Consider the following 72,089-nt stretch of genomic DNA (forward strand, 5'->3'; position numbering starts at 1 on the left):
GTACACATTACTTGTGTTAATGATATGAAAAAAACACAAGATTTTATAAATCGACACAAGTTTGTGTTAATGCAATGCAAAACAACACCTAACTTGTGTAGATTAGTTTTAACACAAGTACTTATATGATTTATTGTAATTAAAATATCAATGGGTGGTTAATAGTGTCTAATTAAAAATTATAAATCTTTGTAGAAATAATTGTATTCATTTGTTTGAGGCGGCATACGGTTACACATATCTCCCAGATAGCACAATGAGCTCTAAAATCAATTGCGTCAGAATGTCGATCTTTGACCTCCCAGGTTATGGACACTTTTTCAACTGAAAAATGATATATATGCAACATAGATAATTAATATCTACATTCAAGTTAAGCCAACTGTATATATTTATTTGTAAGTCACACGTCTAGCAGAATAAACTATATGATTTATTGTAATTAAAATATCAATGGGTGGTTAATAGTGTCTAATTAAAAATTATAAATCTTTGTAGAAATAATTGTATTCATTTGTTTGAGGCGGCATACGGTTACACATATCTCCCAGATAGCACAATGAGCTCTAAAATCAATTGCGTCAGAATGTCGATCTTTGACCTCCCAAGTTATGGAGATTCAAAGACGCAATATAAACTAAGATATCATTATATGCGATAATAACAATAACAATGACACTCTACACTACAAACAAGTCCTATTGCCAACATTCCGTTGTTTTACACCCTGTAGTTTATCTTGTATAGGACGACTACTCTGTTAAAATGTTTAACCTTTTTTAACTGGCAGAAATATTGCCATCTTTTTAGTTGTATTTTATCATTCTTTAACTGGCATTAGTCATTTGCATATTTTAGTATTATGCCCCCAAAATCAAATATCCCCTACTTTTTTTGAATAGTATATATTAAATTCATTTATTATTATAGGGTTAACTAGAGTTAATTATGCAGAATTAATATAACACAACATACACAGATGGCAATAGAATGAGACAGTGTTCAGAAAAAAGGGCGGAATAAGACTACCTGTCCTACTTGATTCTAGGACATATATATAGCATGGACCTACTTGATTCGACCAATTTAATACAAGGAAATGAATGGCATAGTTTGTGTCAAGTGAATTTAGTGAACTTTAAACCCCATTTACTCGCCCTCTCGCTACAGAGATAAATACTTTTCGTGTTACATACAATAACAATTATTGGCCATTATTAAAAAAATATATTAAAAGGAAATGAAATTCTGTTACCTGTTTTTCTTTGTGTAGTACATGCTAACATCAATGACTGGAAAAAAAAATAACGAAACTGTAGAGAAACTTCTGAATCATTGAAAGTCTAATATTAGGCCTACACATTGATGACATTGATATAAAAAAAAGGCTGATTTGTTTGTTGTTGTTTTTTTCTTTTACAGAAATAAGATTACATTTCAACTAAACAACTAACACAAAAGTTAGTATCTAGCTATAGTCCATGTCTGGATACACATTTCTCCTTTTGCCCGAACGTCTATAAAAATCAAAGATGGCGGCCAATAATTGCAACCGGGTATTACTATAAAATCAAGACAGATTCTTACCTGCTGGTCCTAGGCGGGGGTTTCTTGCAATTATAAGTATTTGAACAACGGTGTAGCGCCGATTAGCTAATAATAATTAAGCACGATTTCAGAAAAATTAAGACAGATTCATTAGATTGCTGAATTAGCGGAACACTTTTAGAACACATCAAAAAAATTTTCTTTGTGGCGCCATTATATAAATAGACTTCCGGTGCAGTCAGTGGCAGTAGTTCTAAATCTGACTGTTTTAAACGAAACGAATTATTATATACATAGAAGCAATATATACATGCTAAATTAAATACACGGTTTTATTTTTTGTAAAAATTTACAAACCTGCGTTCTGGTATTCTATGTGACCATTATTATTTTTTTTTTAAAATATCACGGCTAAAGCACCCTGTTAATGCTAACTTCACTACATCTATCTAACTGAAAGTCGCTGATATAATATCAAAGAAAGAATTTGTCGCAATGACTAAAGTATAGATACTTCTTCTTAGTTAGTTGTATTTTACGTCCGCTTCCACCGAAGTGATATCGCAGACAAAAAGAATAGATAACTTGGAGAACCATTATATCAATAAGTCGATTATGAGATACACGTGGATGATCAATTAAATTTGATTGGTTACTTTTCAGTTAACCAATACTGTCCAATTTCGATTACATCAACCAATTACATTATTAAGAGTTTTACTCATTTTTTTTTGTTCATTGTACATTGAATCAATCTTCGAAAACACTATATATTCATTTGATCTATCAGTTTATTGGGTCAATAAAAAAAGACAGACATTTTAACTTTACAGACAACTTAACATCAATTAACATTCAAGTCTGTCTGGCAATTGTTTGATTAATTGGTACTCACACCCTTCCAGTGAAGAACAGCATGTGATTTTCGAGATGTGAATTAAGCCCTTTATTACTTTTCTTAAAACTTGACGACTCCCGAATTCAGACTTTGTATGGAGTTTTTTTTAAAAAAGAAAACAAATCTTGGAAGGTACACATTACTTGTGTTAATGATATGAAAAAAACACAAGATTTTATAAATCGACACAAGTTTGTGTTAATGCAATGCAAAACAACACCTAACTTGTGTAGATTAGTTGAGATCCAACACAGGTGTTTTTTCAGTGCATGAATACAACAACTTCAACGTGGTCTGGTTTACAGTCTACGGAAATGGGACCGTCGGGAGAAAATGTTGAAAATTTAACTGCCGCAAGTGCATTTTTGCTCCTCTTCAATCCCGTGAATACAGTAACTTTAATGTGGTACAATTAACCTACCTTAGGTGACTTACCTAAATCCCAAACAAACAATCAATTGGGCCTCACGCTCCCGGAGAAAATTTTAAAAATTTAACTGCCCCAACAATCTGATTAAAATACAGACCTATATTTCGATCACGGTGCGATAAAATAAATAGTTTTACTATTTTGTCTGACTATCTTCGTCAAAATATTTACATGTAGGGCCTATCAGTGGTTTTTTTGTGTGTCCTTGTGAGACTTCGTTTATAGAGGGTCAATGAGCAGGAAATTCAAAAAAAAAATATATCTTTCTGTAAATTTTATTACAAATGGAATGTGCATTATGAAGCATGTATGTGATCTTTGGAGAAAGAAAACAGTGTAGGACAGATATGATATGGCTTTATAACTTCCTGTTTTACGAAAAGAAATCGTATATTTTTTCACATTCTAACCTATAGTTTACTGATCACCTACGGTGTAGATAAAGTGTTTTGGCATTCTCCGGCGTGGTTACCCTTGTCAGTAATGCAAGACTGTAGTAGTTTGGATGGGACAAAAATTGAATTCCCGTGTACATATTGGCGTGCACGTGAAAGAACTCTTGACAGTTGAAAATCGATATAAGAGTAGGCCGTAGTGCCACTTTCTGGTCAAAATTTATCTCATGGTACACTGTGTGGTATATGGCATGTGCCCATCTTAATTAGCCCAGCCGGTGCAGAACAGTAGGACGTTAAACCCCATTACATTTCATTTTAAATTACGCCTCACATCGGGTCATCTTGACCCTTCTATAATGTAATACAATAATATTACCTGTATTTTTTGTCATCACCAAGTCACTGTTTTGTATTTTTCCACGAAACTATTTATTTAAGGCTTCACATATGATATCCGCTTTCTTTCAATTGCCCCCAATTGTATAATATAATAAACGTGTGGTTTTAATATGTACTGTAGGTTATCTCGACCCTTCAATAATATCTTATGCTTTATTGTATACTCTTTAAAAAAGTGGGGGATATTGAAATGCAAATACCTATGCAGGTTGTGATATGATAAATAGTCATGGGCACTTGACATGATTTGAGAGTATGTTCACAGATGAAGAACTTATCGCCCCAACAGAACCACCGAGCTGCACGTGCGACACGCAATAGCGTCATACACGTGGGAGGGGTTCATTGTCAAATTTGACACTTCAAGGAAGGGTTAATGAAAACTGCCGCGTGATGGTTTATCTTATCCATGTTTGCTTTTCTATCGGTTCTTGCATAAGATTTACTGTTTAGCGTATCTTTGCTTTAGTGTGTTAAGTTTAATTTGCTATGAGACGTCTTCAACATGTTGAACGTCTACGTACCGAAACACGTCAATACTCTTTGGAGTTCTAGTTTCACTTCCCTTACGGCCATTATGTTTATTTTGTTTAAAGGTTAATTCAGGGCTGATTTTCAACTCAGACCATGCCATTTTATTAGTCATATTGTTTTCTGTATGTCCCTGATATTCAGGGTTACTTTAGCCTCACCTTATTATCGTCTAATGATGACTATACATGATTATCTTAGACTTACCTTAAACATGATAACCAGACCCATCATATCTTTAGTTCGGCTTCCCTGCAACCTACCCCTCTTTGACCGGCCCGCGAGGGGGATTTTAAAAATGACTTTAGAACTTGACATGTCGTCACCCTGGCAATTCCTACATGTTGTTAACGTCCCCGGACACACAGAACTTTAGTTGTCCTTTCCGCAGCGACCACATGCAATCTTTCCTGAGCAGAACTTCTCCGTATGACCCAGCTTCTGACAATTTTTAGACTGTCGAATTGTGGTGACATACGGGTATATCTGTCTACGCATGTAGACAGTGTCGATTGTGCTGGGAGATTTGCCTTTCGGGAAGGTCAGGTGGACAGTGTCGTGTTGGCTGCCCTCTTTTATTTTAGATCTATGGGTCTCCTCCACCCCAAGATTGAGGTCTTCTGTTATATCCTCAACACTATTTGCCGAGGGGATCCCGTGTACCACGCATTTCACAGAAAGCCAAGAGAAGTTCTCTGGTTTTCGTAACCGTAGTGAAGCCTCTTCACTTTTATCGGAAGTCTCCGGGAGTGACGTCAGTGACGTCGGTAAATCTCCGCTTGGGAAGACTGTTTAAATCCAAGATGTATCCAAGCCATCCGAGGGTCTACAGAGTTGATTTTGAGCTTGTCTTTTAAAAAAAGATCTAATTTATAATTTCTATGACATCTGAGGCCCAAATAAAGATCGACAATAGGTAGATACTCTTACAGTCTCATATAACAACTTTTGGTCTTCAAAGAGCAGAAATTCGCCCGCCCATGTATCTGTTATCACTCGTCACTTCAGTCAGTTATATAGAAGGATAACTAGTGTTTTCCTTTTGCGTTCGTCATTTCCGATTGTTGAAGCATTGATTACGCCTCTATCGTAGCAATGATCTCTGTGATAAAATAATATTTGGTACGTGTTTAACCAGTTCTATCACATATGTGATAATGACTGGCACCAATATTGTCATTTAACATGGAGTATGGTCGCCTGTCCAACCTCGTAGGTATTCTCCGGGTATTTCGGTTTCCTTCCAACTGCTAAAGACCCCTATTGTTGAAAGAAAATTGAATGAACCATGAGTTAATTCCGAAATGACCAAGTCTGTGTCAAGTGGATGTTTACCCCCCCCCCCATCCCCCTCTCTCTCTCTCCTCACTCTCTCACACACACATACTCCATTTTAAACATGTGGTAAGTGAAGTTGTTTAGGAGAAATTCCTGTATTTTTTATTTTCAAACCACTGTTTGCAAATTGTTAAGATTCATTGAGAATCATCAAAAAATATTGAGTTTCTACCGTCTGGATTAGATAACAAGTATGCGGTTTATAACTGTTGATTAATTAACAGACAATATAATCTACTGTTTTTATTTGAAATAATTTGTTTAATTTAATACCAAGCAATCAATATAATATATCGGTTTTATTTAATAGCAATAAATCAATGAACTGTATTGGGCTTTTACTTAATAACAAGCAATCAATGTATACCGGTTTTATTTAATACCAAGCAATCAATTAGCGGTTTTATTTAATACAAAGCAGCCACTGTATAGCGGTTATATTTAATACCAAGCAATCAATTAGCGGTTTTCACAAGGTTGAGATCTTGGGTACAGAACTGGGAATATGTTCTGCATAATATAATAATAGAGAGGTCAACATAGGCCTAGCCTGTTGCTCAACCCAATTTCAAATGAAATATAATATGGCTTTTATATAAAAAAAAAACCCCAAAATTAATATTACTAATATAAACACATATAATAAAATATAAAGTAACATGGTTTTCATAAAATAAAAATATATAATAATTATGACAATATTACTTTCCCTTATAAATATACACAACAATTTAATATATAATTTATATTAACAACCAACAGTGGTGAAGCAAAAACTGCATCAACTTTTCCCCTTGTGCATAAAAGGGATAAAATTTGATACACATGCTGGAATAAAACCTTGTCACTTGTTTGAGGCAGGCTTTCGTCCTGCACTTGACAAGGAAACACGTGCGGTAAAATCACTTCTATATGTCTGGTTAACCTGATATCATGATACATGTTTATCAGGGTCAGTTCAGGTTGTTGTATAATACACCAGAACTCACCTGTGCCGCTACAGATGTTCTCAATGATCATCAGAATAAAATATGTAAGACCCCGAAATTAAAATCGCTGATTGCCATTTGATTAAGAATCAAATATATATGATTATATTCAAGCTAGGATTCAGCCAGGTTAAAAACAGGCCCATCAAAAGATGTTATCCAACAATTATAGGTGGCGCTGGTTTGTTTATTCTGCCTGCATTGCACACGTAACCATTGCACACACGACTTTTGATGCACACCTTATTCTGTTAGTACGCACAGGAGGACCGCACTACACACAAAACAAAATCGACAAAACAAACCTGGGGACAAGATAAACTACAGACATTACAAGAAATAAACAACAAATATCAAATACAGTGAAGGGATCCAGGGACCAGGCGTAAGCTAAATATTAAAATATATTTCATTTGACATATAAATAACTAAACATTAAAATCTATTTCATTTGACATATAAATAACCAAGTTCCCTTTTGATTTTGATTGAACTAACATATTTTACAGTAGAGATGTGTCCTTGTATTATATGACACCGATCATAGTATGTTATGTAATTCTATAAATATATATATCCTTGCATTGGACTAACAATAGAGATATGTCCTTGTATTGGGCTAACAATAGATATATGTCCTTATATTGGGCTAACAATAGAAATATGTCCTTGTATTATGATGACACCCATCTATCGTACTATGTTCTGTAATATAAATGTCAGTATCGTTCTATGCTGATTATTTGTACAGTTGCCTGTATATCAAATGTTTTATTGTTAATAAACCCTTCCGTCACATCCTCTAGTTTATTCCACTCTATAAAGATAAAACCAAATCCTTTACCTGGTGTAAATGTACATGTAAATTGTCCCACTTTAGATTTACTTACATCGTTTATATTTAATAGTTTCAGGCTATAACTAGCTGTAACGGTTTTAACTGTTTTATCTTCTGCTACATTCAGATTCAGAAACGAACATAATCCTGTACCGGTACGATGTTCAGCGTTTACAGACCATGACATTCCTTGTATTATTATTTCTTCATCACCACTGTAGTTGGTATCTGTCTTAACTATATCATTCAAACTAAACCTAGTAATCCAGGTTGGTGACTCCATTATTTTAAATTCTCCTAGCAACGTTTGTAAAGTTTTAACATCTACATTCACCATAGGATAATGAACATATCGTAATAGGGGTGTATCGAAACTGGTTGATCTGCTGTCTTCAGTCAGTGTTTGTGCATTGGTTAAAGCATTTACAACTGGAACAGTGGATTTACCATTCAGCACCTCATTTATATATGTAACACTGGTATGTAGGGAACTTTTGAATTGGATCATATCTTCATGTAATGTCTGTAACTTTTTTCTTTCTTCATCACAAATTTTATTCATTTCACATTTTATCTCATCGCCATGTTTTGTGACCTCTCCACACACTCTTTGAACCTGTATATCAACATTGTGGCAGGCTTTTGTAGCTTGGTTCTTGATGTCAGATATTTGATTGATTAACGATTCACAGTGTTTCTCGACTTCATCAATCTTCCCTTCTAACTCCCGCTTTATAATGTTTAACTTTCCTCTGATTTCTTGGTCTACTTCAGAAAGATCTGTTTTTGAGTGAGTTGTATGATCCAATATAACACAGCTACCACAACCAGCAACAGAACAATCACGACAATAAAATTCTACTTCTTTTCTCTTGTGTCTTGTACAGAAATTATTTTGTGTTTCACCCTTTGGATGAATGTAAATGTTTGTTGTAAACCCACTTGCACCACTACATGGTACTTGAATCGCTATTCTACAATTAGGGCAATTAAATTTGTTGAGATGTGAATGTGCTTTGATATAATTGTCTATACAATGTTCACAAAACGTGTGAAAACATGGCAGTATTTTAGGTTTAGTAAAATCCTCTAAACAAATACTACAGATATGTGTATCATCGCATCTTTCCGCCATGTTTATAGATATGTACAACACAGTTAGACACAGTCCATGTAAAAACTACAGCAAATATTCACATATTTTGGTTATTAAGTTATCTATATGTCCAGTTTCAACAGAGACTGTCCAGTTTGTAAGTTTATGTTAAAATTACAGCAATATTCACAGATTATATTGATATAGTTGTTTGTACAACAGTTCATATTACAGAAGTAAAACAGACACTTGTCCTAGATTTCAGTATTATGATGTGTACAGGTTATAACACACGACTAAACATACACACCTGTCGTCGATTTCACAGTTTTTGTTGAAATTACACTATAATATTCATGGTATTATACATACGACAGTTCAGGTAACAAGTAAAACAGACACTAGATTTCAGTATTATGATGTGTACAGGTTATAACACACGACTAAACATACACACCTGTCGTCGATTTCACAGTTTTTGTTGAAATTACACTATAATATTCATGGTATTATACATACGACAGTTCAGGTAACAAGTAAAACAGACACTAGATTTCTGTATTATGATGTGTACAAGTTATAACACACGACTAATAATGCTTTTAGATATCTATCTTTATATACCTGTCTGCTTGAGGTTATAACGGACGACTAAAATATGCTTTATATATATACCCGCTTTTACATTGCCTTTTAGGGGCACAAAAGGATATTACATCAGGGTTGTTTTTCCGAGAAACAGTAAAAAGGGGGTAAAAACCACGAAATTTGATATGAATGAACCATTCATTAATCAGCATTAATCAGCATTAAACTGGACAAAAGTGCAAATTATATGATTTTTGGTGATTGTATATGATTTTTGGTGATGTTAAAGTTACAATTTCATATTTTCTAAGAAGGTCAAAACATAATTATTTCTATGTCTTTTGCTCAATAGGTTGTCAACGCACTATTATACGATCATAGGTTATCTTTCTCACACTTACAAATCTTCACACCGGAAATAATAACACAATTACCTCCCTTGTTTTCCTATTCCCCACCATGGAATAGCTATCTTCAAACGTTTGAATTTGAAGTTGAAAATGATATTTTTGCCAATTTCTCAACTGGCAATAGTGAATTATAGGATTCATAGGATTATTCTTTAACAAGGTAGGACTGTTTATATATAGATACCAACTATTTTAGGGCTTTATTTTAATACATTTTAAAAATATAACTTAAAAATATGAAATTGTAACTTTAAATGATTTTTTCGAATTTTCAACAAGGATTTGATATTGAATGTACATAACTAAGCAACACTTTAAATACCACTTTTACCAGTCCCGCCGACTCGTGTTACATAGTGTGAAGTATGTGTTAAGGATTTAACGTCCAATACATTAAATATATTATGGACAGGTTGATTTAATTAAATTATTTACACTTAATTGGTTGAAAAATTGGTAAATATATACAATACATCAAAAGTCTCCTTAATATTGGTAAAACACAAAATAAAAAGTCCTTGAATAGTAAAAAGTAAATTTAAAACACACTTATAAAATCGCTGTCGTGAGAAGAGAGGGCGGGTCATTTTCTCTTTTTGTCATAATAAAAACAGGTTAAAATAGGAGGTACAGCTGAATGATGTTTGACGTCACCAGCTGCTGCCTTATGTATCGTAGTCAAGTTAGATAATCCAATGATCACTAATTACGTTTACTAGTGTTTAGTTGTCACGCATCAATTGTTCTGTAGCCTGCCATATGATTATAGTAAGATAATCTATCACTGACAACTGATTTCATTATGTAGTTTTTATATAAATTATTTTATTCAATGTCATTAATGAATGTACAATTATAGTTGATTACCTAAATATTATGAACTGAATTTTGTATAACTTGGTTTAGGACTGTGATATAAATCTTGTCTTCTATATCACCCAAGGGGCGCCTTCTAAATCCCGTGGGTTTACTTCGGGTACACCGGGTTCCCCCAACAGGAAAGACTCGTGTGCTAAGATAAACAAAAATGAAAGAATAACAACTTGTCTGCGATATCACCTTCGGTAGAAGCGGACGATAAAGACCAAGAACAACAACATATAAATGGGATGAGCTCTGGAAGCTTGCCAGGGGATGGTGTGTCGTATATTTGGTATTTTGATAAAATGTTGAAACCAGATCGTCTTTTATTTCTGTTAATTCAAACTATGGTATACTCGACCTCTGACAAGTGGGACTCGGCAAGATAAATACCGAGATGCTTCTCAAACTTCGTCTGCCAGCGGAGCTTACCATGTGGTACCCCCACCCCCACCCCAGGAAATTTGAAAGATTTGTCGACCGCAAGCACGAATGGTGATAGTGGGATCCTAGAATTAAGACGGTGGTATTAACATCATCTATTTATATGTAACACGTCACTGGTTTCCACGAATAAAATGAATAGTCAGGCCTTTTATAATGCTCCTTAACGCCGTCATGTGTGTAAAAATGAAATAGATATTTGAGTAACATCCTTGTTGAATAAGCATACCAATAATAATATATATTATAAAGAAGGCGGTGTGTGAAATTGTATACGTATGTATAACATCAGCGATAAATATATGGTTGATATATAGAGGATATTTGTCGTTTTAGAGTGAATAACATATTTTATTTCATATTTTATGCTACGAATGCGTAGCATGAGTGAAAATATAAACGTTTTCTTGCTTAGAGATGAAATAAAATATGTTATTCACGACAAAACGACAAATGTTCTATTTATTTTATGATTTTACAATCATTTTAGGTAAAAACAACATGTACTACTTTAGCCAGTGGAATAACACTTTTATTTCACTGATAAAACGCGGTATTCCACTACTGATCATAAAATAAAATTCATTATTTATAGATTTGGATCCTGAATTTTAAAAGTTTTAATAACCAGAAGCGTGTTATGAAGTGTGTTTACCGATTCCCCCTTACCAAGGTAAAATATCAGACAAATTTATACATAAAATGGCCCCGTGATCATTACAAATTCGTGTTAATCACTTAAAATGAAAGTTATTGTTTTATTAGGCTTCGGGCACTTTATTTTGTCAACTAGATGAAATAATAATTTTTGTTTTCACTTTACCCGTCTTTCCGAAAAGTCAGGTTGCCCGAAAGGTTTCTTTTTCTGATGTGTGTGTGTGTGGGGGGGGGGGGGGGCAACTCGCTGATGACAAAGAATATGAAAAAAGTAATACAATTATAATACGTTATAGAAGGATGTAAGGTGTAAAGTGAAATAAAATGGGGTTTAGCGTCATGCTGTCGCGTATAGACTGGGCTAATGAAGACGGATCTAGGAAATATTTATGGGTATAGGTCAAAAGGTTAGTAATAGGATTACGATATAATAATGGATGACTAATATGATTCAACTGTTGTAGGGGGTCAAATTATCTATAAAACGACCACACAAGGGTTCAGTTTCACAACAGTTTATTTAATATTCAGTAAAAAAAACCCCTGAAAGTATATAATTTCAATATAAGTTATCTAATCAACATATACAATCAATGCGTTCATTTCATTAAAATAACATATTACATGTTAATATTAAAACACCTCAAAATACTATCTATATATACTTATATATACTTAATTTATAATATCAATAGTTTAAAGGAACAACTACCTCCTGTTAACCAGCATGAAATATGAAGGTATAAACTAATTAATCTTACTAATAGAAATAGGTTCTTACCTAAGAATGGGTTTTTAAATGGAAGTAGCCAGAGACTGGAATGAGGTGAAGGTGATTTTACAAACAACTCCAAGAAACCTTCGGGTCAAAGGTGAAAATGAAACACCAGTGAGCAGGTTGAGTGAACTCTAACTCACTGTATACCTTTAAGAAGAGTGTATAGAACAGAACAGTTTAAAGATGCAGTGATGTGTAACATAGTATCTAAGAGTAAATTAGAATTGTGACCATATTAAAATGTTCATACAATAAATAAAATTACTCTACTACACAACAATGATAACAGATCCTATCCCATTTATGACTAACGACAATCGAAATAGACATATGAAGGAAAACTGATATCTATATATATATTTGTGACTGTCGTTTATCTGTCTGTCTTTCTGTCTGTCTGTCTGTTCGGGGTTGGCGGCTACATCTGCCCCGAGTCTGAAATTTGGGGTATAGGGGTAGCTCGGACCGGGGAGTAACATAGGCCAGGTGGCGTTAGTCTACCACTTCCGGTTTCGGAGTTATGACCCCCGAGCGAAGCCGGTCTGTTCGGGGTTGGCCGCTACACAAGGTCTGCCCCGACTCTGAAATTTGGGGTATAGGAATAGCTCGGACCGGGGAGTAAAATAGGCCAGGTGGCGTTAGTTTACCACTTCCGGTTTCGGAGTTATGACCCCCGAGCGAAGTCTGTTCGGGGTTGGCGGCTACACTAGGTCTGCCCCGAGTCTGAAATTTGGGGTATAGGGGTATCTCCGACCGGGGAGTAACATAGGCCAGGTGGCGTTAGTCTACCACTTCCGATTTCGGAGTTATGACCCCCGAGCGAAGTCCGTTCGGGGTTGGCGGCTACATCTGCCCCGAGTCTGAAATTTGGGGTATAGGGGTAGCTCGGACCGGGGTGTAACATAGGCCAGGTGGCGTTAGTCTACCACTTCCGGTTTCGGAGTTATGACCCCCGAGCGAAGCCGGGTATCCTGCTAGTATATATATATATATATATGCAGCTATATAAAGACGACGTTCATGTATAGTAATAATGTACACAAATACACGAAACCACACCGAACACATGACTAAACTTTATACATTTCAATAGTGTCCCACCTTCTGAACTAAAAGATCCGCCACCTAAAAATCATAACTCGTGGTTGCGTACGTATAGGCCTTTCACATACGAACACAAAAAGAAAATAACATATTTATGGAAAGCTGGGTCAACCTTGTATTTTCAAACGACCTACAAAACAATAAAATGAGTAATATTTCTAGAGAATCCTCAATAATTTAATCATCTATTCAGTTTAAAGTGCACGATGCAGGGTATACATGATCTTTCAGGAATACCTGATTCCACTTCTCATTCAATTTTGCCGCGCATTTGTGCATAACATCATTTGTCGTTTCTTTTTTTTCTCTTTATCAATAGCTTAAGACTTGCCAAAGAGCAATAATTTGTTGTTACACGAAAATGGGGTTTCACATTTCACTTGGAAAATATATTTTATGTGGTGCTAGAAATCAAATCTTGCGCGATAATTCAAGCAATTTAAAATAATACAAAATACAGCGTCACAGTCATTATAATTAAAATAAAAATGGAATTTAACGCCCTACTATTCTGCTCATCACGTCGTTTCCATTCTTGACAATTTTTCCAGGCGAAGTACGAATTTCGAGTAATATTTATGGAAATATGTGGTAAAATTCTTTTACAAACAATTTTATAATCCTTTATTCAATTGAAAATATTAACTGCGGTCCTGTTACATTTTGATTGATACCTTTCTTTAACCTCATTTTTTTTTTATTGCTATGGATCTTTATGTTATATGGTCTGGGTTTTTAAATCTTTCCGAATGCCAAAGCTTTAACAACCCACAACAACACGCCCACCACGGTTCTCCGTATCGTGACCCTGTCAGTTGTAGCTTAAACCACCACTGTTCTCCGCGACCATAACAGTTGCAGCTTTAACAGCCACGGATTTCCGCGACAGGTTGTGGTATTAACCACACAACTACCACGGCTCTCCGTGGCCATGACATCATGTAGCCTTTAGCACCATTGTTTTCCATGGCCACGACAGGTTGTAGTTTTAACCGTGGAACTTATAATACATTATAGTTTTAACCATGCGACCACCACGATTTCATACTTGGCAAGTTGCCAATGACCTGTGTTTAGTATAAAATATTATGAAAGGAATATTTTTATTTCTGACGTGTAGATTTATTTTGATAATAATATATCTATTGTTGATTACATAATAAAACGTCTCCATGTATTTATTAATGTTACGACTCGTTCTTCAATTGAACAATCAATCTATTGAATGTCCACGTGCAAATCTCACGTATACAACAAATGACAGAGCGGGTTTCCCGAGAAATTTATTTTCAGTATACAACAAATTCCCGGGGAATTTATTTTTAGTTCAACTGGGCCCTATATTACCTAAAATTTGCTTTTTTATCCGACGGCATACTTTTGGCAATACTACAAATGCACTAAAAAAATCAAAGGTACTCCCGGGGAATTTATTTATTTTCCGTTCAACGTGCAGGTACTATATATATTACCTCGATTTTTTTGGATCTGATGACAGACTATTAGCAATACTATAAATGCCCTAAGAAAATCTCAGGTACCACCTCAACTTAGAATGGCGATGCCTTCAGCAAAACCAAACCCCAGTATGTTGACAGCAGGAAATACCATTTGCAGCCTTTTATTTGTGTGTTGTTTTTGTTAAATAATTTGACTAGTATCAATTTGACTAGTTGTTACATATGTTTATATATTCGTTCCATTCCTGCCTTTTGAAAGCCTGTTGGGAATTATGCAAATATCATTTGTTACTATGATGAATAGAATCCCGATCAAACCGAGTTGTTATAGGTTGTAACAGATTCGTGGTTAGAATAACAGCGTAAGTCAAGGGAAGCCCGATTCCCACTCGTCCAGGGTGATACCGCCATTGTACACACGACCTTAGACACATAACCTATTCTGTTAGTAAATGCTAGCTTGTTTATTTTGCCTACATTGCACACACGACCGTTGACGCATAACTGTTTCCTGTTAGTTTCCAAATAAACTAAACCTTAAAATATATTTCATTTCACATGCAAGTAACAAAATTATTAGGGTGAGAGGGGAGGCGGGTCTTCAAATTTGAGGCGCGCTGTCGTTCTCCTTCGTTCAACTAAAACCCAACCCGGGTGCGTATTTTATTGTTCTTCCCGGTCCTCCAATCGGTCTCCCCAACTGCGTGTTTTATTTGCACAAATAAAATATCAGAAATTGCCGAACATCCATCCTCAGGGGATGTTATTCATGTGTGCTTCTTATTTACTTCTTATAAATTTGCTCTTTACCGGTGCCAATCACGATCAGACAGTATTTTAATCTGTTATCAATTTCCCTTATAAGAATCGGTTAGCACACTATTTCAACCATTGTTCAACCTATAAAAACATTTACTGGGCCTTAAATAAAAAAATTATATTTATCCGACAGCGATCGCTATTATTAATAAACACCAATTAACTTATTTCTGCTAATTCATAATGTACAATTTAATGTTTACAGCATAATTATTATATTGTTCTCTTCAATTTATTTGTCAATTCTGTACAAATCTGCAATAACTCTTTATTTTAAATACGACTGAAAAAGACTAAACTTATTTTAAGAAAAAAAAAATATTGGCATCACTCCGCTTGTTTGGTCATTCACACTTTTTTCCATATTAATTTTGAAGGACGAATCTGCTCGAAAACGATCAGAGAACCCATACGGAAACATTGTGCTATGTGTATATAAATCAGTGATTGTTTTCTATTGTGCTCTATCGCTAAATACCACTCAAGTAAAACATGTATTGTCGTCTATATTCTACTGTACACCACATGCATAGGTACGCCCCCAAGACAGTTATATATAACGCGTATATGTTTATTCATGTGTTATAACCTGTACACATTACAATACGAAAAATTATCAGTGTATGTTTTACTTATGTAATCGAACAGTCATATGAATATAAACTGTGAATATTGCTGTAATGTTAACAGTCATATAAATATAAACTGTGAATATTGCTGTAATTTTAACATAAACTCGGGTAAAACTGGACATTGTTATATGATAACTCAATAATGTGGGAATATAATTGCTGTAGTTTTTACATGGACTGCGTCTAATCGTGTTGTACATATCGGTAAAGATGGCGGAAGGAGGTAATTAACAATGTGTGAATATAATTGCTGTAGTTTTTACACAGACTGTGTCTATGTATAAAACAATCATATAAATATTCTCTGTTGAAACGTGGTTGTAATTTTTGCACGGACTGTTATAAATTTGTATGAAAATGGCGGAAGGAGGCAATGAAACACATAGCTGTAGCATCTGCGTAGAGGATTTTACTAAATCTAAAATACTACCGTTTTCTAACACGTTTTATAAACATTGTAAAGGCGAATATATTAAAAAAGATTCAGATCTCAGCAAGTTTAACTGAAACGTGGCTGTAATTTATGCATGGACTGTGCTATAAATTTCTATAAAAATGGCGGAAGGAGGTAACGAAACACATAGCTGTAGCATCTGTTTAGAGGATTTTACTGATCCTAAAAAACTGCCATGTTCTCACACGTTTTGTCAACTTTGTATCGCCGATTATATCAAAACTCTACCACCTCTCAACAAGTTCAATTGTCCTTATTGTAGAACAGCTATTCAGGTACCCAATGATGGAGCAAATGGATTTTCAACATACGTTTACATCCAACCAGAGGGCGAAATACAAAATCATTTCTGCACAGGACACATGACAATAGAGATTAGTATTTGCATGATTATGTTGTTGCTATTTGTGGTAGCTATTCTATATTGGCTCATAGAACTCCGTCCAATAACGACCTAACTGAAGTACATTAAGAATTCAGAGGAAAATTAAACATTATTAAAGCGGGGTTAGAATGGTAGGTTGATGAACTCGAGACCCACTGTAAATCTTTAACCAAACAAATATCAGACATCAAAAAGCAAGCTAAAAAAGCCGTGATAGTTTGTGAAGAAGTCAAAAAGCATGGCAGCGAACAAAATTTCTGATGAAGAAAGTAACAAGTTACAGACATTGCATGAAGATATGATCCAATTCAAAAGTTCGCTACGGATCTGTGTTAAATATATAAATGGCGTGCTGAATGGTAAATCTACTGTTCCAGTTGTGGATGCTTTAACCATTGTCCAAAAACTAACTGAAGACCTCAGATCAACCAGTTTAGATATTCCCACGGTAAGGTATGTCCATTATTCTATTGTGGATATAGATGTTAAAAAGCTTTTAGAAAATATTTCTGAAAAGTTTATTTTTGGTTGTTTTAAAATAGATTTGTGCAACGGAATTTAAAGGTTTTCATAAATGCTCCCAGGCCGTTCTCTAAAACCTTTGTGGTTCGCTTTATGTCCTCGGGGCAATGTACCCATATTGTATTAAATTCCCCACCCCCCTTTAAACTTTCCGGATGACGTATGTAAAATGTTTTAAATTCTCCGTCTTAAAGGTTCATTATAACGTCTACAGCATGTATAACATAGTTTCTGTTAACAGAAATATAAGATGGTCTGGATTCAACATTTTATTCTAACATACACAATAGTATCAAAATACTAAATATATAAGAAACCCTTCTCTGTGAGCTATCAAAGCTCGTCTGTGCAATATCCAAAACCTAACAAAATTTATACTCAAATATGGTAATTCATTAATGATACTGAACAAAAGAACTTAAGATTATCTTACGATAATCACATAGCAGGTTGGTCAACGTATTATCTAACTTGACCACTATAGATATGCCACCCGCTGGGCCATTGATAAATTAAACAATAGTATGGTCAATTAAAAGACATCGGAGATTGTATCACACAAGCTGTCATATGATGATTCTAATCTTTTACCTATCTCTGTCGCTCATACTATGTAACACATGTGTTAAATTCTCCCGACCTAAACGTTACCTATAACGTCTATAGCAAACTACAAAAATGTTAAAGTTAGATCTCTAAAGGGAATATCAACCCCAAAATGATCCAGTTGTGTTGTGTTAAATATTTACAAGGCAAAATAAACAAGCCGGTTACACGTATAAGTATTGGGTAAAATAACAACTGGTCTGGTAAGGAAGTATTGACTGATAAACCTGTTAATTATAGTAAAGAGACTGCATATCTTTTTAACGCTATTCAGGTAATTAAAGGCACATCACACTACAACTTGGGTATAGTGTAGTCCTGTTGTTAGTAAAATAAAAATATTGATATGCCAAATTTCGAGTTGCAATACATCAATTTTTTTGACGATCCTAATGAATTGCTAAATGCCGCACGAAACTCATGCTAACAATACAACAACACAATTCCCAAGTTGTAGTGTCAGATATCGGTACAACTTCTACTTTCTTAAATTCGTCATGTTTTCAAACAGATATACAAAATGTTAGGTATTTATGAAATGAAATGGGGTTTAACGCCCTACTGTTGTGAAATGAAATGGGGGTTAACTTCCTACCGTTGTTGGACAGACTGGGCTAATAAAGACGGGCATATGCCATGCTTTTGCTTAGATTTCTGGACCATGTTTTGTTTTGTCCCATCGAAATTACAAAATATATTTTCCTGTTCAGTCTGACATGTCGCATTCCTGACAGGTGAATGTTTCCATCAGCCCATACCGGTCTGACCACACTACCATGGCGCTACAATCGGCTCCTTTTTTTGTTTTTCAACTGTTCAGTTGATCTAGGTTTCTGTCCGTTTCGAATGCCATAGTGAAGGTGTTAATGTTAGGTGGACCTAGGTTTCTGCCCCCCTCCCCCCGTGAATGCCACCCTTGCGAAGTTAAGGTGTTATTGTTAGGTGGAACTAGGTTTCTGTCCTCTTCGAATGTCACCCTTGAGAAGTGCAGGTGTTAGGTGGACCTAGATTTCTGTTCCCTCCGAATGAAACCCTTGAGAAATGAAGGTGTTAATGTTAGGTGGGTCTAGGTTTCTTCCCCTCCGAATGCCACCCTTAAGAAGTGAAGTTTTAAATGTTAGGTGGAACTAGGTTTCTGTCCTCTTCGAATGAAACCCTTGAAAAGTGAAGATGTTAATGTTAGGTGGACCTAGGTTTCTGCCCACCCCCCGAATGCCACACCTTAGAAGTGAAGGTGGTAGTGTTCGGTGGACCTAAGTTTTCGGTCACCTTCGAATGCCACCCTTGAGAACTGAAGGTGTTAGTGTGCGGTGGAGCTTGGTTTTCTGTCTGCTTCGAATGCCACACCTGAGAAGTCAAGATGTTACTAGATCCATGCTCGGTTCAGTCCGGGGCATTCTAGCCCTGACTACCATTGTAATACTGTAGTGGTTATTTTAGTTCTATGAAAGGTGCTCTGTCTAATACACTGCAGTGGTTAGTGAAATGGGTAAGAAAGTAGGTATTTTGCAATATTCAACTTTCTTAGCTTAACTCACTGACAATTTATGCAACCATCAGTTGCTTAAAGTAGGGTACTATCGGTCAGTCATCTTGTGCCCAGATTAGTCCAATTGACTAGAAAATAGAATAATGTTGACGTAAAACGGTGCCCATACGAAACACTTACCCAAAAATGGTTATTGTCTCGCCTTAATAGCTTACGCATCTATACATTCTATACAAGAAACTGCGGGGTTTAATTTCCCTTCAGCTTTCTCGGCTTAGAGGCTAGGCTGTAAACATCATTTAGAGATCCTAGGAGAGACATCCCTCGGAGTTCCTAGGGGAACATCATACCCACAGCCTCCTCTGCCGAGAGGCATGGGAACAGACACTATTTAGTATTCTTAGAAGAACGTACTCTCGGCCTCTGGTTCGAGGTTGGGATAGAGACATGGTAGTGTTCCAGCCGTTAGGTCTGAGTTCTAGGCTTTTTAAACTCAGACTGTAGATATTATAATAACTCCGAATGTACTATCATAGATGTTGTAGTTTCCTGTATTTGATATATAAACATAGATATAAGACACAGAGTTAATTGATCATATACACAGCGTGAAAGTCCTGATTAGATAAGTTTCACCCTAGTGTCACGGGTCGTTTTCTGGAATTTCCTGATTAGATAGTCACATCTGTCCCAGTAATATCAGATCAATGTTTTTCAATGGTTTTTTTTTTGGTGCCGTGACGAAGGATAGTCACGACGTAACCCTGTAGTGTCACACCATGGCTTCAGTTGTCATAGAGATAGAAGTGTGTAATTATTGTATTGTTTATTTCAGGGATAACAGACCTAATGAATCACAGTCAATCGATTCATCTACACAATCTAACAGTTTGTTTCCATGGTGATAGAAAGTTCAGACAATATATATAGTTTATAAAAGTCTCTGTATTTAAAAACATTTACATTCAGTAGAGACAGGAGTACTGTTATACCGTTGAAGTTGGTAGATATACCGTCTAAATCAGTGATTGTCAAACAGAAGGCAAGTTGATAACTGTCTAAATCAGTGATTGTCAAACAGAAGGCAAGTTGATAACTGTCTAAATCAGTGATTGTTAAACAGAAGGCTGTTGACTCTCATTGGAGGGGTCGCTTAGTATGGAGAGGAATTCTATGCAAATAAATTATAGTGTAACTGTATATTATATGGAGACAAATTCTATAGCGTATCTGTACATTGTATGGAAATAATTCTATACATGTTAAAAATAGTGTACCTGTATGTTTTATGGAGACAAATTCTATAGTGTACCTGTATATTGTATGGAGAGGAATTCTATACATAGAAAGCATAGTGTACACTGTGTGTGTGTATAAATAGTAATATACACAACTATAAAGGTGATTATAAATTAAATCAAATAGAAATTCTACAAAATAATGATTTTTTTTTCCATTTGATTAAAATCAATTAAGTTTCATTGATTATTTGAATAATTACTATTGTAAATATTTAATAGTGATGCAAAAAATTACTGGATGGCAAATCATAATAGGGGAGAATTGCGAGGAAATATGGGATTGCAAAAAAGCTGCTGTTATATAATGAGGACGGACATGAAGAAAGGTACAATTTTAAAGGACGGAGTGATCTAAATCGATGGGTTTGTTTTACATTTATTCTACTAGGAACTGCTGTGATAACCTCAAAATAAATAAGGCTTGTGGTGTTGACAATGTACTCAATGAATATATAAAATCCACAAAAGAGTTAATGGTAGGAATTTATGTGAACCTTTAAAATGTTATTCTGAATACTGGGTTTATACCCACCTCTTGGGTAATGGGCAGGATATCCCCGATATTCGAAAGTAAATGTAGCACAAATAACGCTGAAAACTATAGAAGAATTACTATTCTCGGTTGTATGGGCAAGTCGTTTACAGCAGTGATAAACGAACTCTTGGGGGTGGTCTTGTGGGCCCTGAACAGGCAAGCTTACGAAAAGACTTTTCAACAACGGACCATTTACTCAGTTTAAAATTTATAATAAAAAATTAATGTATGGGGAAAAGTGTAAAATATTGAAATTAAAGGTAAACTTTTCAATGCTAACTATAGTATGTTTAAACGTGCTAAATCGTGTATCACATGCAATGATTCAACTTCTCCGAACTTCAGTTGTATGATATGTGTCTGGCAAGGTGAAAATCTACCCCCTTTATTGTTTTCAATCTCCCTAGCAGATTTAGAATCTTACTTATCCAGTTATAGGTGCATAGATATAACAATATGAGAGGGGGGACCTAGAACAAACTGCAACATAAATCAGTATAAGTACGAAGAGCTAAATACACAAATGTAAAGAAAAGGATCTAGATATATATATATATCTCAAACTGTTTATCCTACTCTATGCCGATGGATGCTATGTGTGATTATTGTATTTATTGGAACGTAAATATCAACACTTCTAAAACTAAGGTTATGGTATTCGCCAAGGGTAAGATAAGGAAAAAACCTATTATAAAGTATGATATTAACCATAGAGATTGTATTCGAATACGAATACCTGAAACTCAACGATGATAAAACTGAATATCTCCTATTAGGAACAAAATCTTCTTTAAGTAAAGCACAAGCGGGGGGTGATACAAGTATACAAATCGGTTCCCATACTATCTGTCCGGTTGAATCTGCCCGAAATATTAGTGTACTTTTTGACGATTATATGTCTATGAATGCCCAAATTAACAATATCTGTAAAATCTGTTATTACCATCTAAGAAACATTAGTAAAATAAGGTCAACCCTCACTATTGATGCCATTAAAACTGTCGTAAACTCCCTAGTAAAATCAAGATTAGATAATTGCAACTCCTTTTTAGCAGGAATCCCAGATGTTTTAATTAATAAACTACAAATGGTACAAAATAGTGCAGCAAGGCTTATCACCAGATCAAAGTTTAGAGAGCACATAACCCCTATTTTAATTGAGTTACACTGGCTACCCATTTATTTTAGAATTCAATATAAAATCCTTGCTTTAGTTTTTAAATGTCTTAATGGTCTTGCACCTCTTTACTTGAATTAGTGTTATTTTGTTTTATACCTAATATGTTGTTTACTAAATAATATATGATTATATTGTGTATCTGTGATACTGTTTTGTGATAATTTATAATGTGTGATAATTTATAATGTTTTGTAAAGCGCATTTGAGCACCCACTGAATTGTGCGCTATAAAAATGTTCATAATAATAATAAATAATAATTGTACTTAACTATAATGGAAATGGAAAATTTTACAAAGCAAAGAAATTACTGTACTGTAAAGCAAGTAAAGCCATCTTTAATATTATTCGGAAAGTCAAAGTTCTTAATCTAACCATAGATACCGTATTATACTTAATTAATCACCTAGTTATACCTATCATGCTTTTGTGTTCTGTGGTTTGGGGGATACTCAGACACAGATCCCCTAAAAATTCTACAACTTAAGTTTTGGTAAGATTCTCATGAATGTTAAACTGTCGGCCCCATACGTCATGGTTTTTGGCGATTATTGATTATATCCATTGAAAATCGAAATAGATTGTAGGTTGTATAAATTAATTCTCAGCACTAATGATGTCAATGAATAGTTATATTAAGTTAGTTATATTAAGCGCGTGTTAGACGGCAGGTCTTATGGATTAACCCAAGTGATATTCTAATATCGAGTCGCTGAAATCGAATCTCAAAACTAGACTTAGAGATCAATACCAGCAACTATGGCATAGCTAAATTAGTGAAAGCTCTAAATGTGCAAACTATCGTATCTGTAAGACTATTTTTGGATTCAAAAACTATTTATTCCAACCTGCTAATTTTATAATTCCGGTAGGATTTGTCATCTGGTAACTCCAACAACTTCGGAGACGAATATCATTAACTTTTTGAATGTCAATTCTTTCAAACAGAAAGAATTAACTACATTGCTACAAAATATTTAAATAGACCATGTCCAACTTATTTAAATAATAATAAGGAAATCGTAAATAAATGTCAATTTGTCAAACTTATTTTTCGACATTTTAAATAACCAGGTTATTATCCTGTACATGATCAAATTGTTTCTTTCATTGTGAATATATAATGTAAATATATCTTAGTATTATTTATTGTAACTTAATATTGTTAATACCATTCATGCAACTTCACAGAAGTGTTTTGGGTTTTTTTGAATAAAGATTATATTTATAACAGGGTTATATTTAAATATTTTTAAAAACGGATACAAATTGTGACCTCTAGAGGGACCAAAAGCTAAAACGCTATTTTTCGTACAATCAGGGGTCATAATTCAGAAAGTTACGTCCGCTATGCGCGAAAATCGAAAAGGACCATTATCTTTGATAATAAACATATTTTAGGTCTCGTAAAAATGTGATAAAAGTTGTAACCTCTAGACGGTCCATAACCTTGGTATTAGATACTTTTATACTATTTGCGTATAAGGAGCGGCCATTTTGTCTAGCAGTTCGTTCCGATTTTCACGACATTCGAATTTAACCGTCATTAGGGTGTAAAGGTGATATATTAAAACGGCTTTTTTAAATCGGATAAAAAATGTGACCTCTAGAGGGTTCACAAGTTAAAACGCCATTTTTCGTACAATCAGGAGCTATAATCCAGGAATTTACAGGCGACCTCAATCCTTTTCACGTACAAGCGGGAAATCGAAACCACACCACTTGACTCATTGATATACCTTGTGATCAAACGCACACGCGTTAACAATTCGTCCCCGCTGTCGCTACCAGACAATAACTTAATTACTAAAAATGGACTACTTTCAATTTATTTTATTTATCGAAGGGGCGGAGTATCCATACCAAGCACGTGATTTCACTGAAGTCACGGTCATCCAGCGAATTTCTTAATGTTTGCTAGCTTGATTCCCCATTATATTTTCAAATGCCTTCTACATGTGACGTCACATTACACGGCATCTATCATGGGCTCGATGGCAAGTGTAATAGTTCTATAAGAGTAGTAACGTAAACTGGTCATTGCAGAATGGTGCCTTTTACTCATTGTATATACCCATTTACACTAAATAAGAAATATTTTATATCCAAATATACTTCAAACACCTTTATTTGGTTTTCCAATGCTTCAAAAAAAAATTTCTATAATTTAATTTGCAGAAGGAAAAAAGCTAACTAATTAACTTTCACCGTCGTCATTCCTCTCAGTGATTGTAATATTCACTATTGGTCGGTTTGCCTGATTGTATGGTAAGCCGACTTATTGTACGCTGACTTATTATATGCCAGGTTGATTTCGGGAAAAAATGGTGTCATGTTCTGTGTTACGATGCAAACGACAAATGTTGAAGGAGAAAATACATTGTGCGAGTGACAAATAAGAAGATGTCAGAGTTCAAAGTTTATAATTCTGGGTCACTTACGTTAGGCATGTAATTGAAATTTTATAAAATCTAATATGAAATGTTGAATGACAAAAGGTAGATTACAAAAGTGTGAAAGCAAAAAAATATTAAATAAATTAAGTTTTATTGAATTGTTTACATCACAAAATGTAATAGTGCTAATAGTGTTACACAGAACATAAAACCTTTGTATTTGTCAGTATTACAAGATTGTTTACATTTGACTTAGTGTAATTTACACATGACATTCAGCATTTGCAGCATTAGAGATGTAAAAGCACTAACAATAGTGCACTGACTTTTGACTCAAATCCCCCGTCATACACACAAAACCATTGACACATAATATACCCTGTGATAGTTTTAATACAAACGCAACATTAAAATCTTTTTCATTTCACACGTAAGCAACCATAATCCATTCGCATTGGTTTCATATTGAACATTATGTTCTTGTATTATGCTTACACGGACCGTAATATACTGTAATGTCAGGATCGTTCTATGTTGTTTATTTGTACAATGACCTGTATATTAAATGTCCTATTCTTGTTTATATACCCGTTATTTACATCCTGTAGTTTGTTCCACCTTATCAAGCAATTACCCCATCCATTACCACCAGGTATAAATGTAGCTGTATGTCGTTTAACTATAGATTTACTCACATCGTTTATATTTAATAGTTTTAGTGTAAAACTAGCTGTAACGGTTTTAACTGTTTTATCTTCTAATCCCATCAGACCCAGGTAACACACTAATCCTGATGTATCTGTTTGATGTTTAACACCTACACACCATGACATTCCTTGTATCATTATATCATCACTTAAATAGTTCTCATCTGTTTTCACTATACGGTTCAAACTAAAACTAAAGGTCCAGGTTGGTGACTCCATTATTTCTAATTGACCTAGTAGTAGTTGTAAAGTTTTAACATCTATATCTACCATAGGATAATAGACATATCTTACTGGGGGTATATCTAAACTGAATGTTCTGCTGTCTTCACCCAGTGTTTGTACATTGGTTAAAGCATCTACAACTGGAACAGTAGATTTACCATTCAGCACATCATTTATATATTTAACACTGGCCTGTAGCGAACTTTTCAACATGGTCATATCTTCATGTAATGTCTGTAACTGGTTACTTTCTTTATCACGAATTTTATTCATTTCACATTTTATATCACTGCCATATTTTTTTACTTCTTCACACACTCTTTGAACCTGTTGTTCAACATTCTCACAGGCTGTTTTAGCTTGATTTTTGATATCAGATATTTGATTGGTTAAAGATTCACAGCGTTTATCGAGTTCATCAATCTTCCCTTCTAACTCCCCCTTTATAATATTTAATTTTCCTCTGATTTCTTGGTCTACTTCAGTAAGGTCAGTTTTTGAGTGAGTTGTATGATCCAATATAACACAGCTACTACAAACAGCAACAGAACAATCACGACAATAAAATTCTATTTCTTTTGTCTTGTGTCTCCGACAGAAATGTTTTTCCGTTTTACTTTTCGGTTGGATGTAAAAGTTTGTTGAAAACCCACTTGCACCACCATCAGGTTCTTGAATCTCTGTTCTACAATTAGGACAATTAAACTTGTTGAGATGTGAATGTGTCTTGATATGGTCGTCTATACAATGTTCACAAAACGTGTGAAAACATGGCAGTATTTTAGGTTTAGTAAAATCCTCTAAACAGATGCTACAGCTATGTGTATCATCGCTTACCTCCGCCATTTTTACAGTTACTTCTCAAAACAGTTAGACACAGTCCTTGTAAAAACTACAGCAATTATATTTAATAATTGAGTTATCAGAGAATATCCAGTTTGAACAGAGTTCATGTTAAATTATAGCAATATCCACATATTATTAAAATATAGAACAGTTGAGATTACAGAAGTAATACTTATCCTCGATTTCAATATTGTGATATATACAGGTTATAACGCACGACTGAACAAAATATGCTTTTATATGTATCTTTATAACAATAGCATTTTAATGGCACAATAGAATACTACACCGAATAGAACATGATATTTGATATGAATGAGCCATCACCACGAAAGTATATCAGCCAATTGTCCTAGATTTCTGTATTGTGACATATGCAGTTTATACCACATTAATAAACATAAACACTTTTGCTACGGCTACATTTCAGTATTGTGACGTGTACAGGTTATTACGATCGACTAAACTATTGTACAGGTTATAATGCACGACTATATCCTTTTATATCTACCTTTATTTAAATCGTCTTTTATGGACACTACTAGCAGGATACCCGGCTTCGCTCGGGGGTCATAACTCCGAAACCGGAAGTGGTAGACTAACGCCACCTGGCCTATGTTACTCCTCGGTCCGAGCTACCCCATTACCCCAAATTTCAGACTCGGGACAGACCTAGTGTAGCCGCCAACCCCGAACAGACCGGCTTCGCTCGGGGGTCATAACTCCGAAACCGGAAGTGGTAGACTTACGCCACCTGGCCTATGTTACTCCCCGGTCCGAGCTACCTCTATACCCCAAATTTCAGACTCGGGGCAGATGTAGCCGCCAACCCCGAACAGACAGATTTCGCTCGGGGGTCATAACTCCGAAACCGGAAGTGGTAGACTAACGCCACCTGGCCTATGTTACTCCCCGGTCCGAGTTACCCCTATACCCCAAATTTCAGTCTCGGGGCAGTCCTAGTGTAGCCGCCAACCCCAAACAGACCGGCGTCGCTCGGGGGTCATAACTCCGAAACCGGAAGTGGTAGACTAACGCCACCTGACCTATGTTACTCCCCGATCCGAGTTACCCATATACCCCAAATTTCAGACTCGGGGCAGACCTAGTGTAGCCGCCAACCCCGAAAAGACAGACAGACAGACAAACGACAATCTCAAATATATATATAGATAATACTACAACTGAGTTAGCTTTTTTATGGGAGAAAACTTGTTTTGACGAGAAACATTTAAAAAAAATGGTAAAAACCCTGATATGAATTGATCCATTAACAAGAAGGTAAAGTGGTAATAAGCCTATAACAGACTATATAATGTGTCGTCGTCATTTATCAGCCTTTTTAAAATTTATTTGTAGTAATTTATAAATTCTAACAGTTTAAAGACTTTATGTTTGCCATTAGTTGTTATCAAGGTGTTTAACGAAAAATTTACCTGTATATGGTCATCATTAGTCTACAATAAATCGAGGCCAAGGAAATTCTTTATAATCATCATTAGTCGATAATAATTGACAGGCAGATCTCTAGATTCTGTCCCATTTCTGATCCTCTCCAGCAATGACCTGAAATACCCAAGAAATTAATTCAAATGTTCACAATTCTAGAACATATATGCAAATATATTGGTTATTGCCTTTCAAAGAAGATTGTTGAACTGAATTGTAGAGAAGAGGCGTGGGTAGTTTGTTGAAATGGGTTGTAGAGAAAAGACTTAGAAAGTTTGTAGAGTTGGATTGTAGAGAGGAGGGGAGTACTATTATTGTATTGATTTGTATTTTTAATTTGTTAAGTTATTATTTGTTATAACTGTACATTGATGTATTGGTGAATATTACAATACATATCATGTATCAACCACTTTTTTGTTCCTATTGTACCCTGTGAATAATATTCATCACACGCAATAGTTAGGGTTAGTAAGTAATTTTATAAGGTCTTTACTGATTACTGTTATCAAAATTGAAGTGTAATATATAATATGTATTCAAGAGAACTAATAATGTCATTTTGTATATAGGTGCCCACCATTTATAATATTTATGATTATTGACATTATATTTACCTGTAAACAATTGTTGCCATGGACAACAATTAAATATGTATTCAAGAGAACTAATAATGTCATTTAGCTATTTTTTTATTGTTTGATTAAAATGAAATGCAATAGTTTAAAGTAAATTTTGGAGCGAGCATTTCACTTAATGGGATCTTTGTAAATACTGAACGGAATTAATTATTTTTTACTAATATTGAACGTGAAGTTTGCAAGAAATGCCGTTATCCCTCGAATCACGCTCAAAGATTTTAATACTATTCAAAAAAAGTAGGGGATATTTGATTTTGGGGGCATAATACTAAAATATGCAAATGACTACGAAAAAAGTCACTATAGAACCTAACAGAAGAAACATTTCCAGTTACATGTGACGCCCAAACGCACCAATAGCTACCGCATGGAATGCATGTGATGCTTGGGATCATCATGGGGGTCCAACCCAAGATTTGCACGACTCTGACTTTGAATGTTACAGTCATTGTGGCATTGAATTCCAGGGTGGAAACATCAGTTTAATTGTTTTAGTGACCAGAAAACAAATTTTGATATGCGTCGGCTTACCCAAAATGAAAGGTTACGTGCCCTTGGCATGCTACAGATCGGCACAACACAGGCGGTTGTGGCGCGGACGATGGATGTTTCTCAGTCTGTCATAAGCAGGCTATGGTCCAGATACCGTGATACACAATCTGTACAGGACAGACCACGCTCAGGTCGACAACTCAAGCCCAGGATCGATTTATCCGTACCTTGGCCTTGAGAAATCGTGTCATCACAGCAAATCAGATCAGCGCTCGTCTTCAAACAGACTCTGGTGTGAGAGTGAGTGGCCAGACGATTCGGAATCGACTGCATAGGGGTCACCTTCGCGCCCGACGTGCTCGCGTGATCCCTTGTTTGAGAGATCATCACATTCAGGCAAGACGTCGTTGGTGTAAGGATCTCCATGCATCGCCTATAGATCTATCATCTAAACAACAATATACCATGGTACTTGAAATGCTATAGCCCATAGACGTTAATTATAATTTATAAGCTCAATTTAAGGTGTAAAACAAAGAATACTGGAGACAGGTGATTACGCAAATATATAAGACAATATGAAATAGATATAAATGGGGGCTAATTAAGGTGGATTAAGATCCATTAAAATATAGTTTACTGAATTGAGTAATACTGCGTGGATTAGCACGACGTATTAAACATTTACTATTGAGTCCAAATTCACCCTACTACAATACAAACAATTAAACATGTGATATTGAATAGCGGTTTCTCGAATAATATAACAATAAACTTTATAAAACACCAAGACCAACTTGAAGATTCGACCACACAACCCACCTGAATAACAATGTTGACATGACATTATAATGATTAAAGAGATAAATCTGCCTAATGCAGATCTTGCATTTGTTTTTAAATATTATATAAATCATTAACTAGACATTTAGTTTTGATTTTGATTTTGAACAGATTTGAATGATTAAATACAAATGTATAACCGAGACACTGATTATTATCGTAACAACGGTATCAATGACAATCGAGACTACACTGTCTGCAAACGACGAAAAATCCGCTCAGAATGAAACAATATTTTTAATGAAATTCAATTTTTCATTATGTATTTTTAACTATTATAGCGAGAACTTATCTTACCTAATCTATCTTTAACTGAAATGAAATCGGGTTTAACGTCCTACTTACTGTACCTACCGGGCTATGGGGGAGTTTCGCCCGGACTGCAATTGTATACCAACTGTCAAGGGTTCTTTTACGTTCACAACAAAGGGTACACGAAACCTCGGTTTTTCGTCCCATCCGAACGATTAGGCATCGTTTTTGTCCCTCGTCACTGGCAAAGGTGAACCACACTGGAAAATCCCGAGGGTCCTTCGCGGCCAACGTCGGGATCGAATCCGGGATATCATTGTAGTTATATAATATTAAAATCTCTGAGCGTGATTCGAGGGATACCGGCATTTCTTGCAAACTTCACGTTCAATATTAGTAAAAAATAATTAATTCCGTTCAGTATTTACAAAGATCCGATTAAGTGAAATGCTCGCTCCAAAATTTACTTTAAACTATTGCATTTCATTTTAATCAAACAATAAAATAATAGCTAAATGACATTATTAGTTCTCTTGAATACATATTTAATTGTTGTCCATGGCAACAATTGTTTACAGGTAAATATAATGTCAATAATCATAAATATTATAAATGGTGGGCACCTATATACAAAATGACGGTTGGTGATTTGTTTGTCCAGTTCAGATCTGATATTTGGATTTGACTTTTTGCCACAATTTGGATTTTACTGTTTAGCTTACAACTGGTCCCTGGATCCATTCACTTGATTTGATATTTGTTGTTTATTTTTTGTAATGTCTGTAGTTTATCATGTCCGCAGGTTTGTTTTGTCGATTTTGTTTAGTGTGTAGTGTGGTCCTCCTGCATTTACTAACAGAATAAGTTGTGCATCAAAGGTCGTTTGTGCAAAGCTCGTGTGTGAAATTTTAGTCAGACAAAATAAACAAGCCAGCGCCACCTATAATTGCTCGATAAAATATTTTGATGGGCCTCTTTTTAACCTGACTGAATCCAAGATTGAATATTATCAAACATAGATATTTGATTCTTAATCATATGACAATCAACCAATTGAATTTTGGGGTCTTTCCTATTTTATTCTGATGATCATTGAGAACATCTGTAGCAGTATAAGCGAATTCTGGTGTAATATACAACAACCTGAACTGATCCTTGATAAACATATATATCATGATACCAGGTTACCCCCCCCCCAACCCTCATCCATGGTTTCTGGATCCGCCCTTGAATCTCATTATTTTGCTAATGTCTTTTTTTCCGTTCACAGAATATAAAATAAATTCTATTCGAAAAGAATTATTTTCCTTTTAATTCAATTTTTAATTCAATAAAGTCTTTCTAAAGCGTGTTTGTTGTATACCTCATGTCACGTGATTAGTATTACCTTCAATACAGGAAACTTTCTCATGCCATAAACAAATATTAAGTCAATGATTTTCTATAGAACTTTGTATATATATTGTGCAAATATTAGGACAATGAATTTCTATTGAACCTGTAAAAATATTGAAAGGGTATTGTGCATTACAATTGGAATATCTTTATAAACATTTTTTTATTCAGTAATATTGTAAACCGGGATTTGGGCAATAGACCAATCCCTTGTGAGACCCACTCTACGTTTGTGATTTCTCAGCCACGGGTCCGTGGGCTGTGAAAATTTTTGGGGAGTCCGACGGGAAAAAGCGGATCTGGGGAAAAAGACAGCCAAGTAACCTTGAGTATGAAATTGTTGAAATTCGGACAATGCATTTCTTTGGCTGATATGCTAGTCAAATTGAAGATAAACTGCCTAATTGACTACATTCAGTTCTGTTCTTTACATGAAATAGAAGTGTATGGAGATAGACAGGACAGACTCAATTTGCTTAACTATTTCTCCTTTTTAGGGTGGGGGGGGGGTCTTCATATTTCAGGCGCGTTATTGTTCTCGCACCCCATCGTTCAATTAAATCCCAATCCAGGTGCATATTTTACTGATCTTGCCCCAATCGGTCGCTCCAACTGGTGTTAAAGAACGAGCGTTATTCGTGTTTATTTCTTATTTACTTCCCATACATTAGCTCTGTACCGATGTCAATAGCGATCACACAATATTTTAATCGGTAATCATTTTCCTTTGTAAGAAATGGCCACGTACGAGGTCACTATCAGGCTATTTTAATCATTCACTGAACCTTTACATACAAAAACTGATCCATCCGACAGCGATCTCTATTATTAATACACACCGATTAACATATTTCTGCTAATTCATAGTGTACAACTTTTGTTACTTTATTTGCATGTTTTCATTATAAGGAAATATACAAATCAATCTGCAATTTATTTGTCGATTCTGTACAAATTTATAATATCTATATTTACATAAGATTGAAAAAAAATAATACAATTAAATGTTTCCATATCAATTTGGCAGTGACAAATCTGCTTGAAAACGATAAGAGAACTCATGTCGAAACGTTGTGCTATGTGTATATGAAACAGTGATTGTTTTCAATATAAATTCTGTTGTTTTATGTGCTCAATCGTGAAATGTTACACAAGGACTCCATATACTAACGTTATATTCTAGTGCACACCACTTGTACAGGATCCGCCCTTCAAGACCCCGAACTTTAAACAAACAGTTATAGAAAGATAAAAGCATATAAGAAAGGTATATATAAAAGCATATTTATGTTTAGTCGTGCGTTACAACATGTACTTGTACAAATGGCTGTTTTACTTCTGTAATGTGAAATGTTATGTAAAACAATATAAATAAATAGAATGTGTGAATATTGATGTAATTTTAACCTATACTCTGTAGAAACTGGATATTGTCTGTGAACTCAATAAACACAATGTGTGCACATAATTAGTGTGGTTTTTACTTGGACTGTGTCTAACAGTGTTTTATGGCAAAGATGGCGGAAGGGGTTGATGAAACACATAGCTGTAGCATCTGTTTAGAGGATTTTACTAAACCTAAAATACTGCCATGTTTTCACACGTTTTGTCAACACTGTATAGACGACTATATCAAAGCACATTCACATCTCAACAAGTTTAATTGTCCTAATTGTAGAACACAGATTCAAGTACCTGATGGTGGTGCAAGTGGCTTTTCAACCAACTTTTACATCCAACCAAAAGATAAAACACAAAATCATTTCTGTCGGAGACACAAGACAAAAGAAATAGAATTTTATTGTCGTGATTGTTCTGTTGCTGTTTGTGGTAGCTGTGTTATATTAGATCATACAACTCACTCAAAAACTGACCTTACTGAAATAGACCAAGAAGTCAGAGGAAAATTAAATATTATAAAGGGAGAGTTAGAAGGGAAGATTGATGAACTCGAGAAACACTGTGAACTATTAACCAATCAAATATCAGATATCAAGAACCAAGCTAAAAAGGCCTGTGATAATATTGATCAACAGGTTCAAAGAGTTTGTGACAAAATCAAAAAACATGGCATTGATATAAAATGTGAAATGAATAAAATTCGTGATGAAGAAAGTAAAAAGTTACAGACATTACACGAAGACATGACTATATTCAAGAGTTCGCTACAGACCAGTTTTAAATATATAAATGATGTGCTGAATGGCAAATCTACTGTTAAAGTTGTAGATGCGTTAACCAATGTACAAACACTGGCTGAAAATAGCAGGTCAACTACTTTAGATATACCCACAGTTAAATATGTATATTATCCTATGGTGAATATAGATGGTAATACTTTAAAACGGTTACTGGGTGAGGTCCAAACAATGGACTCACCAACCTGGACGTCTAGTTTTAGTTTGAATCAGATAGTGAAAACAGATGAGAACTACTATGGTGATGATGTAATAATACAAGGAATGATATGGCATGTATTTGTTAGACACCAAACAGATACATCAGGATTAGGGTGTTACGTGTGGTTGAGGAGAGTAGAAGATAAAACAGTTAAAACTGTTACAGCTAGTTTTACACTAAAACTATTAAATATAAACGATTTAAGTAAATCGTTAGTGCTTCGAGATATACAGACATTTAAACCCGGTGGTTATGGATGGGGTAGTTGTAAGTTTAGAGTGTGGAATAAACTAGAGGATGAGACGAACGGGTTTATTGATAACAATAAAACATTTAGTATACAAGCTTCTGTAAAAATAAAGAACATAGAACGATACTGATATTTATATTACAGAACATAGTTCAGTTGATCGGTGTTATCAAGATACCAGGACATATCCATACCATAAATATGTTAGTTCAGTCAAAAACAAATAGAACTTGGTTATTTGTATATCAAATATATTTCTTGTTTAGTTTATTTTGAAACTAACACAGAATAAGTTATGCGTCAAAGGTCCTGTTAGCAATGCAGGCAAAATAAACAAGCTAGCAATTACAAAAGGAAGCGGTTATGCGTCAAATGTCGTGTGTGCAATGCAGGCAAAATAAACAAACCAGCGCCACCTATAAGTGTTTGGTAAAATCTTTCGATGGGCCTATTTTTTACCTGACCGAAGCCAAAAATTATTGCAATGTCTGTAAAAATAAATGTTTGTAAGTGATCTGTTAAAAAGGTTATGCAGTCTTTGACATGGAACATGGACCCTGAGAGGAACAGAAACCTTGGACTCAAATCCAACTTTTGACTGACAAGAATGTTCTAACAAAGATGCTACTGGCGGTAAATTTGACCAACTTAAAACTAGGCCGGTTTGGACAAGTTTTACAAACGCGTTGAAATCCAAGTGGTCAAGATTTATATTTATTTTTACAGTAGAGATTATCATCTACTCTGTAGACTTCGGACATTCAGGTCTAAACCATAACTCCTATATTAGTTATTGTGGGATTGTATGTGCATTACTATACAAGATATCGTAATTATGAAGAAGTGTGTAAATTAGGCTGTAAAAACTTTACTTGACTATTAGTTATTATTACAGTCTATTAGTTTTTATTATATAATATATCAAATGTTATGACTTTTTATTATTGCATCGTAAAGATTAACAATATTACGATATGTTATGAGAGCCATCTATTTATTTGGGGTTGAATTGTTTATCTTTCGCTCGACTCCAGATCAACCTACCAATCAAAAGCCCTGTGTACAGAAAATTGGATGCACAAAAGGCTTTAGATATGCAGATATTTGAGTGGTTGTCTAATAGAGGTCAAAGTGAACAATGACAATATGCACATTACCGACATGGCTTATTAAGAAATTATTTTGACCACGATGATGTGGAGAAAACAACCGAAGAAATAAAACAAAATTAAATTTTTAAATTAATGGGATGAAAGGGGAAGAAACTGTTGGTATGTGGCTGATTGGGCCCTGGCTTACATAGACCGGATTTAGGCATGACATGCGTCCCAGTGCAATCAGCTCCCATTCAAACCAATTATGATCACCACCACTTGATCCACTGGAATTGAATAAATAATTGTAATGTTATATAGCGTGGGCCATAAATTGTTACCCATTTTTTAAAATGTGAATCCTTTGGTATTTTTTTTATTCACAGCTACTTTGATATGATTTTTAATTTAGTTATTATCTGGTATGTATCTACGTATTTAAATTATACTGTATAATATATTAATTCACTATCTTGCTTTAATTGTAATGATTATAACAATATATATGGACAGGGCTACTCATCAAATTTGAGTCAATAGTTATGGATTTGCGTTCATTTGGAGGCGTTGGCGCGCCATTTTTGACATAGACCAACATAATTTTAATGATCTTAATGTGTTCTTTGCCCCGCAAAACCTAGGAATAGTCCCCAGGAAGCTCAAATTTGAGTTGATAGTTACATTAAGACGTTTCGGTGGTCATCTTTGGCACCATCTTGAATTAAAAAACACACTTTTTCGGGGGTCCTACTTTGGTAAACTTTTAGTATGTTATACAGTACACTAAACCCTACCAGAATCAGTTGGGAAACCTTTTGTAGCAATTGTTGGGGGGGGGGGGGGGTGGACTGTATTTTATTTTGACCTGACTATGACATATGACGATCCGTGTCATCAATATAAAAGGCCATATCTCTAATAATCTTAGATGGAGAATCTCCTACGAGTCGTTTTTGATATCAAAAAACATCAACACAAGTCGATAAAGAAAAACAAAACCAAGGCTCTTTACTATATATTTCACTTTCACTGCACCTTATTACATTACGGAGTAGTGATACATCATTTTTTGACAGCAATTCAACCATTGCAAAGTCCTTTATATTGACCCAGTGTTTCCTTCGCGGCCAATTAAATAAAAATAGTTCATTTTTAATAATAAAAAAAGAAGTTACTTTTAATAAAAAAATGATCTGTTATTTGGAAATAAAAAAAGGAGTTCCTTTTCAACTGACCAATCAAATTCATGTAATATCGCAGTAGATTATGAAATTTATCACACAAGCGATATCTATTATAGAATGTATTATTGGGTGATAAATACTTGTATGTGAAATGAAATAAGATTTTGCTGTTTTGAAATTAACAGAGGATACGTTATGCGTCTATCGTCACATGTGCAATGGTTTGGTGAATATTTTCAGAACAGCATATTTACACATACTCTGGTTGAAACCGTACTCGTAAAAAACAAACAAACGTTAGGATTTTACCTGAGCGGACAGTGAAGTAAATTTAAGACGATTCTGTGATACACAACCAACGAGGTAATAACATCGGTGGATATAAAAATATATTGCAATAACAATTATAGATACCATGTACTGCAATCACATGTTTTCTTTATCTGTATCTGTAACATACTTTCCCAGGCCTCGTGGTACCAGAATGTGATTAAGTACAAACCTTCATTGAGCAGTTGTTGGTCCAATAGATCTTATACTTCAGACAATGTGTATAAGTTATTGATTATGAAAGTTATCACGCAAGCGATATCTACTGTAGAGTGTATTACTGGGTGATAAACGATATTATGCTATGTAAAGTGTGGTGTTTATGAACAACAGTACGGTATATATAATATTGTGCTATATAAAGTGTGATGTTTATGAACAATAGTACGGTATATAATATTATAATATTGGGCTATGTAAAGTGTGGTGTTTATGAACAACAGTACGGTTTATAATATTGTGCTATGTAAAGTGTGATGTTTATGAAGAATAGTACGGTATATAATATTATAATATTGTGTTATGTAAAGTGTGATGTTTATGAAGAATAGTACGGTATATAATATTATAATATTGTGTTATGTAAAGTGTGGTTTTTATAAACAACAGTACGGTATATAATATAATGCTATGTGAAGTGTGGTGAACTATATACTAATTGTACTATGTAAAGTGTGATGTTTATGAACAACAGTACGGTATATAATATTGTACTATGTAAAGTGTAATGTTTATGAACAACAGTTCGGTATATAATATTGTGCTATGTAAAGGGTGATGTTTATGAAAAAGGTCGCTATAATTAAAATAGTAATTGTGTTCTGTACAATATGTAATAGTGTTTATTACATACCCGTTACATCAATTGCAAATTGCCCTTGAAAGAAGATATTATATAGTTTGCTAAATTCCTGTTTAAGAAACTTGTAGGGAAGAAATGAGACATGTATTAGATTGTTTGTTGAACTGGGTTAGGGATTTAGACACATTTAATAAATCTTTATTGATTAAAATATATATTGCACAATCGCCGGGTGTAGGAAAACTTGATAATAATAATAATAGGTCTTAATTATTAGTCATATTCAGTTTAGTTAACGACTCGTTATTCATTCTTGGCATTTTATTTCTCCATTTTGCCCTACATTAACAGGTCACGAAAAGACCTATTCCAATAAGGTTGGTGATTTTTTATGGCATAAATATTTGAAAGCATACCTTTGGATTTTTGTTAAAAATAAGTTTGACATCATATTAGTTTACTAATTGTATAGATCGACTTTGTGTCTCCTCACTAAATTTGACCATATAATTTTAGAAGTGTGTAATTAGTAGAAGGAAAACGGGTATTCGGGCGGGTTATCAGAACAACACAATTAATTAGCCTTGACTTTATTGTATTAAGAAGAGACTTAGATAGTTTGTTGAACTGGGTTGTAGGGAAGAAGCATGTAATATATAGTTTGTCGAACTTGGGTGTTAATTTATTTTTTGTTATAACTGTAGCCTGTTCACTGGTATAATGGTGAACATTACAATACATATCATGTATCAACCATGTTTTGTTTCTGTTGTACCCTGTGAATAACATCTGAAATATACAATAGATGGTGTCATAGCAGCAGGTTGTGATTTTAATCTCCAATAGACACACCCAAGGTTATTTTGGGACTAACATATGTTTCAATTCTATTTCAATAATTCGCTAATATAATAGTAGTATATGAAGGTTCATCTATCCGGGTTGATCTGCTGTCTTCAGTCAGTGTCTGTACATTTGTTATGCGGTCGTCACGCTGTCCCGAAATTGACACCAGATGGATACACGATAACTTAAATGTTCAAATTCGGCTTTGATCGTAAAAATCATGCGAGCATTCGTGAGGGCATTTTAAGCAATCGTATGACCGCCTGTTGAGTTTCTCGGACTCCGGCAGCAATTTCGTGAGCGATGGCCAAGATTTGGAATGCCAAAAAGACCCTGCGAAGGTTCATTTTCGTGTTGAATTCGGTTGTCCATTTTTTGCCCCACATAAGACCATCGTTAGCAATCTTGCCAAATCGTGCCTATTGACTTTTGAACAATTTCCGATTATTACTGTCGGAGTTATGGCCCTTGATCACTTTGAAAAATCTCGTAGACATTCTCGGGACTAAAGATAATATCCGATTGTGTATGAAGTGTATTGCTTTCCGATAATTACTACCAGAGGTATGGCCATTGATCACTTGGAAAATCTTGTGTACGCACAAGAGGCTAAAGTTAATATAAACGAAGTAAAGACGAAGATGGCACGACATGACAAAATGCTCTCACGATAAAGGACAAAATGGAGACACGAATTCAATAAATACGAAAATGAACCTTCGCAAAGGTCTTTCGGCAATTCGTTTGCATGCCAAAGGTTTTGCCAAAGCTCACGAAGTTGCTGCCGGGGCCTGAGAACCCCAACAGACGGTCATGCTCTCACGAATTGTCCGTTGCTTTTTCCGAAGTCGAACTGCTCGTCATTTTGTAATCTACGGTGTTTTTATTATCGAAGTCTGTCAATAATCATTACGATGGCGGCAACATTCTTTGGAAAAGGCCTAATTGAGTTACGATCTTGGCACGATTGCTGCTTTCGGTATGACATCACAAATCCAAGATGGCGGCGACGACTTCAAGGCTCGGTAATTACTGGTCATGCTTGGTTCTCGGTTCATATTACTCCAGTACTAGTTGTAAATACTGATGGTTAAGTTATAACGTTTTACAGATTTTATACGAGAATGGCGATTATTTAGGGCGTTAATTTTTTCTATTTAATTATTTCTGTAGTTTTGCAATCGGACTTCAGCTTTAAGTTACCAATTGAATCAATCACCCTGTATTGTAACACCAAAGATCTTATGGCTTCTTTTTCTTAACATATAAATATTATCTTTTAGTTTACTAATTATCATTTGTGCTTGATAACGACAAGTGGATACTTATCGAAACGTCGGTCGGGCTATATGTGTACAAACCAGTAATTGTTTTTCCATATAAATTGTGTTGTGTTTTGTTTTTTTGGTTTCAATAATTCGTTTGCGCTTAGGGGTCTTTATCAGTGGGAGAAAATCGGGGGACCCTGGAAAAACCCACGAGGTTGGACAGATAAAAAACAAATTCCAAGTAATATAGGACCCAATGAACTGTAAATAATTCCCCGGGAAAACTTCTCTGGTCATTTGTTGTATACGTGAGAGTTGCACGTTGACATTAAATAAATTGATTTTTTAACTGAACAGAGAATCAAAGCCTTAATAAATACAGCGGGCCGCTTTATTATGTATAATAGCTATATTATTATCAAAATAAATCTACACGACAGAAATAAAAAATAGCCCTTTCATAATATTTTTATATTAAATTCAGATCACTGGCAACTTGCCCAGTATAACATCGAGCTGGGCGTGTGGTTAAAGCTACATCTTGTCGTGGCCATGGAAAACAGTAGTGCTAAAAGCTACATGTCGTGGCCACCTGTCGCGGAAATCCGTGGCTGTTAAACCTACTCGAAATTCGTACTTCGCCTGGAAAAAATGTCAATAATGGAAACGAAGTTGTAGGCCTATGACTTGTCGGAGCAGAGCTGTAGGACGCTAAAACCCATTTCATTTTAATTATAATGACTGTGACGTTGTATTTTGTATTATTTTAAATTGCTTGAATTATCTCGCAAGAGTTGTTTCTAGCACCAGATAAAATATATTTTCCAAGTGAAATGTGAAACTCTATTTTCGTGTAACAACAAATTATTGCAAATCGTAAGCCATTGTTAAAGAGACAAAAGAAACTATAAATGACATAGTTGGGAAAAGCACAGCAAAATTGTATTAACCTCGACAACTCATCAAATGAGAAGTGATATCGGGTATTCTTGAAAGATCATTGTACCCTGCATCGTGCACTTTAAACTGGATAGATGATGAAATTATTGGGGATTCTCTAGAAATATTACTAGTTTTATTGTTTAGTGGGTCGTTTGAAAATACAAGGTTGACCCAGCCTTCCATAAATATGTTATTTTCTTTTTGTGTTCGTGCGTGAAAGACCCATACCCTAATCACGTGGCGGATCTATTGAAATGTATAAAGATTAGTCATGTGTTCGGTGTGGTTTCGTGTATTTATGTACAGCATTACCATACATGGAAGTCGTCTTTATATAGCTGCATAGATATTATTTTTTCTTTTATGTCCTTGAAAGCAGAATTCATATCTATTTCAGTGTACGTTAGTCATAAATAGGACAGGATCTCTTCCCATTGGCAAGTCAATTGTTTACGTTGAATCATATCAATTATGAAATACAAAGAAATTATCTTTAAACGTGGATTTTGGGGGAATAAAGTGTTAACAGGGTAAATGACGAATCGTCATACGCCCTGATGTAATGTGTGAGTATATTATATTCACCCCAATGGGCCCTATTTTGTATACAGGCCGTACCTGTTCAATGAATGAGATACAAATGTATTGAAAGCATAGTGACAGCAGAGACTTGGGTGCACTGAGAGCACACATAGAGCAGTAGGGGTGCAATGCGAAACACTGGTGATCAAACCGGCAACTGTATGGGTCATTCCATGTCAAGTGGACCAGATTTCGGAAAGTTGGGAACATGACCCCCTCCCAAAAAATTATAAAAAAAATATATGTTATAGTACATGGGCTTAAGCTAACAAATCCAAAATTATACCTCTCTAGGCCGAACATTCGATGAGATATGACCATTTGAAATTAGGGTACTGAAACGATCATAAATTCAGTAATTTTTTTCAGGTTTTCGGATGCTTTAAACACACATTTCTTATATGAGTAGAACTCTCTTATCTCTTAATTTCCTATTTTCGAGTTGCATTTTGGCTTGGTATGCGTGTTGGCGCCTTCTTATTGACATCAATAGATACAAAAATATGACTAAGCCGAAAGTCGACAAGACGGTATACAAGCCAAAATGCAAGTCGAAAATAAGAAATTAGGAAAAAAACGTCAGGCGCTATAATCGCTGTGTGTTATTTCTTAATTTCCTATTTTCGAGTTGCTTTTGGCTTGTATAGCGTGTTGTCGCCTCACATTTTATCGTAACTTCTACTTTTCTACTTTTCGACTTTCGCGTTCTGAAGAGGCGAAAAGTAGAAATTATGAATGGTAGTTATAGGCTTCCATAGTATTGGGTACAATGTATGTCTGTGTGTGTGAGTGTGTGTATGGGGGGGTGTGCTTGTTTGGGCGGCTATACTCTTATTACTCGCGATATAACGATCAATGACAAGTTACAGATGTCCATAATCAAGGGCCATAATCCCCCCCCCCCCCTATGTGAAATAGATCAAATTAGTGAGGAAGGAATTAAAATGTTACAGACATTACATGAAGATATGATCCAAATGAAAAGTTCTCTACAGAACAGTTTGAAATATATTAATGAAGTGTTAATTGGTAAATCTACATTTCCAGTTGTAGATGCGTTAACCAATGTACAAAATCTGACGGAGGACAGCAAATCAACCAGTTTAGGTATACCCCCAACAAAATATTTCTTTCAGCGTATGGTGGAGATAGATGTTACAGCTTTAGAAAGGTTATTAGGTGAATTAGACATAATGGAGTCCTGGACATTTAATTTTAGTTTGATCAGATAGTGAAGACTGATGTGATCGTAACTGCTAATGATGTAATAATACAAGGAATGAAATGGAGTGTAGGTTTTAGACATAGTACAGATACATCAAAATTAGGGTGTTACCTGCGTCTAAGATTACTACACTGAAAAAAAACTTGTGTTGAAACAACACAAACTTGTGTCTCTATTTAACAACACAAACTTGTGTTGAAACAACACAAACTTGTGTTAAATGTTGAAACAACACAAGACTTGTGTTAAAATTTACCAAACAACACAAACTTGTGTGAAAATCTACACATTACTTGTGTCGAAACTTGTGTTGAAATTTCTGAAACTTGTGTTGAAATTTCTGAAACTTGTGTTGAAATTTCTGAAACTTGTGTGGTTTCATAAAAACTTGTGTATAACCACCAACAAAAACTTGTGTTTTATTTTCCCTCAATTTAGCAATCTTTCCCATGCAGCCCCCCACCCCCTTTGCTCTGTTTAACCTGTAAAGTTTGATAAATGAGGTAACAATAATTTTATTTGTTAAATTATCATTTATTCATAAAATGATAGGAAAAAGTAAATTAACACCACCAAATCAAAACTAAATAGACATCATTTGAAATGTTAACAGAAAAACAGAGATATAATTCTAATACTAATAAAATTTTTGTTATACTTTGCCCCCCTCCCCCCCACATCACAAAATACAAAATAGCTATTTAATTTTTTCTTTACCCGAAAACAAGAACTGAGAAAAGAAAGATCCCTACCCCATACCCCAAAAATATATAATTCAAATATATCTAAATTTAATAACATCCAAACCAAGCCCTAATTAGATTAATTATGCACTAAATTGAAATACTTTCAGAAACTGAAAAGTGCTACAAAGTCATATTACAAGTGATTCGTGAGGCATCTAGAAATAACTAGCATACACAGAAAACTAACAAAAGAAAAATGCACTATTTTGCAGGAGTAATAAAATGATGTAGAACCTTTTCCTCAAACAAAATGAATATTTTGTACATAAAAGGAGCAAAGCATCAAGATTACAGGATTGAAAAATAAAAAAATATCAGAGAAAATCGCAAACATTAAATAATATGTACAAAGTATATATAAATAATCACAAGTCAAAAGCAAGGAGGAGCCACTGTGGTTCAGTGAGTGCATTGGCCGAGAAATTTCAACTGGATTTTCCGACATAGTTCCCACACGTCAGTAGTGTAGGACATGGCAAGGGATAATTGGGTATAAGCCCAGAATTGAAACTACCCCCACTGCGTTTACTTTAAAGAACCCTTGACAATTGAATTATCTGACTCAATGACAGACCCTTCTGATCCAATGTGCGTGTGTTAACCATTCGGCCCTCCTGGGTTCCCTTTAAACAACCCTTGACAGTTGAAATATTTGATATAAGAGTAGGTTGTAGGGCAGAATTACCATAATAACACAGAAAAGTAGGATATTAAACCCTATTTCATTTCATAAGCAAGGGAAAGTCACCTTAATGTAGGTCAAGGTTTTTTGTAATTCTGGGTATATTTGATCTACATTTGGTTTCTAGACTATGCCTATTAAATACTTTATGATTTCCGACCAAATTCTAAGTGATTTATATGTCACTTTACATTCTATATTATACATAAATTTCTGTAGAGAATTAAAATCTAATTGTGTTTGGGATGAATATTTAACAGTAAAAACAAAAAAAAAATATTCAAAAATTGGGTCAAATGCATTCTTTTCCAGAATTATAAAATAAATTGATGCTTGGGATCTCTTGTTGTTATCATACATCAAATAATCTTCCAGCCTAAAAAATAAAAAAGTAGGCAATAAGAATACTTTCTTACTATTTATGGTTCACAATGTTTAAATAAACAATTTATTTTGCCACATCGAGACTGAGTCTCTATTTTGTTTCATCTTTGGGTAACACTTATTGTGTCTTGTCCAGTAACAGACCCAGGCAGATTATTATATTTTATTTCCATCGACAACAAATTGGATATTACCTATTAAAATCTATTTGAAAAGTAAAATATTGTCCATTTTTATACTGCTATTTACTGTAAAAATACACATAGGGTCTATCACAACTTGAAGAAAATCAATGGATGTGATTGTCAAAAATCAAGAATGCCAAGACTTGAATAGGAGAGTCCTAGGCATTGCCCCAAGAAGAATAACTAGATTACCAATCAAGTGTATAGAACTAGTTGATGATTAAAAATACAAATATGTATGTTACTTACATTTTACCTGATTATCAAGCTCTGTGAGAAAAAGTTTCCATAATATGAATAGCCATTTCCAACTGTCTTGATCTTTCTGATGTAGTTAACTGAGAAAAAAAACATACTATGTTTTAGTTGACTTAAATCGATTCAATATTTAAATAGACGAAAGTTTTAATTTAATTAAATTGTATTGTAATGTGTTGGTTTGCTTTGTCACAGATGAGACAAAATGAAAAAAATGAAATGAAATGGGGTTTGGCGTCCTACTGTTCAGCTTCGACTGGGCTAATGAGGTTGGGCATATGCCATACAGTGTGCCACGAGAGAAATTTTGCCGGGTACCGTGACCCTAAGGCCTACTCTTGTATCAAATTCTAACTGCCAGGGGCTCTTTTACATGCACACCAATGTGTACACGGGATCACGTTTTTTTGTTCAATCTGAACGACTAGACAGCTGTCCTTGTAAGGCCTCCCGTACTGCATCGTCTAACTGCAAACCCGCGACCTTAAAATATGCAAACCAGTGTCTAACCCACTTGGTCACCATGGGTCCCCACAGATGATATAGTCATATCTACATGTATCTGGACATAAGTAAGATTCTGTCTGTGCACATACATGTACGTGTACAGTTTTACTATACTAAACTGAATTTTAAATTTCAAAATATTAAAATGAAATCGAGGTTTATGTCACATCAGCTCCAACCGGGCTATATTGTGCCAAACACATTATGGTGAGATTCTAAAATACCACAACAACAATCTTTTCTATTAGAATTGAACACTCACCCCCCAAAAACACCTATGAGAAATCATAGGTGCTCAAATCACCATTTCTTCAGCTCTTTCTTTTCCCATATTTGGGTTTTTTGACTTATTTTATTATATGATCTTTGATTTGCTATGGCATCTAATATGGAAACTGAAAAATATGAATATGTGACATGTAATTAACTGTTTAAGATACCTTACCATATACAAACTGTGTGATATCTAAAACCATTTTAATCCCGAAGATCTTACCTAAACCGTGAAAATCTGTTTTAATAACCCTTGTTTGTCATGTGACTGGAGAGTCACAGTAATAAAAAGAGAGCCATGTGGCTTAGTGTGTAAGGCACTGGCTTGGTACCCGGGAGGTTGCGGGTTCGCTCCCAGTGTTGACCGAGAAAGCTCATTTGGATTTTTCAGCATGGATTCCCTGTCTAGTCGTCATGGTGGCTAAGTGGGTAAGACGCTGGCTCGCTAGCCTGGAGGTCGGGTGTTCGATCCCTGCATTGGCCGAGAAGTTCACCCAGATTTTCCGGCGTGGTTTCCTCTTGTTAGTGATGCAGGACGGAGGGCCTGACAAGGACATCTGTCTAGTCATTCAGATTGAACAAAAAAACGTGGTCCCGTGTACACATTGGTGTGCATGTAAAAGATCCCCTGGCAGTTAGAATTTGATACAAGAGAAGGCCTTAAGGTCACGGTACCCGGCAAAATTTCTCTCGTAGCACACTGTATGGCATATGCCCAACTTCATTAGCCCAGTCCTCCGTACTGCAATGTCTTACTGCAAACCCGCGACCTTAAAATATGCGAGCCAGTGTCTAACCCACTTGGCCACCGTGGTCCCCCACAGATGAGACAGTCATATCTACATGTATCTGGACATAAGTAAGATTCTGTTTGTGCACATACATGTACGTGTACAAATTTACTATACTAAACTGAATTTTAAATTTCAAAACAATAAAATGAAATGGAGGTTTATGTCACATCAGCTCCAACCGGGATATATTGTGCCAAACACATTATGGTGAGATTCTAAAATACCATAACAACAATCTTTTCTATTAGAATTGAACACTCACCCTCCAAAAACACCTATGAGAAAGCATAGGTGCTCAAATCACCATTTCTTCAGCTCTTTCTTTTTCCATATTTGGGTTTTTTGACTTATTTTATTATATGATCTTTGATTTGCTATGGCATCTAATATGGAAACTGAAAAATATGAATATGTGACATGTAATAAACTGTTTAAGATACCTTACCATATACAAACTGTGTGATATCTAAAACCATTTTAATCCCGAAGATCTTACCTAAACCGTGAAAATCTGTTTTAATTACCCTTGTTTGTCATGTGACTGGAGAGTCACAGTAATTAAAAGAGAGCCATGTGGCTTAGTGTGTAAGGCACTGGCTTGGTACCCGGGAGGTTGCGGGTTCGCTCCCAGTGTTGACCGAGAAAGCTCATTTGAATTTTTCAGCATGGATTCCATGCCTAGTCGTCATGGTGGCTAAGTGGGTAAGACGCTGGCTCGCTAGCCTGGAGGTCGGGTGTTCGATCCCTGCATTGGCCGAGAAAGTTCACCCAGATTTCCCGGCGTGGTTCCCCCTTGTCAGTGATGCAGGACGGAGGGCCTGACAAGGACAGCTGTCTAGTCATTCGGATGAAATGAAAAAACGAGGTCCCTTGTACACGTTGGCGTGCACGTAAAAGATCCCTTGACAGTTGGAATTCGATACACCGCAGTGCCGCTGTCCGGGCAAAATTTCCCTCATAGCACACTGTGTGGTGTATGCCTGTCTTCATTAGCCCAGTTCGGAGCAAAACAGTAGGACGTTAAACCCCATTTCATTTCATTTCTAGTCGTTTCAATGGAACACAAAACCTGAGGTCCCATTGGCGTGCATTTAAGCCGATAGTATGGCAGTTGGAATTTGTTGGCTGTAGCACCCGTGTCACAGTTCGACTGCTAGTTTGCGATACCCACTCGATATGAATGAGTGGTGATTGGCTAATGAATTCTAAAATCAGACGAATGCTTCGGCGAAGCGGACACACCACTCAAATACAATTCGGCCAAATATATCAAACATGTTTGATTCGGGCGTATGTCAGTGGATAAACTAGGTGAAGTTTAGCGCCAATTGATTCAGCCAAATCCTTTGGCTAGTTTATCCAGCACTGACGATTTAAGTTTGTACTTTCTTTATATGCAAATATCACATTTGAAAGAGGCTGTAAGCCTACTTTCTTTATATGCAAATATCTTATTTGAAATAGGCCATTATTATGTGATTCCCCACTTGAATGTGACTAGGAATAGGGTCGCCTGTCCAGCCTTGTGGGTTTTCTCCGGGTCCTCCGGTTTCCTCCCTTTGCTAAATACCCCTAGGGTGTATTCGAAACAGTGTTCCGGTGCAGAGAACGGACGAAGAATGGGTTCTTGTCGGACTTGAGCAGTCTGGAATGCGTTCACGAACACATTCCCGTTCTCAAATCCCACACTACCTCATAGCTGGTGTGAAGGAGAACAAACATGGTCGACGTATCGATAACTGCTGAGAAAACAGCATCATGGGTGCATTTATTAATTTAAAAGTTTAATACCGTTCGAAAATTGGATGTAGTATGTGGCCAGTATAACATCAAGTAAGTTAGGTTGCCAGGCAACGAAACATATGCCCACAGCAGTTTAATCGTTTGCGCAGTCAACAGGGATTGTCGCATGTTCATTCTTTTGTAGGTAATGTGGGCATTTACAAGAAAATTTCATACAAGATTATAATTTTCGTCGTTTGTGGTTTTACAAAGGTCGACGCATCGATAACTGCTGAGAAAACAACATCATGGGTGCATTTATTAATTTAGAAGTTTAATACCGTTCGAAAATTGGATGTAGTATGTGGCCAGTATAACATGAAGTAAGTTAGGTTGCTAGGCAACGAAACATATGCCCACAGCAGTTTAATCGTTTGCGCAGTCAACAGGGATTGTCGCATATTCATTCTTTTGTAGGTAATGTGGGCATTTACAAGAAAATTTCATACAAGATTATAATTTTCGTCGTTTGTGGGTTTACAAAGGTTCTACAAACTGAAACAAGGGCCTTAATTGTTGAAATTTGACAGATTTTTTTGTTTTGTGTTTTACGAATTTAAATAATGCATACAATTTTCATACAAATCGGATGATAATTTTGTTGTTCGTGCGTTCACAAGGTTCGAAAAAGTGAAACAAGGGCCACAACTCTAGACATAATTCACAGAAATCGCAGAAATTTAATAGACGTCTTCGTTTCACTAATTTAAAAGATTCAAATGAATTTCACAAAGTGAAACAAGGGCCATAACTCCAGAAGAAACTAACAGAAATTATTGAAATTAAATAGGATTCATCTCATTAAAATAAACAACATATCAATTTTAAAATAATCAGTTCTGTAGACGACGGACAAACCTACGGACGAGGGCGTATCAAAAGGTGATGTAATCGTCATCCAAAGAATTGAAAAGGAGTAAAACGGTGTCATAATTTATCAAAATTATGCTTAATAGCGAAGTAAATACTAAACAAGTTATCGTAACAGATTGTATAAATTTAATTCATCTTGTTACCATGGATACCGTTCTCTCATGTTCGAGACTCATGAAAGTGTTTTCATGTTCTTCAGCCGTTCTCGAACCTGCGCAAACACTGTTTCTAATACACTCCTACGGTACGCGCAAGCAAATCATTCAAATAAAATTGAACAATATTAGCCTCGAAATTACCTAGCGCCAGTAAGTATAAAGGATCTATCCGACAAACACTAACAACAACTCTAGGTTGATTACATGTCATTTGGGACTCAAAAAAATATGACCACGACATTTGGTACTCCAGTATACGACGTTTGGGACTTTGGTATACGTCGTTTGGGACTCGGGTTAACGACGTTTGGGACTCGGGATAATTTATTAGAAATAGGCCAATTCAAACAAAACACGAAAGAAAATATTTATTAACATGAAACACGTGGTTAGTAAAAGGCTCAACCAAACGATAAAACATTAGTTGCACTTACGGTTCTTTGATAATCATCGTTTCTCATAAAAGTTTTATATTTATTTAAAACGAATAATATGCTGATGAATTTATTTGAAAATGACCTACACAAAAAACAAAATAAATATTTACACGACATGCAATCTTTTTTTACAAGCCCCTAGAAATTGTTAACGATAATCCGTGAGCTGCACGTTGACATGCTTGTCGTAGGTGGCAATACCAATTGATAAATTAGTGCGTACAAGGCAAAGTTTTTTTGTGGAAAATATAAGAAATGGCAACGATCAAAGCGGGATAATTAAAGCTGATTTACTGATAATCCCAATGTTATTACAGTATGTTCAAAGAAACCTAACGGTTCTTTGGTGGACGAGGAAAAATGTGAGTTGTCAATCATCGAGAATGGCGGCCGTGTGTTGATTGCAGTTATACCGTTTCACGAAAAAACATTAGCAGTGGTCGGTCAATCAAGCTCGTTTACTATTTATAACGCAAATATTTCGTTTCGGTTAAAACAAAATATACGTCCATTTTAATTGGCCGAAGGATGTGTGACTAATAGAAATATGGCGGGCGGACAAACTGACCAAACAGTATATTTCGAGGTATTTGAGGTAAGCTAATTTAATATTATATCATAACTGAATGTGCATACTTGTGTTTCTGTGTGATTAAATATTCAAAAAATCATTTTTAGGATACAGCCTCGACAATAGTCAGCCCTGAATTGCAATGTTTGTTTTGTGTTCTGGGCGCCATTTTGAAAAAAACTGACATGACCTATATAATACAATCCAGCGATAGTGCAGTAAATTTCCTTTAAAAGGGAATCCGAATTTGTTAATTTTCTGCAATATCACTTCGGTGGTAGCGGACGTTAAATAAAGCTATTTCACGTACAAAGACCTACAATAAAATCCAGGTGAATTGGGAAAAATATTCATGTATTTTCTTGATGAAGAGTAGCTATTTCAATTTGTAAATGCCCAGTCATCTTAGACAAATAATAATTCCAACTTCAAATCAGTTGTATTTATTCAAATCATACTATGAATAATTGTATTTTTCCACTTGCATAATAATAAAAACTTGACTTTTATTATTTTATTTCTTCAGGCCAAGAACATGGAAAATTGGTAATTGCCTTGTATCACTGCTAACTATAAGGCACCCGGTCTGAGGGAAAACTGAATTATTACAACCTGATGTTACATTACATTATACATCTTTCTGAAAGTAATTTAAAGAAAGTGAATATCATATTAGAAGCTATAAATAAATAGTTTCGTGGAAAGTTAGGAAACAGTAACTCAATGATGACAAATGAAATGAAATGAAATAAAATGGGGTTTAACTTGCATTCATATTTGGGGGATTGGGTGGCCGAATGGTTAGCACGTGCATGTGCTGGCGTGGTTTCGAATCCCCGGTTGTACGTGATAAGGAGAGGGGTCGCCTGTCCAACCTCATGGGTTTTCTCCGGTTCCTCCGGTTTTATCCCACTGCTAAAGACCCCTACGCACAAGATAAGTATTGAAATAAAATTAAACCATGTTAGTCCCGAAATGACCTAGTTTGAGTCGAATGGGCATTAAACCCCATTTCTCTCCCTCTCTCTCTCTCTCTCTCTCTCTCTCGCATTCATATTTGACATTTGAAAAACAACTAAATTACTATCTAAAAACATTTTAGTGGCATATGGAAAAGATTTAATAATTCTCACCAAAATGCTACTTTGTGTACTGTGTGATAAAGAGGTTAAATGGCAATTCACGCTTGATACAAAAACCATTCAATGAATTAAGTGATTCTGACACTGCTGATGAAGATGGAATAGGAGCTACTATTAGTAATTTATCTGGTCGACAATTGTCAGCTGGCTTTTAGAACTCGTCATGGAAGACAATCTTTGGATGATGATATAGATCAAGTTTCCATCACTGATTATTCTTCACCTGATTCTGAAGATAATTTAACTTCTATAGGCGGTTTACTTGCTAAGAAGAGGAAATTATCTACAACCAGAATTAGGCGCCATGGTGATTTCACAGGAGATATAAATAACCATTTTGAATTTGACACTGAATTTAATATTAATATATCGAAAAGGCTACCAGATGGATGCTCTATCTATACAGCAGAACTAAAGGCAATATCCACAGCTCACCGTACAAAGAGCAGTCATTGTGTCAGACTCCCTTAGCAGCATAAAGTCAATAATACATGATAAAAAAACGCCTAGACCAGAAATTGTTCAGAATATTCGAGCAAGTGTTTATTCCTTCCGAAACAAAAATAAAACCGTAGAATTTACATGGATACCATCCCATGTTGGCATAGCAGGTAATGATTCCGCAGACAATCTGGCTCGCAAAGGACTCAGCCTCTGCGAGACCGAATACTTAAACTATAGCGTTCAGGAATTTAATAGCATCGTCAAAACTAAAATTAAATCAGAATTATACTTTAGATACTTTTAGATTCAATTTAAAGGACAATATTGGTGTCAGTCATTATCACATATGTGGTAGAACTGGTTAAACACATTCCAAATATAATTTTTACACAGAGATCATTGATACGATAGATGCGTCATACAGGTGTCATGAATCGGAAGTGACGAACGCTAAAGTAAAACACGAGTTATCCCTCTATATAACTGACTGAAGCGACGAGTGAAAACAGAAACACGGCCGTATTTCTGCTTATTAATAATTCCTTCGAAGACCAAAAGTTGTTGTGTGAGACTGTGAAAGGATATCTGACAATTCATAAAAAGAATTGACTGCCACTAGATAAGAGAACACTAAAGAAAAACAGAAAAGTCCGTGCATTACCATGTTTTTATAAGGTATAGAATGAATATAAACAAGGGAATGTACGGACTATTTCTATTTTTCTCGTGTTCTCTTATCTAATGACATTCAATTCTTTGTTGTTACAAAACAGGCTTCGATTGGAAACAGGGAACTAAATAGATACGTAAATAATGGACTTGAACCCGAGACCCACTTACAGACAAACCGCTACACAGGACGGGTGGGGTGGGGGAATGACCGAATGGTTAGCGCATGCGTGTTGTACCTTAAGGTCTGTCATTGGGCCAATTGGTGTGGTTTGGATTTTCCGGTTGTACGTGACATTACAAGCAGTAGGGTCACCTGTCCAACCTCGTGGGTTTTCTCCGGGTCCTCCGGTTTCCGCCCACTGCCAAAGACCCCTACGAAATAAAATTGAAATAAAATTGAACCCTGTTAGTCTCGAAATGACCTAGTTTGTGTCGAGTGGACGTTAACACCCCATCCCTCCCCTTCTCTATACCTTTGCCGTGGCTTATTTTGAGAGATCAAAAGGAATTACTATCTAAAGGGAGATAACTCTTAATCGTGCAGCAAGAAGAGCTATAAATAACTTGAAGAAAACCCGGGCAAATCATTGCCAAAGCGAATATTAAAGATACATTATGGGAGATAAGATAGAGATGGCAGTTCTCGTTATAATAGATAAAAACTAGACAGTGTAAAGGTAATTTGCTGAAAATTTTAGTCAAATTGATCCACTATGAGCCGAGAAAGAAGCGGGTGAAATTTTTGCATAGTCTCGGTCATCATTACTAAAATCATTAATATAAACAGCATAGTCTCGATTATCCACTTTTTCTGATTTAATTATCTTTGGCCGTTAGCGGCATATAGGAATCTAATCCAGCCTACATCGAAGGCTAGCCTTGACATCGAGAGTTTATTACGGTCTGGATAAGTTAATTAATGTCTAATTGATAATTTAGATAACATTTCAGGCCTAAAGAAAGACTTGTAATAAGCAGATTTTGCTCTTGCATAATGCATGTTTAATTAATAAAGTTATTTCACACACGGGTTAGTAAGTAACACCCGATGACTATTAAAAAAATAGTACAATATCGATAATAAGTTAAGAATTGATTTCAGGACAGGATATGGATATATTTACTTCAACATGTTGCTAGGGTTATATTGATCAGTTGATCAGTTTATATAAATACATACACTTCTATATTTACAACATTAGCTACAGAATACATCTACTGTACATACTAACGTATCCAGGTGAGACAGATTGAATTAAACTGTCATTTAAACAGGGGTTTTCTACTGTTTTAAAGCTAACACTAGATTTCCGCGTGGATATCAGTATGTTTTAATGTAGACTAAATAATAATTATTACTCAATCAAGACGATGGTTCACTGATAACACTGTGATTGTAAATACTGTCAATCAGTACCAGTTTGGTGACCATGTTATGATGGACGATTCAACACCACACGTGTATCTGTTCCGGTATGAGGGAATCACGTGGCTAAGTGGGTAAACCGCTGGCTCGCTAGCCTGGAGGTCGGGTGTTCGATCCCTGCATTGGCCCAGAAAGTTCATCTGGATTTTCCGGCGTGGTTTCCCCCTCGGATGAGACGAACAATCGAGGTCCCGTGTATACATTGGAATGCACGTAAAAGATCCCTTGGCAGTTGGAATTCGATATAAGAGTAGGCGATAGTGCCCCTGCTCGGGCAAAATTTCCCTCATAGCACACTGTATGGCGTATGCCCGTCTTCATTAGCCCAGTATAGGAGCAGAACAGTAGGACGTTAAACCCCATTTCATTTCATTTCTGACAAGGACAGCTGTCTAGTCGTTCGAATGGGACGAAAACCCGAGGTCCCGTGTACACATTGGCATGCACGTAAAAGCTAGCGCAATTGAACACTTCGAACGCCCACGCGTTCTCAGTGCACGAGCTCGGGTGTTCATCTTACTTGAACCCCTCTGTCTCAGTCGATCACCCTACGGATTGTACGTTTTATAATATGACTGAATGATTTAACGAGCCAGGCGTGACGATTATATCTATGGATGAATGGTTTAACGAGTCTGGCGTGACGATTATATCGATTCATGACTGGAGGGGTTGCAATTGACCGTCAATTCAGTTCACTGGCCATATGGACCATAACGACCGATATAAACAAACATGGCTGAAATCGTGTCGGGTGGGTGTGGATATGTTAATCACTAAAGATGTATCGGAAATATAAATTAAGTGCAGAAGTTAACCAGTTACCTGTTGTACCACCTATAAAAATAGGATGTAGTGTGTCAAATCACCTGGATCAGCATGTAAACAATAAACCCACGTTACAAAGGTAAACGGCATTATAATATTATGTTATGTCAAAGAGGTTTCCGCTACATATACATAATAGAAACACATCAATACGAACCGGTGGGTTAGATGGTCGAATGGTTAGTGCGTGCACGTTGTATCATCAGGTCCTACCTCGTGGGTTTTCTCCGGGTCCTCAGGTTTCCTCCCACTGCTGATGACCCCTACGCGCAAGCGAATTATTGAAATGAAATGAAACCATCTGTTAGTCGCGAAATGGCCTAGTTTGTGTCGAGGGAACGTTAATCCCCATCTCTCTCTCTCTCTCTCTCTCTCTCTCTCTCTCTCTCGCCATTCCATGAATCGCAACAGTTAGTCTACGTATGAGCAATGTCTTACAAACATTAGCTGGTAAAGGATGTCCAATATCAGGGGCGGATAACTCACTGTCATCAGGTTATTTATAGAAGTATGTTTTGTCCCGTCAAACACCAATTATGGAAAAAATATTTGATAAGACGGCGGAGGGATTAACCCAGTTCTACCCAATACTACCCAGTACCCCTCAATACCACCCCAATATCACCACATACTACCCAATACTACAACATAATGATGCAAAGTGTGCATATCTATATTGTAGCATTGGATAGTATTGGGTAGTATTGGGGTGGTATTGGGTAGCATTGGGTAGTATTGGGTAAATCGTCTCGCCACTGTCAAGACCCGTCGACCAAAACTAGGTTCCGTGTTTCCGTTGGCATACACGTAAAAGAATTCGATTGTTGTTCGGGCAAAATTCCCCTCACAGCACACTGTATGGCATATGCCTGTCTTCATTAGCCCAGTTCGGAGCAGAACAGTGGGACGTTAAACCCCATTTCATTTCATTTCATTTTAAAATTATTCTGTGATGATTTTCTCTTTTGGTACTATTTCAGTCAACATAATATTTTCAATATTTCCGTCAGAATATTTTATAACTTTGGGTGACATTCACGTGGCAGGATATGTTTGGCCTTTTAGTTCAGCCAATATCTTTTCTCTTCTGCGGTCGATTGTTTCCGCCATCATTTATCACCGTATTAAAGTTTGGTGACATACACGAGACGGGCTATTTTTGTCCTTACAGAACTTAAGACACAAGACAAGCAAGCATTCTTTTTTACACTTTCTGCATTGGAAATGAAATGAAATGGTGTTTAATGACCCACCTTGTTTAACCGACTGGAGTAATGGATGAAGACGGGGTTTCTGCATTTCGATTTCGATTTTTTATACATAAGGATGAATACTCATATTGAAATTTAAAGGGTCAATACCACTCTTGTTGTAACTGAATAATATGTCCCAATCTTTATTCTGGTCAACAAATTGTACTATTTTAGAATTGTTCAATTAATTGATGATATAAATTTCATCTTAACACACCTTATTTAAAAATTTTGAAAAATTCAACATAATGGTTTGAAACGTCTAACGTAAACCTTTTCAAATGAAACTTCGATTTAAAAATATTTTCGAACCCTCTGGACAAGTAAAATAGGACGTAATGGATAATTTACACAACAGGTAGGACACTTAAACATCTAGTACTTAGATAGAGATATTATTTTTTTCCTGGAGCTTTCAAGCCAGCAAGAGTGTTATTGTCCCTTTAAAAGAAGACTCCAGTGAGAGTCTTTGGGCATGTTTTTAAAAAAATTACTTTCATCAATCAAATATTTAAAGATACATTAGTTAAGAGTTTTATAAAGAGTTGGTCATTCTTGCTATTATAATTCGAAAATAGATGATAAAATGATAAAAAAGGAAATTATTGAAAATTTCATTCAAATTACTTCATTCTCAGCCAAGTTATCACTGTTTGTAGTTTTGGCAAGATGTGTGCACATTTTTAAATTAAATTTTATGGCGAACCGTTTTAATCTAGTTAAAATCTCGAGACTCCGATGCCATCGAAAGTCAATTATGGTCTTGTTTTGTTAATTAATGTCTAATTAATAATTTATATAACATTTCAGGCTTAAAAAAAAACCTGCAATAGGCAGATTTATCTTTATTATTTAATTTATATCGCTCTTTTTTTTTCTTGTTCTTAACAATTTTACTATTAAACAATGTACGTTGGCTTCGCTAACCTGGAGGCCCCATGTTCGATTCTAGTGTACGCCCGATTTACCAGTGTGGTTCCCCCTGTGGCTACTGTGGTTAGAAATATAACAAAGTCGTTTTACAAGCTGGTTAAATTGGGGGTACATGACCTCTCAAGCTGGTCGAATTGGGGGCCCATGACCTCTCAAGCTGGTTGAATTGGGGGTAAATGGCCTTTCAAGCTGGTCGAATTGGGGGCCCATGGCCTTTCCAGCTGGTCAAATTGGGGGTAAATGACCTTTCAAGCTGGTCAAATTGGGGGTACATGACCTTTCAAGCTGGTCTGTGATCTTCAGAATGTTTATCAACAAATCTTCAAGGTTAAATGACTTGGAAGGGTAGGAGGAGAGGGTTAGCGGGGGTCGGGTACTTTAGAAGAAAGATACACTACCGACGCTAGTACTCTACAGACCAGCAACCACTGATAACATACTGAAAGAATATATGTTTCAGATGTTCCGATTTTTAAATTAATTAAAATATAACCACGCACCGGTAAGTTAATGTTTATAAACAAACGGCGAGTTTTCTCAAGTTTTAGGAGAAGTTTAGTTCCAGTTGAGTTTATCTATAGTTTAGTTTAAACAATAAAACTTTGACTTAGATATACAACAACAGATGATGAGACTGGGCTGTTTTTATATACAACAGATATACACAGTTAATACATATTTCACAGATTTCATTTTGAATATTTCTACTGATGGTGTTATAATGTAGATATAAAAACAGTATGTTATAACAGGAAATGAAATAACATGATGTTTAACGTCCTTCTGTTTTTCTGTACCAACTGGCACAATAAGAGAGAGAGAGAGGGAGGAAGAGAGAGAGAGGGAGTTTAACGTCCACTCGACACAAACTATGTCATTTCGGGACTAAGATATGGTTCAATTTTATTTCAATAATTCGCTTACGCGTAGGGGGTCTTTATCAGTGGGAGGAAACCGGACAGGCGACCCTTGTCATCCTTATGAGAGAGATAGATTAACCAAATTGACATATGGTTCAATTTTATTTCAATAATTCACTTGAGCGTAGGGGTCTTTTGCTGCAGGAGGAAACCGGGGGACCCAGAGAAAGTCTACGAAGTTGAACAGGCTACCCTACTCCTTTTCACGTACAAGTGGGGAATCGAAAGCACGGCACTTGACTTAATGGCAGTCCTGGTGATCTAACCATCACGTAATAAGCCGTTCACTGTGCCAAGGATTCGATTACAGGTTTCTGTACCATGCGAATGACCACTAACGCGTCTTGGGTCCTAATGATTCCAGGTCATGTCTATTGGACAATAACACCCCTCTAAATGCGAAACATGAGGTGTTAATCTCCTAATTGTAGCGATGTCAAGTCGACACGCTTTGCATAGTTTAGTTCTGGTTTACATTTATTGTAATGGTTCGCTCTCCTTTAAATACCAACGCGGTATGAATATATTGGTCTGATGACCTGTGGTCGTAACAGAATCAAGGCGTTAGCTAAGTTATCCCTCTACAATTCAGCATCTGGTGTTCTCGAAACAGTAAGAATATCATGCCTCGTATGCGATACCCGACAGGTGTATAACGATGTGTCCGACGTTATTGACATTTTCGGAGTCAATGATACTTAAACATACATTATGTGAGATTAGATAAAAAGCTGGCAGTTCTAACTATAATAGTTAACAACAAGATAATGTAAAGGCAATTTGCTGAAAATGGCAGTCAAATTGATCCACTCTGAACCGAGATTTTAGCGATTGAATTTTCGGCCTAGCCACGATCATTATTACTAAAGTCGGTACGATAAAAAAATATAGTCTCGATTATCCATTTCAAGATTAAATCATGAATGAAAATTTAGCACTAAATCAGACACTAATCCAGTAAATATCACAGGCTAGCGATGCCATCGAGAGTTGATTATGGCCTGGATAAGTTAATTAATGTCTAATTAATAATTTAGATAACATTTCAAGCCTAAAGAAAAGACCTGCAATAGACGGATTTAGCTCTTGCATAATGTATTTTTAATTTTATAAAAGGCTATTTTCGTTATCAGTTTCAGTTATAAATTAGGAGAGTATTCAATTTATCAGCAATCATTATTTTTAAAAAAACATTAAAACTGGTCACATTCATAAATTATCTGTGTTTAGGATTACACCCAGTAACCAATAAATCAGTCTATTATTTCTTTTAAACTCCGTCTTTAATACAAAACACAAATGAACGCTCAATTTTGATGCTAAAGGTCTCCGTGCGTCATTTGCTTTTTTGACAATTTGATTAAAATACAGATCTATATTTCGTTTCGTTTTTTATACTTTCGATGGCCTACACTACATGAAGATCTGACCGGTTGTGGGGGAAGGTCGCGTCAGGGGTCGTACAAGCGGCTTTTGACCCTATAACGTCAGACATTGATTAATCAATCAGCGTTGACGTTTCTGGTAGTTTACCCACAGTTCGCACGCCAAGAACTCTCCGTAACAGACCATTTCATTGGCTAATCCCTCACTTCAACCAGAACATGGGGTTATACAACAACTCTTCTATATCCTAGTGTAGTGAAGACAAGTAAAACGAAATTTTGAACTATAAAAAAACGAAACGAAATAGGATCTGTGTTTTAACCAGATTGAAATTTAAAATAGAATACACAATCAAAATATCAACGGAAGATAATCCCTCGGCTTGGATTAAACCGGATTATAAAGAGAACGTTGAAAATCTACAGTGGCGCTGGTTTGTTGTGACTATATCCTATATATCGTCTGGTGGCCGTCAGGGGTTGATAAATTTTCAATTCACCATACCTTTATCATTACTGAAGAAAAATGGATCATTTGTGGGATGGACTGATATTCCTTTAGAGATTCAACTTTCACATTATTGTAGTTTGTTCTGGATTAAACGTCAGTCGGGGGGGGGGGGTTAGCACGTGCGCGCTGTATCATAAGGTCTGTCATTGAGTCAACTGGCGTGGTTTCGATTCCCCGGTTGTACGCGACAAGGCGTAGCGTCGCCTGTCTAACCTCGTGGGTTTTCTCCGGGTTCCTCTGGTTTCATTCATCCCACTGCTAAATAAAGACCCCTACGCGCAAGCGAATTATTGAAATAGAATTGAACCATTTATTAGTCCCGAACTGACGTCGAGTGGATGTTAAACTCCCTCTCTCTCTCTCTCTCTCTCTCTCTCTCTCTCTCTCTCTGTATGAGTCAGTTGTTGGTGTTAAGATTATCTTATCTGAGCTGTATATCTACACTACTAGGGATTATCTTAAAACTAAGATATGTTTCATGTAAATATCTAAAAGTTTTATTATAACAAGTGTTAGATATAGTGATTTTATTACAAATAATAACATATTGACACGATAGAGAGGGAAATATAGTTTAATGTCCACTTAACACAAACACGTGGATTAGTAAGTACAGGGGGACCACAGTATACATAACAAACTAATAAATGAGTACAGGAGGACCACACTACAACACAACAACAGATTAGTAGGAACAGGGGGACCGCCCTCACACAATAAACTAGAGGAGGACCACACCACACATAACAACAGGAGGACCACACTACAACACAACAACAGATTAGTAGGAACAGGGGGACCGCCCTCACACAACAAACTAGAGGAGGACCACACCACACATAACAACAGGAGGACCACACAACACACAACAGACTAGTAGAGTAATTGGTACAGGAGGACCACACTACACATAACAACAAAAGGAGGATTACACTACACATAACAACAAACTACTGGAGGACCAAACTACACACAACACTCTAGAGGAGGACCGCACTACACATAACAACAACAGGAGGACCACACTACACACAACAGACTAGTAGAGTAATTGGTACAGGAGGACCACACTACACATAACAACAAAAGGAGGATCACACTACACATAACAACAAACTACTGGAGGACCACACTACACACAACAGACTAGTAGATTAGTTGGTATAGGAGGACCACACTACACACAACACTCTACAGGAGGACCGCACAACACATAACATTACAGGGGGGGGGGGCACTACACACAACAGCAAACTAGTAGACGAGGACCACACACGTACCACAATAATAATCAACACTATTTATTGTCTACTTCACATGTTCAGGTTGACCACACCACAAACAACAGCGAACAAACAAAATCATAGCTGGTTCATATGGTCCAGAAAAAGATCATTCGGGATATTCTCCATATATTTATCTTTTCTTTGATTGAGTGCAAACATCTCAAGTATATTAGATCTAAATACTACCGTTGCCAGTCATTACGTCAGCTATTTGCTCAACCGGAGCTATATGATAAAGTGCTAACATTTTTAAAAGAAACAAACTTTTATTCTCAATTTTAATTGTATATATTTAATCATGTATATTGTTTTAAATATTTATATATGTAAAAGATTTGTTATATTTATTTTTAATTATATATTTTCTGTGATATTTGTTTTTATTTACATATATAAATTCAATTATGTGATATTGTTTTAATTTGTCTCGTTAGATTCACCATATGTTTGGCGCAATATAGCCCGGTTGGAGCTGACGTGCCATTAAACAACATTTCATTTCATTTATCTTTTCTGTTGTTTTTAAAATATGTTGCGGCAAGTGAATAAACATAAAATCTAAATGTTTTTATACGCTGAAACCTTTACTTCAACATAAAATCATTTTAATTATACAAGTTTTTCCTCTGAGCACAAATTTTGTGAATTGATTTTTGTAAATTTCAAGCTTTGTTTGGGTTGTTAACAGAAGTGGATTAAAAAGGGGCACGCAAATGTGTACAAGACACCTTGGTTTTTTCGTCCCATCCGGGGGAATCACACAGGGAAATCACGATGAACTTTCTCGTTCAACACTAGTATCGAACACGGGACCTGCAGGTTAACCGGCCAACGTCTTACTCACTGAGCCATCGTTAAACTCCATTAAACAGCTTGTATGTCAACCATTATATAGAAAGCTGACCATTTGTCGGTGAAATATCCCTTGCACACATTGGCGTTCAGGTAAAAGAACCCTTGGCAGTTGGCATTCGATATAAGAGTAGACCGTAGCGCCGCTGTTCGGGCACAATTCCCCCCATAGCACACTGTATGGCGTATGTATGTTTCATTATCCCTGTTGGGGCATAGGAGTAGGACATTAAACCCCATTTCATTTAATTTCATAAACAGCTGATCATTTGTTGGTGAAATGGGGGTTGGATGGCCGTTTGAGTCAACTGGCGTGGTTTCGATTCCCCGGTTGTATGTGACAAGGAATAGAGTCGCCTGTTCAACCTCGTGGGTTTTCTGCGGGTCCTCCGGTATCCTCCCACTGCTAAAGACCCTACGCGCAAGCGAATTATTGAAATAAAATTGAACCATATGTTATTCCCGATATGACCTGGTTTGTATCGAGTGGACGTTACCCCCTCTCTCTCTCTCTCTCTCCCTCTCTTTCTCTCCCTCTATCTCTCTTGTCGGTGAAATCTCCCTTTAATACGTTGATAAAAAACACGACGGCCATTGTAAGATAAGGTTTTTTATCAGGTGTTTGCTGTATGTTCTAGTCACGTGATCTAATCAATATGGTACAGATAACTGGACTATACGCTAAATTGATTTACCATGTAACCGTTCCTTGGTCGGCTAAATCTATTTGTTAAGGCCAGCTCAATTTTTGTCAAGGTCGCTGAGATTTAAATAAGGTTAGGGCACGTGATTTTGGGCGAGATTGTTGGTTAGGGTTAGGGTAAACATTGGGGCTCGGTCCAGGGTTAGAGGTTGGGATTAGCAATAGCCCTGTTTAGCTCCCGAGACCTAACCTATATCGAAAAATTGAGCTGACCTTATCATTTAGCGCTAAGTCTGGACTGAACGGTAAATCGATTTACCATGTAACTACCATTTCTTGGTCATTATTCGTAATAGAAATGAAATGGGGTTTAACGTTCTACTGTTCTGTTCCGACTGGGCTAATGAAGACGGGCATACACCATACAGTATGCTATGAGGGAACTTTTTCCCGGACAGCGGCATCGGGGCTTACTCTTATATCGAATTTCAACTGCCAAGGAATCTTATTACTAAGAAGAGTTGTTACCAAGAAGAGCTGTTCCCAACGGGAGTTGTTACCAAGTGGATTTATTACCAAGGGCAGTTGTTACCGAGAAGATCTGTTACCAAGGGCAATTGTTACAAAGGGCAGTTGTTACCGAGAGAGTTGTTACGGAGAGGAGCTGTTACCAAGGGAACCAAGGGAAGATGAACTATACAAAAGTGCTGGTCACGGTTTACCCGAATCAAACTTGCATTTGGTTAGTACAATACGCCAGTTGTGGACCCTTTTATACTACTGGCAGTACGTTAAAGATCCCCCGACAATTGGAATATCACGAGTAAGCATACACTAGATCCCGCACGGCACTCGCTATTACTTATAACTGAATGATGTGATGAGTTGGTTTAGGATTCAGACGATATAATATATGCATGTCAAATTAAAATTTAATTTATAAACATTTGAACCCTTGACAGTTGGAATTTGATATCAGAGTAGGCCTCAGCGCAGCTGTCCGCCATCATAAGCCAAGTCCAAGCAGAACAATAGGACGTAAAATCCTACTTCATTTCATGGATTTTTTGTAAAACATTTTTTTGTTGTTATTTTTGACATGTTAACATGTGCGTAAACGATATAAACATATCTTTATTCATAACTTTTGTTATAACAATAAAAGACCAGAAAACAGTTTCTGTATACAAATCATTTAAAGCGTCCCAACAACAAGACGTATATACATTCAAACACATACACACATTCAAACAGTACTGAAATTCACCTTGTTGTTATATTTTATTTAGATAAAGCGGGATAAAGATAAGAAAAGCGGACATGGTTATATTTAATGTAATTGTTATTTTATTAAATTCTGTAATTGTATATGAAATGAATTGAAATGGAATTGGGTTTGACGTCCGTCGTTTTTTCACGTATATTAAAAGACAGAGACATGTACATCAATTCATTTATAAAATAAGATTTCTTATGATTTAATTTTTATTGTTTTCTTCGAGAGTATCTAATTACTTCCTTGTGAGCTTTCTTTTAATAGTAAGTTTGGCCATTATGATTGGTCTAACACTCTAAACCATTCATAGCTAGTACGCATGTCAATAAAACAATGCGTATTGGTAAAGAGAAGAAGGTCGTAGTTCAACCCCATTTCATTTCATTTCAACTGAACACCAACTTATTGTAACGTTAGTAAATTTAACGTTAATACTGTTAAATTTTGAAGCAAAATGGAACAATACAAATACTAGAATACTATTAGCTAGAGAGAGAATGATGAATCCATAATTGGCAGTAGCTAAAGATTTTATTTGTCCATATTAAATTTAACAATACTATAACAGTGTCGTTTTTGTTTTCCATGGCACCAAATGCAGTATGATAAATCGAATGTATTTCCACGGGGTTTTCCGGTGTGGTTTCCCCTTGTCAATAGTGCAGGCTGGAGGGCCTAAAAAGGAATAATATCTATTTTTTCTGGTCGGACGAAAACTCGATGCCCGGGTATTGGCCAAGAAATTTACTCGAGATTTTCCTGCATGGTTTCGCCCTTTGTCAGTGGTACAGGCTGGAAAGCCTGACAAGGACAGCTGTCTAGTCGTTCGGACAGGACGAAATACCGATTTCCCGTGTACACATTCGCATGTACGTAAAATAACCCTTGACAGATGGAATTCGATATTAGAGTAGATCGTAGCGCCGGTGTTCGGGCAATAAATTACCTCATAGCACACTGTATGGCATATGCCCGTCTTTATTAGCCCAGGTTAGGAGCAGAACAGTAGGACGTTAAACCCCATTTCATTCCGTTTGTATGGTAAGTTGTAGGACGTTAAACCCCATTTCGTTTGTATGATAAGTTGTAGGACGTTAAACCCCATTTCGTTTGTATGATAAGTTGTAGGACGTTAAACCCCATTTCGTTTGTATGATAAGTTGTAGGACGTTAAACCCCATTTCGTTTGTATGATAAGTTGTAGGACGTTAAACACCATTTCGTTTGTATAAGTTGCAGGACGTTAAACCCCATTTCATTTGTATGATAAGTTGTAGGACGTTAAACCCCATTTCATTTGTATGATAAGTTGTAGGACGTTAAACACCATTTCGTTTGTATGATAAGTTGTAGGACGTTAAACCCCATTTCATTTGTATGATAAGTTGTAGGACGTTAAACACCATTTCGTTTGTATGATAAGTTGTAGGACGTTAAACACCATTTCGTTTGTATGATAAGTTGTAGGACGTTAAACCCCATTTCGTTTGTATGATATGTTGTAGGACGTTAAACCCCATTTCATTTGTATGATAAGTTGTAGGACGTTAAACCCCATTTCATTTGTATGATAAGTTGTAGGACGTTAAACACCATTTCGTTTGTATGATAAGTTGTAGGACGTTAAACCCCATTTCATTTGTATGATAAGTTGTAGGTCGTTAAACCCCATTTCATTTGTATGATAAGTTGTAGGACGTTAAACCCCATTGCATTTGTATAAGTTGTAGGACGTTAAACCCCATTTCATTTGTATGATAAGTTGTAGGTCGTTAAACCCCATTTCATTTGTATGATAAGTTGTAGGACGTTAAACACCATTTCATTTGTATGATAAGTTGAAGGACGTTAAACACCATTTCATTTGTATGATAAGTTGTAGGACGTTAAACCCCATTGCATTTGTATAAGTTGCAGGACGTTAAACCCCATTTCATTTGTATGATAAGTTGTAGGACGTTAAACCCCATTTCGTTTGTATGATAAGTTGAAGGACGTTAAACACCATTGCGTTTGTATGATAAGTTGTAGGACGTTAAACCCCATTGCGTTTGTATGATAAGTTGTAGGACGTTAAACACCATTGCGTTTGTATGATAAGTTGTAGGACGTTCAACCCCATTGCATTTGTATGATAAGTTGTAGGACGTTAAACACCATTGCGTTTGTATGATAAGTTGTAGGACGTTAAATCCCATTGCATTTGTATAAGTTGTAGGACGTTAAACCCCATTTCATTTGTATGATAAGTTGTAGGTCGTTAAACCCCATTTCATTTGTATGATAAGTTGTAGGACGTTAAACACCATTTCATTTGTATGATAAGTTGAAGGACGTTAAACACCATTTCATTTGTATGATAAGTTGTAGGACGTTAAACCCCATTGCATTTGTATAAGTTGCAGGACGTTAAACCCCATTTCATTTGTATGATAAGTTGTAGGACGTTAAACCCCATTTCGTTTGTATGATAAGTTGAAGGACGTTAAACACCATTGCGTTTGTATGATAAGTTGTAGGACGTTAAACCCCATTGCGTTTGTATGATAAGTTGTAGGACGTTAAACACCATTGCGTTTGTATGATAAGTTGTAGGACGTTCAACCCCATTGCATTTGTATGATAAGTTGTAGGACGTTAAACACCATTGCGTTTGTATGATAAGTTGTAGGACGTTAAATCCCATTGCATTTGTATAAGTTGCAGGACGTTAAACCCCATTTCATTTGTATGATAAGTTGTAGGACGTTAAACACCATTGCGTTTAATTGTTTTAGTGACCAGAAAACAAATTTTGATATGCGTCGGCTTACCCAAAATGAAAGGTTACGTGCCCTTGGCATGCTACAGATCGGCACAACACAGGCGGTTGTGGCGCGGACGATGAATGTTTCTCAGTCTGTCATAAGCAGGCTATGGTCCAGATATCGTGATACACAATCTGTACAGGACAGACCACGCTCAGGTCGACCAAGGGCGACAACTCAAGCCCAGGATCGATTTATCCGTACCTTGGCCTTGAGAAATCGTGTCATCACAGCAAATCAGATCAGCGCTCGTCTTCAAACAGACACCGGTGTGAGAGTGAGTGGCCAGATGATTCGGAATCGACTGCATAGGGGTCACCTTCGCGCCCGACGTCCTCGCGTGATCCCTTGTTTGAGAGATCATCACATTCAGGCAAGACGTCGTTGGTGTAGGGATCGTCAACACTGGGATAATCGACGCTGGAGCAATGTGAGGTTTTCAGATGAGTCAAGGTTCACTGTTGATTTTTTGGACAGACGTAGGAGGGTGTGGCGTCGTCGAAACGAGCGCTTCCAAGACGTTAACGTCATCAGACATGATCGATTTGGGGGTGGTTCTGTTATGGTGTGGGGAGGCATCACTGTTGCTGGAAGAACGGCTTTACATGTTGTTGCAGGGCGTGTTACAGGCCAGTACTACCGGGACAACATCTTGGCAGTCCATGTTGTGCCGTTCGCACGACGTCATGGCCGCCGTTTCATCTTCCAGGATGACAACGCAAGATGTCACAGGGCCAGGATCGTTACAGGTTACCTCCAACAACAGAACATCACCACATTACCATGGCCAACACTGAGTCCCGACCTCTCCCCCATCGAGCATGTCTGGGACATGCTTGGACATAGGTTACGTCAACGTCAACAACGTCCTGCCAATGTCCAAGAACTTGCTGCTGCGTTGCAACAGGAATGGGACAATCTGGACCAAAATGACCTTAGACGTCTCATTAGGAGTATGCCCTCGTAGATCACTGTATGGCGCATCCCCGTCTTTATTAGTCGCATTGGTGCATTTCTGTCACCGACATGGTCTTTAGGCAATAGCCGACTTCATTTTACAGCTTAATTAATCTCAGTGTAGCTTGTGAACACCGTGCAAACCACCCATAGTGGTCGTTATCGTGTATCAGGTCAAACTAGGTTATCATTCCAACTTTCTTCGACATTATCAAAATTCTGATGTATAAAAGTAGACACAGAAGAAAATTCTATACAGGATAATGAGGGCTAATATAATCAGGATATTCAGCTTCAGATAGGATAGAACACATGATAACACTTCCCAGACTAATTTAAGACATGTTGAAGAGAGAGAGAGAGAGAGAGAGAGAGAGAGATATTCAATAATTTGCATGTGCATATGGTTCTTTGGCAGTGAGAATTAAAGAGAGAGAAATGGGGTTTCAGATCCACTTGACACAAACTAGATAATTTCGGACTAACACATGGTACAACTCTATTTCAATTATTCATTTGTGCAGTGTGAGAAAACCGAATGACCATATTAGAGGGTTTAATGTGCATTTGTCACAAACTAGGTCATTTCGGGACTAACATATGGTTCAATTTTATTTCAATAATTCGCTTGCGCGTAGGGGTCTTTAGCAGTGGGAGGAAACCTAAAGATGGCAGCGTAAAATCAACGTAAACTTTAAATTTTACATCGCCATAACTTAATTATTGTTACTTTATTTATCCAAGACACTTAAAGATGGCAGTGTAAAATCAATGTAAACTTTAAACGGCGATAATTTAATTTTTATTTCATCTATTTGAATAATGTTTGGAACAAATTTTATTTTGATTGTGTATGGTCTAAAACTCAGCCTTTATGGAGGGAACTTAAAAATGAATTAGAGTTTTGACTTTGAACTGAAAGTTATTTACATATACACCTATACGTGCGATTGTTAAATTCGTGTGACATTACTTGACTTTGACATAAAACTTATCTTATAAAAATCATGTCAGACAAATCTTACCATTCATGATGACGTTTCTGGTGTAAATCTTCCCACATTTTAATTTACTGTTATATAAAAGACGAGTTGAATTCAGCCAATGTAGGTGAATCATGTGATATTTTTATACAGGCTTTATAGCTTGTCATATAAATTAATTTATCTGGAAGTCGATGTTCTTAAAGGATAGGCCTGTAATTATTATTCTAAATACAGAGAGAAAGAGAGAGAGAGAGAGGGGGAGAGAGAGGGGGGAGGGGGGGAGAGAGAGAGGGGAGAGAGGGAGGGAGAGAGAGAGGGAGAGAGAGAGAGAGCGAGAGGAAGAGAGAGAGAGGGGAGGGGGAGAGAGAGAGGGAGAGAGAGAGAGAGAGAGAGAGCGAGCGTGGGGGGAAAGGGGGCGTCTACTGGACACAAATTATGCCAGGAGAAACCGAGGATTTGAAACCACTTAACTGAATGACAGACCTTATATACTCAAGTGAGAGAGAGAGAGAGAGAGAGAAATGGTGTTTAACGTCCACTCGACACAAACTAGGTCATTTCGGGATTAACATATGGTTTAATTTTATTTCAATAATTCCCTTGCGCTTAGGGGTCTTTAGCAGTGGGGGGAAACCGGAGGACCCGGAGAAAACCCACGAGGTTGGACAGGGGATTCGAAACCACGCCAGTTGACTCAATGACAGAATGACAGACTTTATGGTACAGCGCCCACGTGCTAACCATTTAGCCATCCCCCCCCCCCCCCAAGTGTATGCGTTAAACCAATCGATCGCCCAATCCTTACAGTTTAAAGACACGTTAGATTTTCAGAAAAATACAGATCTCATCCTGTTTATACCATTGGCTTAACCCCGAAGATATCTGGGAAGTTGGAAATAGTATTAAATTAATATTTCTAGAATTCATAACTGCTCTTCGGCATTTTGACAAGCCTAAACCGACTATTAAATTTATTATATTTTCTAAAACATCATGTGGAAAATTAGATGAATTTATTTTTGGAATGTTTTTTTAAATTTGAATTTATGAAGCGTCAATACTCGAATATGTGCAGGATTTTTTTTTTCTATAGGCCTATATATAAAGTTTTTTTTTTCTTTTAAAATGCTGTTTGGTAAATCCAACAAACTACAAATGGTTCTGTTGAGGCCCTTAAAAATTGAATGGACGATTTATTTATTAAAATTGTTTTTTTTTTCTTAAATGGTAGGCCCACTTAGCCTATGCAGAATTGAAATTTTTATATTAGTTTTAATTTTTTCTAAAATACGAAATGTTAAATCAGATGAACTGAAAATTATATTGATATCACATAATATTGTATTTATAAATATTTTTTTCAATTACAAGACCGGTCACAGCTTATGGTACTCTGCCAAAGCTCTATGAAGTTGATTTTTTTTTAAAAAAACATTGTTTAAATCACAAAAATTAGGCAAATTTTATCCTATAGCTTCAATATTAAAATTGCTTACGTGAAAAGCTACGGTACTAAAAAAAATAGGCAAATTTTATTCTTTAGCTCCCATATTAAAATTGCTTACATGAAAAGCTACTAAAATGGCCGAATGGTTAAGTATTGTTTAATGGTCGAGAGCGAGACATTAAGTAATATATTGTTTTTACAATATATTACGCAATGTCTTAAGCTCGAGTTCAATATTTTACCAAGTTACGCTTGGCACATTGCCCAGACGATTATTTGAAATAATGGTACTCAAACATCAAAGAGTGACGTCACATCTGTATTTTAACACATAATAAGGAGTAGAGTCGTCTCATGCGTCAGTGAAACGTCTATACATATTCGGCGAATATCGGTAGAATCCGGCAACCCCAACAACAAAAAAACGAGGTCTGCCGAATGCGTCTATTCACTGCGGATCGTTTTGTGTGACGTCAGCGCATGGCGGCAGTGGCAAAATGAAAATGGACGAAAACGATGTAAATATTGGAAACAAGTGGCTATTATAAACGTGCGATTTTGTCCCTTTGAAAAGAAATCAGAGTTCCAATATTGAGGTTAAAAGTATAATTTATTCAAGTCAATGTTAACATATATGAGATGAAAAATACGAATATATACACAAATATGGGTGGTGTAAATATCAAAATATAAACTAAATATAACTCGCTTTGTGAAAGGTATCTGATGTCTGACCTCTTTTAAATGTTAACTCAAAATTAAAGTAAAACAAGTATACTCGATTATAATAAAATCGTACTTTACCGTTTACTAATTTAGGTATTATTATATACTTAAAGCGATACATTATTAAATCATCGAAATCTAAATATAAACAAGTATTACTTCGTTTTCGTATAAGGAAACGTACTTTTCCGTTTATATAATCATGATGTCAAAATTTGATATTTGAGATAAATCGACGAGTATTTTAAATCACGTTTGTTTTACTAAACAAGTGTTCACTAGATTTGTTAAATCATACTTTTCGGCTTAGTAAAAACGTTATATAAATCAATGAAATAACAATGGTTGTTTTATTTAAATTAGCTGGTATAAACTAGAAGTATGAAATATATCTTCTATTAATTCAGTTCACCGATGCTACAAAATACGATGCTATAAAATAACTAATCGAATCAATATCAAATCTCATTCTTACGAATACACAATTCATACAATATAAAAACATAGAAATAAACTTAAAACATTTTACATACAATAATTAAAGAGACATACCTTTGAAAAGAAATCAGAGTTCCAATATTGAGGTTAAAAGTATAATTTATTCAAGTGAAGACTTAACGATTGTCCACGAATTTAAAGGCTTGAATTTCCAAATAACACGCCCAGTTATTTTGTAGGAATTCAATTGGTGGATGTTTAAAACATCCAGAGAAAACCAGAGGCTTGGTCATTGATTGGTTAAAAAACAATCTTGCCTAACCCAATCCTTCACGTGTCATATTGAGTAATTATATTGCCTCCAGTTAATCCCAGCGTATTGTTTGAAAAGTCTTACGCGTCACCATTAATTATACTTAAAACCAATCTAAAATCATACACAATAAAGGACTCTTCTAGTGTCTCTTTAATCCGCCAATATTCTTACATGACAGAGTTAAGCTGTTATCTATCAATGTCAACAAGGAAATCTTACTTTAGTTTTAAAATAAAATACGCAATTTAAATCTTATTAATTAAATACACATGCAAATTATATGTGGAAATATACACTACTACACTATGATATCGTTTTGTGGGAGTATTTATG

General features: G+C 35.9%; 3 protein-coding genes and 2 long non-coding RNA genes across 6 annotated transcripts; 2 read left to right on the forward strand and 3 right to left on the reverse strand.

Moving 5' to 3' along the window:
* Nucleotides 1-5,782: 5,782 nt before the first annotated feature.
* LOC126807967 (tripartite motif-containing protein 2-like) lies at nucleotides 5,783-8,836 on the reverse strand. The gene has a single exon (XM_050532971.2). It carries the CDS (start codon nucleotides 8,502-8,504, stop codon nucleotides 7,251-7,253), a length of 1,254 nt encoding a protein of 417 aa, XP_050388928.1. The 5' UTR covers nucleotides 8,505-8,836; the 3' UTR covers nucleotides 5,783-7,250.
* An 8,293-nt stretch (nucleotides 8,837-17,129) lies between these two features.
* LOC130014367 (uncharacterized) lies at nucleotides 17,130-23,911 on the forward strand. 2 transcript variants are annotated; one of them, XR_008789350.1, is made up of 3 exons: nucleotides 17,130-17,510; nucleotides 18,332-18,459; nucleotides 20,510-23,911. It is a non-coding gene; the product is annotated as an uncharacterized LOC130014367 (long non-coding RNA). The 2 variants fall into 2 exon arrangements; XR_008789349.1 differs by having other exon boundaries at nucleotides 17,130-17,505.
* A 1,304-nt stretch (nucleotides 23,912-25,215) lies between these two features.
* Nucleotides 25,216-27,250, reverse strand: LOC126807964 (tripartite motif-containing protein 2-like). The gene has a single exon (XM_050532967.2). It carries the CDS (start codon nucleotides 26,861-26,863, stop codon nucleotides 25,604-25,606), a length of 1,260 nt encoding a protein of 419 aa, XP_050388924.1. The 5' UTR covers nucleotides 26,864-27,250; the 3' UTR covers nucleotides 25,216-25,603.
* A 5,992-nt stretch (nucleotides 27,251-33,242) lies between these two features.
* Nucleotides 33,243-36,509, forward strand: LOC126807954 (tripartite motif-containing protein 2-like). Its single transcript, XM_050532949.2, has one exon. The coding sequence runs from the start codon at nucleotides 33,444-33,446 to the stop codon at nucleotides 34,713-34,715; it is 1,272 nt and encodes a 423-aa protein (XP_050388906.2). The 5' UTR covers nucleotides 33,243-33,443; the 3' UTR covers nucleotides 34,716-36,509.
* A 6,927-nt stretch (nucleotides 36,510-43,436) lies between these two features.
* On the reverse strand, nucleotides 43,437-47,111 carry LOC126832058 (uncharacterized). Its single transcript, XR_007684529.2, has 4 exons — nucleotides 46,950-47,111; nucleotides 45,883-46,015; nucleotides 45,105-45,193; nucleotides 43,437-44,662 (listed from the first exon to the last, which is right to left on the reverse strand). It is a non-coding gene; the product is annotated as an uncharacterized LOC126832058 (long non-coding RNA).
* Nucleotides 47,112-72,089: the final 24,978 nt, after the last annotated feature.

Source organism: Patella vulgata, chromosome 9 (assembly GCF_932274485.2).
Source record: "Patella vulgata chromosome 9, xgPatVulg1.2, whole genome shotgun sequence".
In the NCBI taxonomy this organism is placed as follows: Eukaryota; Metazoa; Mollusca; class Gastropoda; family Patellidae; genus Patella; species Patella vulgata.

What these genes read in the sequence shown, in the direction of transcription:
- LOC126807967 (XM_050532971.2), bottom strand. Translation starts at nt 8,504, where the DNA reads ATGGCGGAAAGATGCGATGATACACATATCTGTAGTATTTGTTTAGAG.
- LOC126807964 (XM_050532967.2), bottom strand. Translation starts at nt 26,863, where the DNA reads ATGGCGGAGGTAAGCGATGATACACATAGCTGTAGCATCTGTTTAGAG.
- LOC126807954 (XM_050532949.2), top strand. Translation starts at nt 33,444, where the DNA reads ATGGCAAAGATGGCGGAAGGGGTTGATGAAACACATAGCTGTAGCATC.